Source organism: Glycine soja, chromosome 10 (genome assembly GCF_004193775.1).
Source record: "Glycine soja cultivar W05 chromosome 10, ASM419377v2, whole genome shotgun sequence".
Taxonomy (NCBI): domain Eukaryota; kingdom Viridiplantae; phylum Streptophyta; class Magnoliopsida; order Fabales; family Fabaceae; genus Glycine; species Glycine soja.
The window spans coordinates 15,726,816-15,798,904 of NC_041011.1; the positions used below are offsets into that span (position 1 = coordinate 15,726,816).

Sequence of the window (72,089 nt, forward strand, 5' to 3'; positions counted from 1 at the left end):
GGGAACCACAAAATGATTTTACCAGCCTTGGGTGCATGAATATTGATGTTAAAAGATTTGATGACCTAAAACTCACTCAAAGAGGATCTCATACCGCTTGAAGTAAGATAACCGGCCCACAAGCTGCTATGAGACAAACAGATTATGAAAGCAGGTCTAAATGTGGCAATTTAAGATCGCCCAAACCACAAAGATAAAACTAGCAAGAACAACATCTTTAGCTTGCGGGTGAACAACTAATTTGCCAACATCGAGGATAAGATCCATAGGAGAAGCAAGATTAAAACCATGACCAGTTAAGTTATAGATGATAACCAAGACCAAATCTAATCTCCAACCCAACTTCTTCTAAAAGAGAGCATACTTTGGATTAAGATTTGGATAACATGTAGGGATTCCCTAGTTCTATTATAGTGAATTCAGCTAGATTTCTATGGAACCCACAATACCTTTCAGAGGTATCATTAGGGGCCATTGTTTTTCCATCAAAATTAATTAATTACCTACCAAAGATTGTAGGACCATGTGATTTGTCAGGCAACTGATCTTCTGGCAACTCGATACTATGTTCAGTAGGAAAATTGTTTTATCTATATGAATCAATATCCATGTTAGTGTTTGAGCATTCACCTAGGTTAAGGATTCTCTTGTGAATTGCATCACTTGCTCCAATGACAGTAGAATTCAAATCAACAAATATTTTTTTATTTGAATTCTACTATCAAAACATTTGTACATGAACTTTTCATGCTACCATGTTTCATATTTTCACAAAGAAATGAGTAAGCAAAACATTTCCTACCTTTGTTTTTCCCTTTAGCCTAACTAGTATCCCATTGTGCATAGTGATGCAATCCTACCCCGCAAGGGCATTAGATAGAAGACTCCAAGAAGATTGGACCGGAGATGCAAGAGAAGGCCCTAGGGTTCTCATGAGCCTTAGGGTAGATTTCTGGCCCATGGGCAAAATATGAGTCCGCTTATCTTTGTACATATTAGGTTGAGGTTTCATTAATTTTTGGCCTTGTATTTAGGGCTCCATAATATAGGTAAGGTACTCTAAAAATATAGGATTTTTAAGCCCTTGTATTTTAGGGCACCTAGACTAGTTTTTGTATTAGGGGTAGTTTTGTAATTTCATATTCATTAAGTGAATATTTGATGTGTGTGGTTGGAAATAAATTTAATTGAATTGGGAGAAGCCCAATCCAATTAAATTTTAGAGGGGGAGGGGAGCATTTGCTTGCTACACCCCATTGCCACATCATATAGTCACACTTTGTGCATGTCCTTCATGCTTTACATGCCTCATGACACCTAAGCACACTTAGTGGAGAATCTTGGACTTGATATTGGATTAGTGGGCTGAACCATAGCTAAAATTCACTAATCATAATTAGTGAAATTTTGGCTCCAAAATTTGGCTCCACAAATTCAATTTCAAATTCAAGTGAAATTTGAATAGAAATTCAAATTTCCCTCCAATTTTGTGTGACACTTAGGCTATAAATAGAGGCCATGTGTGTGCATTTTTTTTAACTTTGATCATTTGAAAATTAAACTTCAGATTTTAGATCTCTTTTAGAGCACAAAATTTTGTGCTCTTCTCTTCCTCTCCCTTCATTCATCTCCTTCTTCCTCCAAGCTCTTATCCATGGCCTCCTATGGTGGTGAGCATCTTCTAGACTCATCTTCTCCTTGAAGTGGCGTCTCCTATCTCTCTTCCTTTGTCCATTCTGCTGCCATTCATCTTCCAAGAAGCAAAGGAATCCATTAATGAAGAAGATCCTAGGCCTACAAGCTCCAATGGAGCTTACATCATGTGGTATCAAAGCATCTCCATCTAGGTGATTTTTTTTCCTTCCTCTATCTTTTTGTTCGGCGAATTCTCTTTAATTCCTTGTTCTTCATTTTATTCTCCATGTATATCCTCCATTGTCTTGTGGTTTGGTGCTGTTTAGAGTAGATTAAAAAAAATAAACCGATTAAATCTTAGATCTATACTTGTTCTTGCATTTCTATGGTTCAAATTTTGTAGACCTACTCTTGAATCATGTTTTTGTGTTGATTTTAGGTTCTATCATTTTTCATTCATAATATTCTTGTGATGAACCTTAGATCTAAATTTTCTTCCGAAATACTGATTAGAAAAAAAAACACAAAAATCTAAGTGTAAATCACTTAAAAGTATTCTTGTTATGAACTAAATAACATGCATGAATTAGACTACTTCTAGAATGTTTTGTATACATGAACAAAACATTCCCAGACAAGAATACATGAACAAAACATTCCCTAACAAGTAGATTTACTCATTTTAAAATGAATGGTTGAATTTTTTTTTTCACTTTATTGAGTGTTCCCCCTGGACATTCCAACATCTTTAATTATGTAATTTTTGAAACTTATGTTATTCTTTGTATCGTAAATTTAATTTTTCTACTCTTCCTTCACATCCTCTTGCCAATAAATATATGGAACACTTTTTCTTGAACATATACATGTTCATGATTTCCATTATGCATAAGAATCATATCAAGAGAGGAAAGATGACATAAAATAATTAAGTAAATCAACATATTATATCCAAGCAACATATTTAAAATATGCTAGTTAAAGATCATAATTATATATTAGAGGCTAAGGACTAACTCACCTCCAATGTACAACTTTTGGGTATTCTCATTCTCACTCATTTTCAGATTGATGCTCTTGAAAACCCTGTATCAAATCCAACCAAGCATTACAAAATCAAAAATAGATTACTTGGGCATATAGAGATATGGTCAACAAGAAGAAAAGAAAATCTGAGAATTTCAATCAAGGAAAACATAATTTCAAAATTCTCTCTAGATTCACATCTTGACAGTCCTACTTCCACGGATAGACACTTGTAACCTTCAACATAAATATATATGAATGTAATGGTTTATTTCAATTAGATACGTTTTGCTCTAAGGACTTTTCCACCATTAATGTATTATTTAATTTAATAAAAAACACAATTAATGTCTAAAATTTAATGATATATTTTAATTAATAAATTCATATAATTAATTTTAATTAATTTCACATTAATGTTGGGACATGTGTTAAAAAAGAAAAAGAAAATCATTTAAAAGGTTCAAGCCCCCTTTTGTTGTATTACCTCCAAAACATTTGATTATTTTTTAAAATCTCTCTCAATAGACTCACTACGTTAAGCACTACATGAAATTATCAAGTATGTCATACAAAAAAGGGAAAGAGACATTAAATTAGCTATGATAGCATTCAATATATTTTATTACCAATATTAAATATTATAAAAACATTCGTTTTGTTCTAGGACTTTTCCTTCATTAATGTATTATTTAATTTAATACAAAAATAAAATTAACGTATAGAATTTAATGATTTAGTAAATGATATATTTTATATTATTCAATTCATATAATTAAATTCTAATAAATTTCACGTTAAATAAGTAAATAAAAAAGTATGTAAAATAATTATAGTTATAAATTGAATATAGCTATCAATCTCAACAGATCTCATTCATAAGCTACAATTGTGATGGGGTGTACATCTACCACTCAAGTATTTCATGAAGACAAATAGTGTCTAATACAAACAATTTTATACACAATATATAAAGGATGTATATTGAATTCAACCGTATCAATCATAGGTTCTCTTCACTATCGTTTCACAATGTCTGGGAAAAAATCACATAGTTAAATTAACATGAAGACAAATATTGTCTAATAAATACAATCTTACATACAATATAGGGTATATATTGAATTGGTGTGTATCAATTACAAGTACATCTTGACTATTGTTTAACAGAAAGGTCAAGAAAAAAATTACATAGTTGAATCAACATCATTACCCATGTGATTAGAATGATAAAAAAACCTAAAAAATGAAATCAGAGACACACATTATAATTAGAAAAATACAATAACAATAAAGAATAGAAATATTAAAAATTAGATATACATAAATTAATATCATATACAAACAAAAAAATGTACAAACAACAACCTTTTAGTTGATCAAGAAAATATCATAATTTGTGTCTAAATCAGAACCTATCTAAATCCAAATGTGATTGAAAAATTACAATGCTGTAAAAGAAGAAATTATTCTGCATGGTGAAACATTTTCAATGATCTAGCCCAAAAATACAATGGTATCCTCGATAAAAAATGTTAGCTATCAACAATAAAAACTAAACAAAAGAATCCGTTAACTTTCTCTTAATTTAAGAAATTTCAGTGATTATGGTAAGTTGATAGTAGAAGATTAGTTCCCAATTCAATATTTTTTTTTTTATCAAATCAACACAATAACTCATGCTTGCATGTATTCCTTTGCAAAAAGAAGAGAAATAAAAAAAAAATCAAGCTATGGTTTAGAGGAGAAAGATGACGAAATAGTTTTTGTACCTCGCTAACGCCCCTATCATCAATTCAGGTAGAGGATGTCAAGCTTTTTCATACCTTGTCCATGGTGGTACTAGAGGTGTCATTATCATCAGTCATGATTTATTGTTTTTAACTTGCAATGACCAATAGCCCTAAGAACTAGAGAAGGTAGTGTTTTGTTTTTTGGATCAAACGATAAAATAAACAAAGGGCTTTAATGGAACAGTGTACAAAATGTTTTGATTAATTTTAAAAATCTTTCACAATATAAGTTAGGAAGGGTTGAAAGAGAATGTGGTTTTGGAGATGAAGAGGGATTGAGAGAAAAACATCAACGATTTTGTTAAGATTTTTCTTTTTATTTGTAGTTTTGGATACTTTATATTTAATATTTATTAGGTGACACGATATGTCACCTCAATAAGAATTGTAAGTGATATGTCGGGGTGCCAAAAAAGAAAAAAGAAAAATATTTAAAGGAATCAAATGTACATTATAAAACAGCTGAAATATATGTCTAATTAAGATTTTTAAGGTAGTTCGTTATGATTCCCAATAAAAGACCCTTTTTTAGTGTTACTACAAAATGTTTGATTAATTTTAAAAATCTCTCACAATATAAGTACTAAAAGTATGATATAGAATATAGGAAAAAGAGGGATTAAATCAGCTTTGATAATATGAAATATATTATATTAACAATATTAAATGTTATAATCATAATTTTGTAACTGTAATTTTTTATATATGTTTAAATTTTTATTTTTTTAAAATGTTTTAAACCTAATTTTCTTAAAATTTTAATCAAATAAAAAAATTGTGTCATACTATACATTATCTTATTCTAATACTTTTTTCATATCTAATTTTCTAATATATACATTTGACTTTTATTTTTCAAAATGATATATAAAATAAATATTTATATTTTTAATTAAATAACAAAATTGCGTCATGGAATAGATTTTGCTATACTAATACCTTTCCTCGAATATATTTTTCTTAAATACTTTTTTGACTTTTACTCATTTACTTATTTTGACTTTTACTCATTTACTAAATAGCTTATTTACTCATTTTTTAAAATTTTAATAAAATAACAAAGAAGAAAAATTTATCTATTTATAAATATTATATTAATGACATTAAAACTATTCTAAAAAGCCATTTAACACTATAAGAGTATTTTATTACAACTATAAATTATTAAAAAAAACCATCGGCATAAACAACTCTTGAACTCAAAGATGGGTCATCAATAGGGATGACAATGGGCAGTTGTAGGATGGGTACTACTGTACCCATTCCGATTCATGCAATAAAAACAATGCATGTACCTATCTCAAACCTATGCGAGCTGAAACTTTAATATGAAAGGAATGATTGATTTAAAAGAGATATGTCTTACTCGAGCAACTTTTTTTCCATTAATGTATTATTTAATTTATTACAAAAATATAATTAATGTATAAGATTTAATGATATATTTTATATTATTAAATTCTTATTAATTTCACATTAGTTGCTTTTTTTGCATAAAATAAGTAAATAAAAAATATGTAATATAATAATAGTTATAAATTAGTTATCAATGTGAATAGATCTTGTTCATAAGCTTCAATTGTGATGGGTGTACATCCACCACTCAAGTATTTCATGAAGACAAATATTGTCTAATAAATACAATCTTATATACAATATAGGGTATATATTGAATTGGTGTGTATCAATCACAAGTACATCTTGACTATTGTTTAAGAGAAAGGTCAGAAAAAAATTATGTAGTTAAATCAACATCATTACCAATGTGATTAGAATGATAAAAAAACCTAACAAATGAAATCCAAGACATCACATGATAATTAGAAAAATACTATAACAATAAAGAATAAAAATATTAAAAATTAGATATACATAAATTAATATTACGTATAGAAAAAAAAATGTCCAAACAACAACATTTTTGTTGATCCAGAAAATATCATAATTTGTGCCTAAATCAAGACCAGTCTAGATCTAAGTGTGATTTAAAAATCACAATTCTTAAGAAGAATAAATTATTATGCATTGTGAAACATATTTAATGATCTAGCATGAAAATACATTGCAGCCATAAATAAATAATGTTAGCTATCAACAATAAAAGCTCAAAACAAAAAAAATCTGTCAAGTTGCTCTTAGTTTAAGCAATTTAAATGTTTCTTGTAATTAAGTTGATAGAAAAAGATTAGTTCCCAATTCAATATTTTTTTTATCAAATCAACACTGTAACTTGTGTTTGCATTCTTTATCAAGTGAAGAGAAATAAAACTACAAGAAAAATGACATATACCTACGGACAAAAACTGTCACTATAAATAAAAAATTCGTAGGTAAATGTATGATAGACTTTGTCCTACGAACATTTCTTCCGTCAACTTTGAGGGGGCATATAATGACAGCTAATTGTCTGTCACTATAGGTTTTACCTACTATGTATAGTGTGTAGGTAAAAGTCATTAACTTCTACTTGCATCTCCTAATTGTAGGTAAAAGTCTTTAATATGTACCTATCATCTTCAACTGTAGGTAAACATGTTTAACATGAACACCTCTAACAAGAAGCCAATCACTCCCCAAAATTATCTCATGCTATCTTTTCAATTCCCTGACTGAATGAAATAATATAAGATAACTAATAACCACTTAGTTTAAATTTTCCAACAACAACAAAAATCAAGATCTGCAACCCCACTTTAATTCAAGCATACGAATCAGAATTGTATTATTATAGACCAAGAGGAGAAAAGACTAAAACCTCTGGTGATGAAAAATGCATGTTACTACAGTCCTAAGAAACTGATCAGAAGAAATTTAAAATAATGATAAGACTTTAGGATCACATACATTCAAAGAAATTTAAAGTTTGTGTAACAAGGACCAGAGGGACCCAAAAATGCTTTGTACAGGGGCTAGAAGGGGTGGTTTTTAAGTACAAGGCAATGATAATGAACATATGTAAAGAAAATATCCATAAAATATTAGCAGCCTACCGCTCTTCAGAATCAATGTTCCACTGACAAAGGCCAACGACAGATGCAGATAGGATGGTTTTAACACCAGAAGACAAACTTGAAGTTTGTGCAAGAGCATGTACAGTATGCACAGGGTTGCTAGTGAAACCAACTAGAGATTTCATGGGTCCTGCAGTTTTCCGCATATCAAACACCAAGACAGAACCATTCTGTAGGGAAGTTATATGAAGATTAGCATTTGAAGTTCCCACATCAAATAAATACAAAACCAAAGTGTTAACCTGTAGTCCAGCATATATGTAATGTGAATTGTTGAGATCCCATGAACAAGACCATGCAGGAACCTGGAATACAATTCTAGTAAAGGTGAAACCCCCCAAAGAGGGACTAGTAAACTCAGCTTGTGACAGATCACAATCTTTGAGCAATAAATTAGTAGAACAAGGGGAAAGGGGGCATGAAAAAAAAAACTATTTTAATAATTTATATCTAATTTTCTACATGTAGTTTGGAGGATTTTCTCTTATGTCATTTGAGGTTTTGGAATCAGGGGAACTAATGGCGATTGATGGCCTTGCCCTCCTGCCGTATGCTATTTGCAGTTAGTTCATGCCTAAGGTTGGAGAAAAAAGCTAGACTTTCTAGATATCTACTTGCAACACTACATCCTTTATGGAAATCAGTGGTTTTTTTATCTTCTTCATGGTGTTTAGTTAATGGTTACTTTAAAAGGCCGTCTTTGGAAAAACATGCAAAGAGACTGAAAACCTTTACAGACTTGCTGTCTTTTTGGCTAGTCCTTATGAATTTATATTACTCAACTCAAGGAGGATAAAAAGTTAAATATACAAGCAATGCCAATCTTAAAAACCACAAAACATAGCAATTACAAACTATTTCCCACAGCTTTATTACTACTAAATTACCAAATCAAAATATTGAATCAAACTTCACCTATAGGTCATAATTGACAACAAGGTTGCCGCTGTCCAAGCGGTAACAAAAGGAAATACATCAATGACCAAATTTTTACTACATCAGACAAGATGAATTAGTACTTAATGCAACCATACCTGAGCACTAATAATTTCTATCCTAGAGAAGCAAAGAGAGCCAAGCTACTACTATGAGAAGCAGAAATGTGTAGGTCTTTAACACCATTTGTGCCGGAAGGCAGTAAGATGTCTTGCATCTCAAATGGAGAAATCAAGCTCATCTACAAAGCCGAGTTCCCATTGTGACATCCTGGAAGTTCTACCCAGAATTTTGTAAGTATTACATTTAAATAATTATATACATACATACATACATACATACATATATATATATATATATATATATATATATATATATATATATATATATATGCTGGTAGAAGTATGTACATCGGAGGAGAAATACGCAGGTTAGACTAATTAACGAAGAGTAACCCATAACTGGACGGTTATAGATTAATTCGCAATTAATTAGTCTAAAAATTATCGTTTTACATACAACTTATAATTAAACAAAACCAACCTCTGAACCACGCTCAAGGTCTCATTCTGAGCGTTTTGATATATATATTGCCTACCTTTGAAAACGGGCCCCGACGGGTGCAGAGAAACGCGAAGAACTGGAACCAGAGAGGCGGCACGCAAACCGAGGCAGGATTTTAGCATCCAAAAAGGTCCAATTTTTTTCTTCTTTTATGGCTGAGTATGTGGTCAAATCAAAGGTAAAGGTGGGCCCTTTTTTCTCCAATTAAAAAAGGACATGTGGAATTGCTTTTGAAAAGAAAACGAAAAAGAAAAGAAAAACCATTTTTTTAAAAGCCAAATCTTCTCTCTCTTTCTCCAGAAACTTCCAGCACTGCCCTCTCATTCTTCCTCCATGTTTCTTTTTCATTTTCTTCACCACCATTGTTGTCTCTCTTCAAGCTCCAAATCCCCCTTCATTTCCACACCAAATTGCAAGATAAAGTTGTTTTTGGTGTCTAGGAGTCTACCTCTACCTCGTGGGACCTTCAATTTCAGGTAAGGGTGGACTTCTCGTCACTTGAAATCTGGGGGGTTGGGTTCTTGGGAGCTATAATGGGTAGTTCTACTAAGTTATTGCTTTAGGGTAGTTGTTTGTGAAGGAAATTGTTGTAACTATGCTAAACTTGACATGTTTAATGTAAGCAAAACTACCCATGTTGATTTAGGGTTCAATAATGATGTTTTGATATATATGTGTGCTTAAAATGTAGATAGAGAACTGGTAGAGAGGATGGGGAGAGTTAGCTTAGAGTTAAATGTGACAATGGTAGTGTTGTAAGTGGAAAAGTGTGAGATTTTGAGGTTTAGAAATCCAAATTTGGTGTTAGTGGAAATTTGAGTTTAAAGTGAGTTGATTCTAGTTTAGAATGTCAATTAGGACTTGTAGGAAAGCTTGGTGAGAGCAAATGAGGAAAATTAGTGGCAAATGTGAAAGAAAAGAGTCATTTATAGTGTAAATTGAGTGTTGAGAGGTCCAATTTTGAATAGGTGGAGATTTTACCTTAAAATTAGTTTGAGCAAGTCTAATTCAATGTTATAGACTTGATGAAGATGAGAGTCTATCCCAAAATTGTTAGACAAGTGGCCTCAGATATCTAAAGAAGGGGGGGTTGAATTAAGATATTCCAAACTATTTCCCCTAATTAAAAATATATTTCACTTTTTAACCAAGTTATGAATTCCCTTAATGACAATCTTCTTAAATATTAATTCAAATGAAACAATTTGAATATGAATATAAAGCGATAATAAATAAAGGAGATTAAGGGAAGAGAAAATGCAAACTCAGTTTTATACTGGTTCGGCCACACCCTTGTGCCTACGTCCAGTCCCCAAGCAATCCGCTTGAGAGTTCCACTATCTTGTAAATTCTTTTTACAAGTTCTAAACACACAAGGACAATCCTTCCTTTGTGTTTAGAATTCCTTTACAACAAGAGACTCACAGTCTCTTAATCCCTTAGAGAATGAGAAGAAGAAGAAGAACAAATCTCTCTAGAAAGAGATGGATTTTACAGATTGAGCACTCAAATAATTCCTTAATGAATTGCAATTGAATTGGCCAAGGAATTCTTAAGAGGATAAAATGAATTTGCTTTTAGATAGGATAAACACTTGTTGTTCTTAAAATCTCTAAGCAATTTCGTGTTTGAGTCACATATATATAGACCATTGGTGGTCATGAATAAAGCCTTTGAAAAGTTGTGACTCTTAAAATTATTTTTCTGAAAATCCTGTCTGGTAATCGATTACAGTATTTGTGTAATCGATTACAGCTTTTAAAAAGTTGAATTAAAACGTTCAAAAACTGCTGGTAATCGATTACCATATATGTGTAATCGATTACACAGTGCAAATTTTGAATTCAAATTTTAATAGCTGTGTTAAATCAGTTTTGGCCACTGGTAATCGATTACATCCTCTGGTAATCGATTACCAGAGAGTAATTTTGTTGAAAAACACTTTTTAGCTTAAAATTCTTGGCCAAACCTTTTGCTAATCCAATTGGAATACCCTTCTATTTTAATATCCTTTCTAAGACTCTATAGACTATCTTGATTATCCATCTTGATTAACTCTAATTGCTTTGTCTTGAGTAAATCTTTGAGAAGCATATGATTCATGTAATCCTTTGGCATCATCAAAACTTTCAGCTTGATCCTTTGTCTACAATCTCCCTCTTTTTGATGATGACAATACCTGAAATCAAGACAAGCTATATACAAGATGATAGCACGTTCACACAACCCTTACTCCCCCTATCTTTTGGCATGTATGCCTAACTTTTCTTAACGATAAATTTCTAAATTTCTAATTGATTTCTAACCCATGTTAACCCATGTTCTCTCCCAAGTTCTCTCCCCCTTTGGCAACATCAAAAAGAACTAGAGCAAGGCAATCAATAGCCAAACATTAACACAATAAGAATCCAAACAAAGACAACCATGGAACCAAAATAAAACCATACATGTGCATAATCAACAAAAGCAATGTCTAGAAATATAATTATAGTGCAAGACTACGATAACTAGAGCAATAAAAAGCCAAATACACTGCGTTAAAACAGAGTACTAATAATACTTAACCACTAATAATACTTAGTCTTAATAATAACTTATAAGCTAAGAGGATGATGGAGGCGGTGGTGGTGGATCAAAGCAAGTACGGATGAAGGAGACATATTCTTCAACTTTGGTGATCCTTGATTCCATGGCATCAAACCGCATGTCGACTTGCAATTCCATATTATCAAACTTGTCACCAACAAAAGTTTGAAGACCATCGAACTTTTCCAAAAGCTTTCGAAGAAGAGAGGAATTATCTTCAACTGGTTGGTTGCCTTCATCATCCGCGGGTGGAGCACCCTTTTTGACCCAAGAGCCATCATGCTCTTTGCGGTAACCAAAAGAAGCAATCACAGCAGCACCAATTAAAAAGGATCTCTTGATTGGAACGTAAGGTTCAGAATCAAGAGGAATTTGAAAATGGTGGAAAAAGAGAGTGACAAGCTGTGGATATGGTAGTGGAGCATTTAATCGCAATGCCTTATGCATGCGATATCTGACTAAGTGTGCCCAGTCAAGTTGACGCCCTGTATGAAAGGCCCACATGATAATTAGATCTTCCTCAGAAACCTGGGCAAGGTTGGAAGACCGTGGAAGCAAAATACGCACAATTAAATAGTGAAGGATGCGGCTTTCAAAAGCCAATGACCCGGCAAGAAGACGTCCGGTCATATCCGCATTGTTGGTGCAAACCAACTGGCGGGCATCATGGGCAGAGAAATCAAATTTCCAGTCGTCATTCAGTGTACCTTCAAATGGTACACCGTCACTGGGTAATTTGGTTAAGTCATGGAAAAGGGACTGGTCAATGACCATTTTTATCCCAAAAATTTCAGAAATTAGAGTGCTGTCCTGAATTTCAAGATTACAATAAAAAGCTTTAACCAATTCAGGATAAATAGGCAATTGTAATGACATAAAAGGTAGAAGACCTAAGTTCTGAAAGGCTTGAATGCAATCAAAGGTTTCAGCAGAAAAGAATTCCATATCAATAAACTTAGGGTCGATAATGGAACGAGATGAGAAAAGATTGGAGTACCGTTTCTGCTGTTCATCGGAAGAAAACACTGAGGAAGAGGACAATGATGGTGGAATTGGTGCTGTGGATGCGCTAGTGGCTCCGGAACGATGAGCTCTTGAAGCCGAAGCGGAGGCGGAAGAACCCTTTCATTTCTTTGACGATTCTGCCATTTGAAGGAGTTTTTGCAGATTTTAATCGGTGAAAGCAAAAGAGAAATGAAAAAGAAGAAGATCGCAATTTACGGGAGTTGATTTGATGAAGAAATGAGTGAGATACGAAGATTTGGAGGTTTGGGAATGGAGGAACGTCGTGAGAGAAAAGGGGCTGCGCAGGGATTTCTGGAAAATGTGATATTTATAGAGCAGGACGCGTGGTAATCGATTACAAGTAATGGTAATCGATTACAGGAGGAGGCAGCCTACTGGTAATCGATTACATGAATACTGTAATCGATTGCAGGCTATCTGTTCTAGTGTAATCGATTACAGTATTCATGTAATCGATTACCAGAACAAGGAATAGCCTTTTTCTAAAAGAAAAACTTATTTCTAAGTCTAAAAACTTATACTATCTTAATAAATAATTATACTAACAAAAAGTAAATTAAATTAAACAACACAAGCGTTATACTCAATCAAAACACAATCAATCATTCATAAAAAAATAATTCAAACAAGATCAAACAAACAAAATAATCTATACACAATAAATAAGAGTAAATCAACCAATCATTCAATCAATCATCCAATCAATTCCTATTTTTCTAAATCTCTTATGTCTAAGAGACCTAACTCTCTTCTAATAGAGAAGAACACTTCCTTGGGGTGAGGTTTTGTAAAAATATCAGCAAGTTGATTCTTAGTATCAACAAACTCTAATACACAATCTCCCTTTAGGACATGATCTCTAAGAAAGTGGTGTCTAATCTCTATATGTTTAGTTCTAGAGTGTTGAACTGGGTTTTTGGATAGATTTATGGCACTAGTATTATCACACTTAATAGGTATACGATCAATAATGATGCCATAGTCAGATAATTGTTGCTTCATCCATAAAATCTGTGCACAACAACTACCGGCAGAGATATACTCTGCTTCAGCAGTAGATAAAGCAACATTGTTTTGTTTCTTACTATGCCATGAGACAAGAGCCGATCCAATAAATTGACAAGTTCCACTTGTACTTTTTCTATCAGTTTTAGATCCGGCAAAATCAGAATCAGAATATCCTATTAAGTTACATGTTGAATTCTTAGGATACCATAATCCTAAATTGATTGTTCCTAGTAGATATCTCATGATTCTCTTTACTACACTTAAATGTGATTGTTTGGGGTTGGATTGAAACCTAGCACACATGCATACACTAAACATAATATCAGGTCTATTAGCAGATAAATAAAGAAGAGATCCGATCATACCTCGATATTGTTTTATGTCTATAGACTGACCAGATTCATCTTTATCTAAGTAACAATTAGTGCTCATCGGTGTAGACATGTGTTTTGCACTATCCATCCCAAATCTTTTGATCAATTCCTTGCAGTACTTGGATTGATTGATGAATATTCCTTCTTGAGTTTGCTTGATTTGTAATCCCAGAAAGTACTTTAGTTCTCCCATCATTGACATTTCAAATTCACTTTGCATATCAAGGGAAAACTCCTTGCACAATGAGTCGTTAGTGGATCCAAAAATTATATCATCAACATATATTTGAACCAATAAAATATCATTATGCCTTCTCTTTATGAACAATGTGGTATCCACTTTACCTCTGGAGAAATCTTTTTCTAGAAGAAAATTGCTTAAACGTTCATACCATGCCCTAGGGGCTTGTTTCAAACCATAAAGAGCCTTTTGTAATTTATAAACATGGTTTGGTTTATCAGGAATTTCAAAACCAGGGGGTTGTTCAACATATACCTCTTCTTGAATTAAACCATTTAGAAAGGCACTCTTAACATCCATTTGATAAAGTTTAAAGTCCATTATGGATGCATATGCCAAAAGCATTCTAATGGCTTCTAATCTTGCAACAGGAGCATATGTTTCTTCATAGTCTATTCCCTCTTCTTGATTATACCCTTTTGCTACTAACCTTGCTTTATTTCTAATAATTATACCATGTTCATCTAATTTATTTCTAAAAACCCATTTTGTTCCTATGACAGGATAATTTTCAGGTTTTTCTACTAATTTCCACACATTGTTTCTTTCAAATTGGTTTAGTTCTTCTTGCATGGCAATGATCCAATTATCATCTATTATGGCTTCTTTTATATTTTTAGGTTCAATCATGGATACAAAAGCCATATTATTGCATAAATCTTTAAGAGAGTGTCTAGTTGTTACCCCTTTTGAGATATCACCAATAATGTTGTCGAGGGGATGATCTCTTGAAGTTTTCCATTCTCTTGGGAGTGCATCATTGGATTTGACTTCTTCTGGAGGATCTTCATTGTTTCCTTTGTCATTTCCTTTGGAATCTTGTTCATGAATGTTCATATGTTCTAAAGAATCTGCAATGTCATCTAGCATATTCTTTCTTGACAATATAGCATTAGATTCATCAAAGGTAACATGAATGGATTCCTCTATATTCATAGTTCTCTTATTATATATCCTATATACTTTGCTTTGTAATGAATATCCAAGAAAAATGCCTTCATCAGATTTTGCATCGAATTTTCCTAGATTATCTTTACCATTATTAAGTACAAAGCACTTGCAACCAAAAACATGTAGATGAGAGATATTAGGTTTTCTACCATTAAATAACTCATATGGGGTTTTCTTTAAAATAGGTCTTATCAAGGCCCTATTCATGATGTAACATGCAGTATTGACAGCTTCAGCCCAAAAATACTTTGGAAGAGAAGTATCATTTAATAAAGTTCTTGCAATTTCTTCCAATGACCTATTTTTCCTCTCAACAACTCCATTTTGTTGAGGGGTTCTTGGTGCAGAAAAATTATGTTCAATACCATGTTCATCACAAAATAATTCAAAATCTTTATTTTCAAATTCACCCCCATGATCACTTCTAATGGATGCAATCTTGAGATTTTTCTTGTTTTGTATGACTTTAGCAAGTTTCCTAAATGCTTGGAATGAATCACTTTTATGTGTAATAAATAGTGTCCAAGTATATCTAGAGAAATCATCAACTATAACTAGAGCATAGTAATTTCCTCCAAAACTCAAGGTTCTAGATGGACCAAATAGATCCATATGCAATAACTGTAATGGCCGAGTGGTTGAAACAACATTTTTAGGTTTGAATGAGACTCTTGTTTGTTTGCCCTTTTGACATGCATCGCATAGTTTATCTTTTTCAAATTTCAATTTAGGCAAACCAACTACTAAATCTTTTGAAATTAACTTATTTAAGTGATCCATGTCTATGTGAGCAATTCTTTTATGCCATAACCATGGATCATCATCTTTACTAAGAAAGCAATGATTGTTTTCTTGTTTTATGTTTAAGTCTATCATGTAAACATTATTGACTCTATGTCCTACATGCTTTATATTAATGTCATGCTTATGTTCTATAAGACATTTCTGAGAATCAAATGATACTAGATAGCCTTTGTCACATAGTTGACTAACGCTAAGCAGGCTGTGCTTAAGGCCTTCAACAAGTAGAACATTTTCAATGGAGTTTGAAGAATTTGTACCTATTTTACCCACTCCAAGAATTCTACCTTTGTTGTTGTCACCATATGTTACATGCCCGCTTTTCTTTGGAGATATATATGTAAAATTTGATGCATCTCCAGTCATATGTTTTGAGCATCCGCTATCTATGTACCACTTCTTTCTCAAAGATACCTGCATAATCAAGTTTTTGACTTAGGTACCCAGATTTTATTGGGTCCTTGCATGTTAGTATAAACTGAGGATCCTTTTGGGACCCATATCATTTTAATGTTACTGTAATTTTTCTTGAAGTAGCAAGTTGATATGCCATGTCCTCTTCTTCCACAGTAAAAACAAGTGATAGGATTAGAATTACATTTTTGTGTGGAAGTGGAAAAGTTTTTATGAACCTTTTGTTGTTTTTCAGATTTATACCCTAGTCCATTTTTATTAGGCACATATCTTTGTTTACTTAATATAACATCTAAATTATTTCTACTATATGAAAATTTTGCAAGTGAATTTTTCAACTCTTTAATTTCTTCTACATATTTATCACAACAACTACAAGAATCTGTTATTTTCTTGTCATTAATAGTGGAGATATTAACTTTTTCATTTGTTCTAGAGATTGAGACTTCATTTCTAAGAAGATCTAATTCTTTGTTTAATTTCGAAACTTCATTTTCTAAATTTGAAATTGTTTTCTTTGATGATGAAACTAATTTTGCAAGTTTAATTGATTCTTTATGCAAATCAGCAAATGCATCTTGCAATTCATCAAAAGAAATAGATAAGTTGTTTGAAGATGTTACCTCTTCATCACTTTCATAACTTTTGGCCATAAGGCAGAGATTTATCTCTTCATTTTCAGAATCTTCAGAGGATTCCAAATCATTTTCATCCCATGTGATGTATGCTTTCTTCAGTTTCTTTTCACTATGATTTTTCTTTTCAGATTTTTCCATCTTTTTCTTGAAGATGGGACAATCAACCCTCAGATGTCTAGATTGATTGCATTCAAAGCATTTTAGAATAGAGGATGAATTTTCTGTCCTTCTCTTTGATTTAAAATTTGGTCGCCTCTGATTTCCTCTTACTTTAAGAAACTTGTTGAATCTTTTTACAAAGAGACTTAGATCATCATCATCATCATCTGGATCATTATCCTGATCACTTTCTTCTTGAATTGAGGATGATGCTTTAAGAGCAATTCCTTTCTTTTTCTTGTCATTTTCTTCATTTTGGTGCAATCTCAATAGTTCCATCTCGTGTTCCTGCAACTTACCAAATAAAGTGGCAAGAGACATGTTAGACAAATCTCTTGATTCAAAAATGGCCGTTACTTTGGGTTGTCATTCTCTACTTAAACATCTTAACACCTTGTTTATAAGATCCTCATTTTGAAATTCTTTGCCTAAGGCTGCTAGATGATTTACTATATGTGTAAATCTCTTTTGCATTCTCTGAATATTTTCATTTGCATTCATTCTAAATAATTCATACTCATGAGTTAGTGCATTTATCCTAGATCTTTTAACATCTGTAGTTCCTTCATGTGTTAATCGAAGAGTGTCCCACATTTCCTTAGCACTCTTACAATTTGAAACCCTGAAATATTCATCCATTCCTAGGGCAGATGTTATTATGTTTTTGGCTTTTAAGTTGTATTGTACTCGTTTTCTATCCTCTTCAGACCATCTATCTCTAGGTTTTTCTATGGTTATGCTTTCACTTGATGAACTACCATCTATTGAAACTCTTTCTACTGTGGTGGGTATATAAGACCCTATTTCTATGGCTTCCCAGATATTTAGATCTATTGCCTCGATAAAAATTTGCATTCGGGTTTTCCAGTAGTGGTAACCCTCTCCATTAAAGATTGGAGGTCTATTGATAGAATTCCCTTCCGGAAATAAGGAATTTGTTGAGGCCATCTTTTTCTTGAAGCTTCTAAACTTTATACAAGAATGAAGCTCTGATACCACTTGTTAGACAAGTGGCCTCAGATATCTTAAGAAGGGGGGGTTGAATTAAGATATTCCAAACTATTTCCCCTAATTAAAAATCTATTTCACTTTTTAACCAAGTTATGAATTCCCTTAATGACAATCTTCTTAAATATTAATTCAAATGAAACAATTTGAATATGAATATAAAGCGATAATAAATAAAGGAGATTAAGGGAAGAGAAAATGCAAACTCGGTTTTATACTGGTTCGGCCACACCCTTGTGCCTACGTCCAGTCCCCAAGCAACCCGCTTGAGAGTTCCACTATCTTGTAAATTCTTTTTACAAGTTCTAAACACACAAGGACAATCCTTCCTTTGTGTTTAGAATTCCTTTACAACAAGAGACTCACAGTCTCTTAATCCCTTAGAGAATGAGAAGAAGAAGAAGAACAAATCTCTCTAGAAAGAGATGGATTTTACAGATTGAGCACTCAAATAATTCCTTAATGAATTGCAATTGAATTGGCCAAGGAATTCTTAAGAGGATAAAATGAATTTGCTTTTAGAGATGATAAACACTAGTTGTTCTTAAAATCTCTAAGCAATTTCGTGTTTGAGTCACATATATATAGACCATTGGTGGTCATGAATAAAGCCTTTGAAAAGTTGTGACTCTTAAAATTATTTTTCTGAAAATCTTGTCTGGTAATCGATTACAGTAATTGTGTAATCGATTACAACTTTTAAAATTTGAATTAAAACGTTCAAAAACTGCTGGTAATCGATTACCATATATGTGTAATCGATTACACAGTGCAAATTTTGAATTCAAATTTTAATAGCTGTTGTAAATCAGTTTTGGCCACTGGTAATCGATTACATCCTCTGGTAATCGATTACCAGAGAGTAATTTTGTTGAAAAACACTTTTTAGCTTAAAATTCTTGGCCAAACCTTTTGCTAATCCAATTGGAATACCCTTCTATTTTAATATCCTTTCTAAGACTCTATAGACTGTCTTGATCATCCATCTTGATTAACTCTAATTGCTTTGTCTTGAGTAAATCTTTGAGAAGCATATGATTCATGTAATCCTTTGGCATCATCAAAACTTTCAGTTTGATCCTTTGTCTACAAAAATTACCCAATTTTCATTTTCACCTTTTAAACCTTGAAAATTCACTAAATTTGGTGGGTTTTGGATACCTATAATTTGCTTTACCTTGGTTTGGAATTTGTTTATGGCTTGAACATGATTTATACATGGTTTAGGACCTGTAGGATCCAATTTGAGTGGAATTGGATGCATGCAAGCTAGATTTTGAAAATCTGCAAAATTATGCAGAAAAGCTGCCCAATTATGCAGCAAATCTACCAATTATGCAGGAAAAAAAATGGTTGTGCAGTGCTAATATCTGCTGTCACGAGAAAGGTAGTATATCTCGTGTTCTAGATATTCGTTAGTAGATCCCAACGGTCAAAACTTAGAATTTTGTATTAGGAACCCCCAGTTAAATTTTCAAGGCTATCCAATGGTTAACGAATCGGGGACGAGGACATGACTAAGGTATGCTGCTAGTAAAAACTCTGTGGAATTCGAATGAATCTTGTGTAAAGATTTCTGCCTCCACTTTGTTTTTTTCCAAGGTAGTTTCATGTCAAATGGAATTGAATTGATTTGACATTGTGAAGGCTTGGAGGGGTTGATGGGGACCCGGTGCTGAGAGGAACGAGGAGAAGGGCTACGTACGTGTACGTGAGCTCAATTTAAAGGTGGGCAACTGGGGATGGTGTGCTTATGCCTGGGCTTGGGGAAATGGGATATTTGTTTTGCGCCATCACCCGATCGCCACCTAGTACCACATATGACGGGTGCCCCATAACCCAATAAGCCATGTGTGAGAAAGCGAGGAAGAGTCAGTCTTCCAACTTTTATTAGTTGACCACAGAGTGGTACCTGAGGATATGTCATGGGGGTCAGGAGACCTTGGGGACGTCAGGTGGGGTGCTATCGCCCAAAACCAAGCTTGGCCAATCCCGACCCAACCCAGACATAGTCAGCCAGTGAGAACCTGTGACGTACCTCAACAGGCAAGCTCCTGGCAGTCAACCAATAAAGGAACAAAAGTCCACGAAGCAGGGAGGCTTGTGTTGTGACTGGCAAGCTATCTATCTTGTGTTGTTATCTGAAAAATTCCATTTATTAATCGATTACCATTTGTGTGTAATCGATTACAGGGTTTAAAAATTGAAACAGAACGTTCAGTAGCTACTGGTAATCGATTACCATTTGTGTGTAATCGATTACACAATGTTATATGCTACTGGTAATCGATTACCAATTGTGTGTAATCGATTATATAGTGTTATAACCATTTATGTGTAATCGATTACACAGTGTAACTTCTAGGCTCCAATGTACAATGGTTGTTGTAATTTGTTTTTGGGCACTGGTAATCGATTACATATTTTGGTAATCGATTATCGGAGAGGAAATCTCTTGAAAAAGACATTTTGACTGTGCGTAGCCGTTATGGGATGCATTGTATTGTTACCCGTGTAGTTAGATTTCTTGTGAAAGAGTCTACCCTCTTTCTTTTAACTCTTGTAGATCGCGATGGCAACGCAGTTGATCCATGATCGCGTCGTGATGGAGTGCCTATAGGGTGTTTGGGAGACCCTCGAAGGCAATCAGAGGTGCCAATTCCGTGGCACAGTTCGACTCACTGCTACTTCGCTAGCACATTCGGAGTAACCCGCACGCACACTTCAACAGCCTGTGGAGTGGATACTACCTATGCCTACTCCATATCGACTAGTTGAGCCTGTTCAATTCATAGAGGTGTCATCCTCTGAAGAGGATCCTGAAGAGGACCCAGAGGAGTTACCTCCTGAACCAGCTATGGATGCCCCTGACTTACCAGAGGATGATGAGGACTCGCTCCCTGATGTTGATTCTCCAGAGGATATTATGTCAGCATCTGAGGCAGACTCTACAGAGGAGAGTGGCTCTGGAGGGACAACGAATAGTGACGACCCTTCATCATAGCAGACGGCTCCTTAGATTAAGCGTACATACTTTTTGTGGGTGGGTGTATCTAGTTTAGACTGCTAGGTTTACTCTTTTGATTTTTGGGTGGGTAGACCTCTTGTATAGAAATTTTGATGATTGTATATATTTTGTGGCTGAACCCACCACAGTTATTACCTTTGCTCTGGATGTCACTATGCTATTTTGCAAACTCCCATATTTTGGATAGTTTTTGATGATGAAAAAAATTATGTTTATCTTGTTATTTTAAAAAGAAATGTTAACGAACTTTATTTGAAAAGAGTTTACCGGCCGCACCTTATTATTTCTCACGTGATGACCCAAAATGATGGCTGGTATTTTTTTCCGAAAAAGAAAAATAGTTTGGAAGTTATAAGTGATCAGAAAGAAATGAATCTAACTAGTGTTGTGAACTGTCCACTCAGGACTCTATAGTGATAATTTTCCTTCTGAAATTAATTACCGTGAAATAAATAACAATGCGAAAAAAAAATTCCCATGGTTTCTGTCATTTAATTTATTACTATTAATCCAGTCATTATTTAGGGATGCCACAATTGGTGGTATCAAAGCAAAAGTTGGATTCTAGTGAACCTGTCCATGGTCTTACTGTGTGAATGTTGTGTATCTCTGAAACGTGGAAGTAGGTTTCAGGGAGTGACGTTAAGTCACAAATTGTGTGTAATTCTACCCTCTTGTCTTAAGCAGGAAAGTGCAATTGATTTAGTAGAATTGTTGTGTGTGTGTGTGTATATATATATATATATATATATATATATATATATATATATATAGAGAGAGAGAGAGAGAGAGAGAGAGAGAGAGAGAGAGAGAGAGATATTGTTATAACTGTCAGAGCCTATATGGTACACTCTTTCAGTAGAATTTCTTGGATACTAATAGCTTCCCTACAGGTTAGGTATGGCAGGACGTGGTAGGGATCATAACCGTGATGTCCTCGACCGCATCACAGCTGTGCTGGAAACTCTAGTGCAGGAACGTGATGTGGAGCCAATAGAGTATCGGGGACTCATGGCTTTCTGTAAGAACCACCCGTCGAAGTTCAGTGGGGACTATGATCCAGAGAGTGCTAGGTTATGGTTAGTTGAGACTGAAAAGACTTTCGTGGCGATGGGTTGCCTCGAGGAGCATAAGGTCCCTTATGCGACATTCATGCTCCAGGGAGAAGCTGAGAACTGGTGGAAGTTCGTGAAACCTACATCAGCAGCACCTGGAGGCGTGATTCCTTGGAATGCCTTCAAGGACAAATTACTAGACAACTATTTTCCACGAGATCTCAGAAAGCGAAAGGCGAGGGAATTTCTGGATTTGAAGCAGGGAAACATGTCCGTTGGAGAATACACGACCAAATTTAATGAACTTCTACAGTACTGGCCTCAATACCAAGATGCTCAGAACAAAGAGGACTTATGTGCTCAGTTTGAGGATGGGCTTCGACTGGAGATTCAACAGGCAGTTAGCTACATGCAGATTACCGATTTCAATCAACTGGTGACAAAGTGCCGAATATTTGAGGACAAGATGAAAGAGAGGCAAGCTCGAGGCTTTGGAGGACCACAAAGAAGCCACCCTTTTAGAGGAAACAGTAATAAGAGGATGAAGCCATATTCCAGTAACAAGGGGAAACAACCTATGGATACATCCAACATGAGCCAGTCAAAGGGGACTGGGGTACAGTGCTTTCAGTGCGGAGGACTGCATCTTAGGAGAAATTGCCCACAACTCCAACAGACATAGGAAGATCGTTGCTATATTTGTGGCAAGGTAGGCCATTATGCTCGGGAGTGTAGAATGGCTGGGAGACCGACGGTAACTGCCAATTCTAACATAGTCAACCGCGGATCTACTAACCCCATGAGGAGCGGTAATGTTAGCAACAACAATAACACTAGTGGTGGAAGACAGAAGGTACCCTCCTGGGTATTTGCTATGAGTGGATCAGAAGCTGCTGCCTCCGACTATTTGATACAGGGTAAATGTTTAATTGCTGATAAATTGCTAGATGTACTCTATGATTCGGGTGCCACGCATTCGTTCATATCCCATGCATGTGTGGAGAGGTTGGGGTTATGTACGACGGAGTTACCATATAATATCGTGGTGTCTACTCCGACTAACGAGCCTGTAACCACCTCTTGGATGTGTTTGAAATGTCCTATAACTGTTGAGGGTCGATCTTTTATGGCGGATTTGATTTGCCTACCCTTAGCTCATCTAGATGTGATCTTGGGAATGGACTGGTTATCTACTAACCATATCTTTCTAAACTGCAAAGAGAAGATGCTAGTATTTGGTGGAAATGTAATTCCAAATGAACCATTGAAGGAGAATGCTGCCAACGATGGAGTGGGGGACGTTCGAACCTACATGGTGCTGTTCTCCATGAATGTGGAGGAGGTCTCTGAAGTTAGCAGTATACCGGTGGTGTCAGAATTCCCAAAGGTCTTTCCTGATGACATTTGTGAATTACCACCTGTGAGAGAAGTGGAATTCATTATTGACTTGGTGCCTGGGGCGAATCCAGTGTCGATCGCGCCCTATAGGATGTCTCCAGTAGAACTAGCAGAGGTGAAGGCACAAGTGCAGGATCTCTTAAGTAAACAATTTGTTCACCCAAGCGTATCACCGTGGGGAGCGCCGGTCTTATTGGTTAAAAAGAAGGATGGAAGCATGAGGATGTGCATAGACTACCGGTAGCTGAACAAAGTCACTATCAAGAACAAATATCCCTTACCGAGGATAGATCATTTGACTGATCAATTGAGGGGAGCGACGGTATTTTCGAAGATCGATTTGCGATCGGGGTAACATCAAATCCGAGTTAAGAAGGAAGATATTCCAAAGACTATGTTTCGGACTCGGTATGGACATTATGAGTATTTAGTCATGCCATTTGGAGTGACTAATGCTCTGGCTATCTTCATGGACTATATGAACCGTATATTCCATGATTACTTAGATCAGTTCGTGGTTGTGTTTATTGATGATATCCTAGTGTATTCGAAGAATAAGAAGGAGCATGAAAAGCACTTGAGAATTGTGTTGCATATTCTGAGGGATAGGAAATTGTTCGTCAAACTGTCGAAATGTGAATTTTGGTTAGAGAAAGTGCAGTTCCTCGGGCACGTGATTTCTAAAGATGGGGTTGCGGTGGACCCGGTTAAAGTGGAATCGGTTATGGATTGGCGACAACCGACAACTCCAACAGAAGTTCGAAGTTTCTTGGGGTTGGCCGGCTATTATAGAAAATTCATTGAGGGATTTTCTAAATTAGCACTACCCCTAACTAAACTAACTTGTAAGAATGAGAAGTTTGTCTGGAATGAGAAATGTGAGCAAAGCTTTCAAGAGTTGAAGAGGCGATTGACAACAACTCCAGTGTTGACTTTGCCCGACCCTAAGAGACCATTTGAAGTGTATTGCGATGCGAGCGGGCAAGGCTTAGGGTGCGTATTGATGCAGGAGGGAAGGGTAGTGGCTTATGCTTCACGCCAATTGCGTCCTCATGAAGTTAACTATCCGACCCATGACTTGGAACTAGTAGTTGTGGTCTTTGCCTTAAAGATTTGGATGCACTATTTATATGGCACTCGTTTTGAAGTTTTCAGCAATCACAAGAGCCTCAAATACTTGTTCGATCAGAAGGAACTCAATATGAGGCAACGAAGATGGATGGAGTTCCTCAAGGATTATGACTTTGGTCTTTCCTACCATCCAGGAAAGGCTAATGTAGTAGCCGACGCGCTGAGCCTGAAGTCCTTATATGTTGCGACCATGATGATTCTGGAACAAAGATTGATAGAAGAATTCTGATATCTAAATCTAGCAATCGAGATGCGACCCAAGAGCTTATTTGTGGGAGCGTTGCAAATCACCAATGAATTTGTAAATCACATACGCGAGGCTCAAAAGGATGACCAGTTTCTACAAGACAAAGTGTTAGATGCAATGGGAGATAAGGATGTGGAGTTTAAAAAAGATACAGCCGGGTTAATTAGATTCAAGGGGAGGATATGTGTACCGCCATTAGATGATTTGAAAGTTAAGATCTTGGAAGAAGCACATAAAAGTCGTCTTAGTTTCCATCCAGGGATGACTAAGATGTACCAAGATTTGAAGAGAAGTTTTTGGTGGCATGGCATAAAGAAAGATGTAGCTGAATATGTAGCAAAATGTTTGACATGTCAAAAGGCCAAAGCTGAGCACCAGCGACCATCAGGAGAATTAAAGCCGCTAGAAATTCCAGAATGGAAATGGGAGAGCATATCTATGGATTTTGTATCTAGTTTACCCAAGACGAGTCGTGGACACGATGCTGTGTGGGTCATAGTAGATCGACTCACCAAATCTGCTCATTTTATTCCGGTAAATATGAAATATAAAATGGAGAAGTTAGTAGAGTTGTACATCAAAGAAGTAGTAAGGTTACATGGAATTCCTTCCAGTATCGTATCAGACAGGGACCCGAGGTTTACCTCGCGATTTTGGACAAGTCTGCATGAAGCATTGGGGACAAAGCTGAAGCTCAGTTCAGCTTATCATCCCCAAACAGATGGTCAGACTGAGCGAACCATTCAGACTCTAGAAGATCTACTCCGGGTGTGTATTATAGAGCAACAAGGCAGTTGGATGGAATGTTTGCCATTGATTGAATTTACTTACAACAACAGCTACCAAGCCAGCATTGGTATGGCTCCTTTTGAAGCTCTATATGGGCGGAAGTGCAAAACTCCTCTTTGTTGGTACGATGATGGGGAAGCAGTACTTCTTGGGCCTGAAATGCTACAACAAATTACCAAACAAGTGAAATTGATTCGAGAGAAAATAAAAGCATCCTAGGATAAGCAGAAGAGCTATTATGACAGAAGGAGAAAGCCATTAGATTTTCAAGAAGGAGAACATGTGTTTTTGAAGGTTTCTCCTGTAACTGGAGTCGGAAGAGCTCTCAAATCTAGGAAGCTAACGCCCAAATATCTGGGTCCGTATCAAATTTTAAAGAAGGTTGGGCCTGTAGCCTATCAAATCGCTCTACCTCCGAGCTTATCGAATCTGCACCCTGTGTTTCATGTCTCTCAACTGAGACGATACAACCCGTATCCATCACATGTACTTGCACTGGACGAAGTACAAGTGAAGGATAACCTCACCTATAAAGCACAACCTCATAAGATTACTGATCGAAGAATGAAGTCACTGAGAGGTAAAGAGATTGCGTTGGTGAAAGTGCAGTGGGGACCCGACGAGGGTGATTCAACCTGGGAGTTAGAGGATAGGGTGAGAGAGTTGTACCCAAGTTTGTTCCTAGAGTAGTTAATTTCGAGGAAGAAATTCCTTAAAGGGTGGGAGTATTGTGACATCCTAGAATTTCTACCCGGAATTTTGTAAGTATTACATTTAAATAATTATATATATATATATATATATATATATATATATATATTATTCAGTGTATATATATATAATCTTGGTAGAAGTATGTACATTGGGGGAGAAATACGCGGGTTAGACTAATTAACGAAGAGTAACCCATAACTGGACGGTTATAGATTAATTCACAATTAATTAGTCTAAAAATTATCGTTTTACGTGTAACTTATAATTAAAAAAAACCAACCTCTGAACCTCGCTCAGGGCCTCCTTCTGAGCATTTTGATATATATATTGCCTACCTTTGAAAACAGGCCCCGACAGGTGCAGAGAAACGCAAAGAACTGGAACAGGAGAGGCGACACGCAAACTGAGGCAAGATTTTAGCATCCAAAAAGGTCCAGTTTTTTTCTTGTTTTATGGCTGAGTATGTGGTCAAATAAAAGGTAAAGGTGGGCCCTTTTTGCTCCAATTAAAAAGGACATGTGGAATTGCTTTTGAAAAGAAAACGAAAAAGAAAAGAAAAACCAGTTTTTTAAAAGCCAAATCTTCTCTCTCTTTCTCCAGAAACTTCCAGCACAACCCTCTCATTATTCCTCCACGTTTCTTTTTCATTTTCTTCACCACCATTGTTGTGTGTCTTCAAGCTCCAAATCCCCCTTCATTTCCACACCAAATTGCAAGATAAAGTTGTTTTTGGAGTCTAGGTGATGGAAACTTGCTTGTGGGGCTTCTATGGAGGCTGGATCTTTGAGCTTCAATGAGGTCCTTTAATGGTAATTTTCCACCATGGAGATGCAGCGGAAGACAATGGAGAAGAGGTGAGAGGAGGCGCCATCCACTAGGGAATAAGCCATGGAAGAAAGAGCTTCACCACCAAGATGAGCCTTGGATAATAAGCTTGGAAGGATGCTTCAATGGAGGAAAAGAAAGAGGGAGAGAAAGAGAGAGGGGGGAGCACGAAATTGAAGGAATAAAAGAGGGAGAGAAGTGGAACTTTGAAGTATGTCTCACAAGACTCTCAATCATCAAAGTTACAACAAGTGTTACACATGCTTCTATTTATAGACTAGGTAGCTTCCTTGAGAAGCTTTCTTAAGAAAACTTCCTTGAGAAGCTTCTTTGAGAAAACTTCCTTGAGAAGCTAGAGCTTAGCTGCACACACCCATCTAAAAACTAAGCTCACCTCCTTGAGAAGCTTCCTTGAGAAGCTAGAGCTTAGCTACACACACTCATCTAAAAACTAAGCTCACCTCCTTGACAAAATACATGAAAATAAAAAAAAAAAATCCCTACTACAAAGACTACTCAAAATGCCTGAAATACAAGGCTAAAACCCTATACTACTAGAATTGCCAAAATAAAAGGCCCAAAAGAAGGAAAAACCTATTCTAATATTTACAAAGAAGAGTGGATCCAACCTTGACCCATGGGCTCAAAAATCTACCCTAAGGTTCATGAGAACCCTAGGGCCTTCTTTAGTAGCTCTAGCCCAAGCCTCTTGGAGTCTTCTATCCAATACCCTTGGGGGGTAGGATTGCATCATGCCCTCCACCTTGGAAAGGATTTGACCTCAAATCCTGAGGTTCTTCATACTCTGGGCTCCTTCCCTCAACACCTGTAAAAAGAATAAAAACATATGTATTAGTGGTGTTGGGTATGTTAGAGTAGGGTAAGGTCTTAAAACTCCTTTCATGGACATCTTCCCATGAGGGAACATGGTTCCTCACCAACTCAATGTGAGGTGCTACAAGTATAGAAAAATATGGGACAAACCTTTTGTAAAAGTTTGTTAAGTCATGGCAGCCCCAGATTTCCCTTATACTTGGTGGAGTGGGCAAATCAAGAATGACCTTTATTCTCTTAGGGTCCGTGGGAACCCCTTGACCACTATTTGAAAAATTAAGGAATGTAATGCAATAAAGCGTACCTTTTTCTGTATTTTTATGTTGATTATTCCTACAAAAAAATATGACAAACCTAACGTGTCTCATATGAGCACCTAAGTTTGTATTAAAACCAAAAATAAGAACAAACCTACCTAATGAGTCCCTATGTACATGAATCATGAAGACGTTGGGTGCATGATGGATTTTACAAAAGAGGGTTGCAACACTCAACAAATTCATCATATCCCTTATTGTAGGGATTTGGTGCCTAATAATACCTATTTTGGGCACCAACAAAGCACAAGGATTTAAGCTCTTACAAACCAAACCCTCATCCAACAACTCTTTTACATGAGGAATAACCTCAAGCCCAAGAGGTGTGACAATGCTAGCAAGTGCCTTCTTAGCTAACCTCTTGGAGGAGACACTTACCTCCTTACACTTCTCTTTAACCACTAATGGTTGTCCATCTTCTTGGGGGTAGATTTCTTCACTAAATTCTTCCCCTTTTGCTTCTTCACCTTCACTAGAGGAAGGTGAAGTAGTAGCCTTATCTTGGCTACTATAAATGTCTTGGCCCCTCATAATCATGGTTTTTGTGGTGGGGCATTGAGAAGTAAAGTGTCCTCTTCCAAGACATTTAAAGCACTTTATAGAATTAGTTTTCTCTTGCATACTAGCCTTAGGGGCTAGCTTTTCTATTTCCTTCCCCTTATCATCTTTGGACTTAGAAGATGTCACCCCTAAGATGCCTTGACCATGGTCTTTCTTTAGATAAGAGTGAGAGCTATAAGATTTTGAAGTAGACTTCTTTTTAAGTTGTTGCTCTACCCTTATTTCCCAATCTAAGTTAGCCTCTACATTGTCCTTCCCATGGAAGTATGAGAGGTTAATGTTAGCCTCTTGAGGCTTTCTTTCCTTTTCTCTTCTATGGGAGTGAGGTCTAAGATGTGACCTATGCCTTCCTTCGTAATAGTCACGAAGTTCTTCACTTAGACTCTTGCAAGAGTTATGACTACTATAGGAGACATATTTTTCTCTTTTCATTTCTTTCATTATTTTTCTTATTTCTTCCTCTCTTATTTTCTTTCTTTCATCTTGACTTATTTCTTCCACTCTTTTTTTTCCTTTTTCTTTTCTCTCTTGTTTTTCTTTCCATAACTTGAGGGAACTCAACTCATCTAAGATTCTAGATAAAGGGTCTTTATGACTAGTACCCTTGCCATTAACACTAGATAAATGATGACTCATGTTGGTTCCTAAGTTGTGGTTCTTTCTTGTTGGAGGTTTGAAAACAAAAGGTAAAAGAAACTATGGTTGAAGCTAGCCAAAATAAACACTAAGAGAGGTGTGAAAGATAAGGTAAACAACTAATTGGTAAAAGGAAAGCTATCTAGGCGGTTTGACAATGGAAGGTAAAGGAAATAAGCTATGAAAGTAAGCAAGAAAAGTAAACTAAGTGAATCCTAAGAGTGTTTGGATGACCACATCAAGGTTCCCAACAAAACACTCACTATCCTAAGGAAATATTGCCTAAAATTATTACACATAAATGGAAGTTTGGTAACCTATTGGAGGCTCCCAACACACTTCCAATGAAAGGCCTTTTTGTTACAAAACTTGAAAGCAATAAAGGTAAGTAAATTGCAAATTAAAAAATTACAAAACGTCCTCAATTTTGGTGGTTGTTATCTCTTTGGCGATTCACTCAATTTGAAGTGCTTCTTAGTCCAATATCTCTTAAGGTGGTTGGCCCCTTGCTTCTTAACTCAAATTCTTCAAGGGATGGCACCAATCCTCCTTTCCAATTCCCTATATGGCAACTCACAAACAAGGAAACAAAGAGACAAGCAATAACCAAAGACAAAAAAAATGAAATGAAAGCTAAACCAATGGAGTTTTAACAAGACAATTTTTCAAGGATTACTCAACAATTAAAGCAATGAAAAAGGACATAGAAGCAAGCTAGGACTCAAAGAGAAACTTAGAATGGCTCTAGAGTAGAGTAAAAAAAACTGAAAAAAAAGACTCAACAAACCTCTAGCTTTGGCACTTGTTTTCACACTAATTTTCAATTGAAATTTAGGAACTAGGATTGGCATAAAATAGGCACTAATTATAGAATAAAGTTTGAGCCAAAACAACAAGCACACTTCCCTTTCACCTTTTTTTTTTCTAGATATTGTTTTTTTTCTTTTGCCAACTTGTGTGATTTTTAGTATTTTTTCCTTTTATCCAAATCACTTGTTTCTTTTTTTATAACTTTTATCCAGATGTCTAGCAAATTCAGTAAACATTTAAGCTCAAAATTTGAAGTAGCCAATTCTCAGTAATTTTTACAAGTTTATATGTCCAAGCTGCCAGCACCAGCGATTTTTTTTTAAGCATGGTATATTGATTGCCTTGGGCTTACTTTCAACCTTCCTATGTATGTTGAACTCACTAGGATTGTTTACCACAGTTTTAGGAATTCAATATTCACTTAGGATCAACATTTCAGCCAGCAATTCAATCACCAAAACTCAAATTCACAATAGACACAATCAAAAGGAAACCTAAAAGTTCAAGAAAAGGTTCACAATCAAAGACTCTCTAAGAATTTTGCATGAACATGTTAAGGACTAATTAACATGAAAGATTTGACTCAAATCAAATAATAGGCTAAATTAATTTCATACACTCATGAACAAATGAGTTAGACAAAGAAACAAAAAAAAAAATTCAGCACAACATAAGAAATCTTATGTGACAAGTTTCATGACTAGACATGACTTCTATGACAAAACTACAATAGGTGAACAAATCACTCTAGAATTTTGAGGTTTTCTTCTACTTTAATATTTTTGTAAGAATTTTATGGTTTAGGTTTCACCCACAAAAAATAACAAGACAAAACTCAAAGGAACCTAAACTCAACACAATTCATGGTTTAAGAACAAGAACAAGAAATTTGAACCATAGAAAATCAAATCTAGCTTCTATAGCAAGTTTAATCAGTGGAAACTCTAGAGAATCATGTTAACATTTAGCACAAGACATGTGAGGAGATACATGGAGAAAAATGAAGAAACAACAATGGAAGAGAAGGTAAAGCAAAAAAATTAATGGAGGTTTAAGGAGCACCTACTTGAAGCTCTTGTGCTCTGATTACCACTTGATGGAAACTTGCTTGTGGGGCTTCTATGGAGGCTGGATCTTTGAGCTTCAATGAGGTCCTTTAATGGTAATTTTCCACCATGGAGATGCAACGAAAGACAAAGGAGAAGAGGTGAGAGGAGGCGCCATCCACTAGGGAATAAGCCATGGAAGAAAGAGCTTCACCACCAAGATGAGCCTTGGATAAGAAGCTTGGAAGGATGCTTCAATGGAGGAAAAGAAAGAGGAAGAGAAAGAGAGAGGGGGGAGCACGAAATTGAAGGAATAAAAGAGGGAGAGAAGTGGAACTTTGAAGTATGTCTCACAAGACTCTCATTCATCAAAGTTACAACAAGTGTTACACATGCTTCTATTTATAGACTAGGTAGCTTCCTTGAGAAGCTTTCTTAAGAAAACTTCCTTGAAAAGCTTCTTTGAGAAAACTTCCTTGAGAAGCTAGAGCTTAGCTACACACACTCATCTAAAAACTAAGCTCACCTCTTTGACAAAATACATGAAAATAAAAAAAAAAATCCCTACTACAAAGACTACTCAAAATGCCTGAAATACAAGGCTAAAACCCTATACTACTAAAATGGCCAAAATACAAGGCCCAAAAGAAGGAAAAACCTATTCTAATATTTACAAAGAAGAGTGGATCCAACCTTGACCCATGGGCTCAAAAATCTACCCTAAGGTTCATGAGAACCCTAGGGCCTTCTTTAGTAGCTCTAGCCCAAGTCTCTTGGAGTCTTCTATCTAATACCCTTGGGGGGTAGGATTGCATCACTACGAGCCTACCTCTACCTCGTGGGACCTTCAATTTTAGGTAAGGGTGGACTTCTCGTCACTTGAAATCCGTGGGGGTTGGGTTCTTGGGAGCTATAATGGGTAGTTCTACTAGGTTAATGCTTTAGGGTAGTTGTTTATGAAGGAAATTGTTGTAACTATGCTAAACTTGACATGTTTAATGTAAGCAAAACTACCCATGTTGATTTAGGGTTCAATAATGATGTTTTGATATATATGTGTGCTTAAAATGTAGATAGAGAACTGGTAGAGAGGATGGGGAGAGTTAGCTTAGAGTTAAATGTGACAATGGTAGTGTTGTAGGTGGAAAAGTGTGAGATTTTGAAGTTTAGAAAGCCAAATTTGGTGTTAGTGGAAATTTGAGTTTAAAATGAGTTGATTCTAGTTTAGAATGTCAATTAGGACTTGTAGGAAAGCTTGGTCAGAGCAAATGAGAAAAATTAGTGGCAAATGTGAAAGAAAAGAGCCATTTATAGTGTAAATTGAGTGTTGAGAGGTCAAATTTTGAATAGGTGGAGATTTTACCTTAAAATTAGTTTGAGCAAGTCTAATTCAATGTTATAGACTTGATGAAGATGAGAGTTTACCCCAAAATTACCCAATTTTCATTTTCACTTTTTAAACCTTGAAAATTCACTAAATTTGGTGGGTTTTGGATACCTATAATTTGCTTTACCTTGTTTTGGAGTTTGTTTATGGCTTGAACATGATTTATACACGGTTTAGGACCTGTAGGATCCAATTTGAGTGGAATTGGATGCATGCAAGTTAGATTTTGAAAATCTGCAAAATTATGCAGAAAAACTGCCTAATTATGCAGCAAATCTGCCAATTATGCAGAAAAAACAAACTGGTTGTGCAGTGCTAGTTTCTGCTGTCACGAGAAAGGTAGTATATCTCGTGTTCTAGACATTCGTTAGTAGATCCCAACGATCAAGACTTAGATTTCTGTATTAGGAACCCCTAGTTAAATTTTCAAGGCTATCCAATGGTTAACGAATTGGGGATGAGAACTTTACTGAGGTATGTTGGTAGGGAATAATATGTGGAATTCGAATGAATCTTGTGTAAAGATTTCTGCCTCCACTCTATTTTTTTTTCAAGATAGTTTCATGTCAAATGGAATTGAATTGATTTGACATTGTGAAGGCTTGGAGGGGTTGACGGGGACCCGGTGCTGAGAGGAACGAGGAGAAGGGCTACGTACGTGTACGTGAGCTCAATTTAAAGGTGGGCAACTGGGGATGGTGTGCTTATGCCTGGGCTTGTGGAAATGGGATATATGTTTTGCGTCATTGCCCGATCGCCACCTAGTACCACATATGACGGGTGCCCCATAACCCAATAAGCCATGTGTGAGAAAGCGTGGAAGAGTAAGTCTTCCAACTTTTATTAGTTGACCACAGAGTGATACTTGAGGATATGTCGTAGGGGTCAGGAGACCTTGGGGACGTTAGGTGGGGTCCTATCGCCCAAAACTAAGCTTGGCCAATCCCGACCCAATCCGGGCATAGTCAGCCAGTAAGAACCTGTGACGTACTTCAGCAGGCGAGCTCCTGGCAGTCAACCAATAAAGGAACAAAAGTCCACGAAGAAGGGAGGCTTGTGTGGTGGATGGCCAGCTATCTATCTTATGTTGTTATTTGAAAAATTCCTTCTGGTAATCGATTACCATTTGTGTGTAATCGATTACACAGTGTTATATGCTATTGGTAATCGATTACCAATTGTGTGTAATCAATTATATAGTGTTATATGCTACTGGTAATCGATTACCATTTATGTGTAATCGGTTACACAGTGTAACTTTTAGGCTCCAATGTGCAATGGCTGTTGTAATTTGTTTTTGGGCACTGGTAATCGATTACATATTTTGGTAATCGAATACCAGAGAGGAAATCTCTTGAAAATGACATTTTGACTGTGTGTAGTCATTATGGGACGCATTGTATTGTGACCCGTGTAGTTAGATTTCTTGTGAAAGAGTCTACCCCCTTTCTTTTATCTCTTGTAGATCGCGATGGCAGCACAGTTGATTCATGATCGTGTCGTGATGGAGTGCCTAGAGGGTGTTTGGGAGACCCTCGAAGGCAATGAGAGGTGCCGATTCCGTGGCATAGTTCAACTCACTACTACTTCGCTAGTACATCCTGAGAAACCCGCACGCACACTTCAGCAGCCTGTGGAGTGGATACTACCTACGCCTACTCCATATCGACTAGTTGAGCCTGTTCAATTGATAGAGGTGTCACCCTCTGAAGAGGATCTTGAAGAGGACCCAGAGGAGTTACCTCCTGAACCAGCTATGGATGCCCCTGACTTACCAGAGGATGATGAGGACTCACTCCCTGATGTTGATTCTCCAGAGGATATTACGTCAGCATCTGAGGCAGACTCTACAGAGGAGAGTGGCCCTGGAGGGACAGCGAATAGTGACGACCCTTCATCATAGCAGACGGCTCCTTAGATTAGGCGTACATACTTTTTGTGGGTGGATGTATCTAGTTCAGACTGCTAGGTTTACTCTTTTGATTTTTGGGTGGATAGACCTCTTGTATAGAAATTTTGATGATTGTATATATTTTGTGGCTAAAGCCACCACAGTTATTACCTTTGCTCTGGATGTTACTGTGATATTTTGCAAACTCCCATATTTTGGACAGTTTTTGATGATGAAAACAATTATGTTTTATCTTATTATTTGAAAAATAAATGTTAACGAACTTTATTTGAAAAGAGTTTGCCGACCACACCTTATTATTTCTCACATGACGACCCAAAATGATGGCTGGTATTTTTTTCTGAAAAAGAAAAATAGTTTGGAAGTTATAAGTGATCAGAAAAAAATGAATCCGAATAGAGTTGTGAACTGGCCACTCAGGACTCTATAGTGATAATTTTCCTTCTGAAATTAATTACCGTGAAATAAATAACAGTGCGAAAAAAAAATCTCATGATTTCTGCCATTTAATTTATTACTATTAAACCAGTCATTATTTAGGGACGCCACACCCATAAAGGTTAAATTGAAATCCTTCATTGTATAAGAGTTAAGATATGCTAAAGCCACATACATATACACATAAATACTTCAAATTGAAGAATCTTACTTTAGTTAACAAGTGCATTCCACCTATTGCTTTCGCTTTTGTGCAATTAATAAAATTTGATTTGAAATGTCCATATCAAAAACACGAGCACCATCCAGACCAAACGTTTTCTAAAACAGGTAGACAACTAATTAAATAAAATTAAGTCATCAGCAGTCAGCACAAATAGACAACATCATATAAAAAAATTTAACAAAATAAGCTTATCATAAAAGAGGACATGTGACTGAAAAAAAAACTTGGGTATATTACACTTTACCACTTTATAGTTCCACATACTCCCCCAACTTACCTATCTAAACTTATTTTTAAATCACTAAACCTCCCTGAAGTTTGGTTTAAAGTGAATAGTTAAATTAATAAAGTCCATTTACTTTGCTTAAATTAATCATGGTTTCAGGTTTGATAGCCACAATTTTGACCATGCATATAGTATATTTTCACTTTGACACAAACTTTGAGGGGTTAATGATACAAAAAGAAAGTTTAGAAGGTAAATTGAGAAATGGTGATACTAAAAGACAATAAAGTGTAATTTTCCCAAAAATCTGTCCCGCAGATGCAATATGTGATGCTGTTAAGTAGGAGAGGGGGGGGGGGGGGGGGGAAGAAAGTGGGAGAGAGAGAGAATGACATACCTGCAATTCAAAATTGAACATCAATTGCCTGTTCTGTATATCTAGTAGCATCTCCAAATAAGTGTTTCTCTACAAGAACAAACGTACAAACTAATAATTATTTAAAACCACACACACAAAGATAGAAAAGCGTAAAAAATACAAGACAAATACCTGATAGATTTACTAACCTGGTTTCAATAAACAAGGTAAGCAATGAAAAAGTAGATCAACAAGAAGGGCAACATTAAGGGTGCCAGAATAGCACAAGTGAACCCAAGGAATCCAAACAGTAAGATTCTTGGAACTTCTGTATGGTACGGAAAAGATAGGTTGCCATCCAGTGCATCTTCCTTAAGCCTGAGTATGAATCTCTAGAAAAGATTGCATAGTAGAGGGAAAATTTGCATAACTTCAACTGCCAAACTTGCCTAACCAGATGATAGAATGTAAGTTGTAAAGAAAGTAGCCTGCATACATCCAAGTGCATAAAAAATCATTTCAACAATACAACACAACAATACTCCATAACATGTCATATCCAAAGAATAAATCTAAATAAAGGGTAAGAATTCAAAATTCACGCTATTCTTGTAGGAATTAAGATGCATCACTTGCACTGGCACTGCCTTGGCAAGCTGGGCAGACAGATCTGTTACGCTAGAAAAGACTGAGAGCTGACTGATTACAGAACCAATAAATACATTAACAAAAAACACGTTCCAGATTGTGAAGTACAAGACTTTAAAACATGCACTCTTCTTACTTTCACTACGGGAAATAGAACCCTCCACAAAAGAAAATAGAATCATCACATGTGGAACTGTGCACAAAAATAAAACCAATATCACACTTGGCAGGTAACCAGCCACCACCTGATTCACAAATTTCCTGCAAAAAAAAAGACTCAATTTACAGTGAACTTCATAGCATTTTAAAGTTCTATCTTACATGAATTCTATTTCAAAATTTAGTATTAATATCACTTATTTATTACTTATAGCTATAGTTAGTTAAGGTGTCAAAACCAAAACATTCTATAAATATGTAATCAGTATCGACATCACTTATTTATCAATAATTACTAAGTGCAGTCTAACACCACCTTGTCAACCAATTCAAAGATCTGAAATGTCTACCTAATAATATCTTGGGAACAGTATACCAAAAAAAATTATCTAGGGAACGAAAATGGAACAAGTAAAATAAATATGTAATCATTTTTTTCTTAGTTTTTTCACCATTTAAATCTCTTGTGAATGACATAATTTTACAATTCCACATCCTGGAAGCCTGAGAGAATAAGGCTCTGGAAAAAAAAATTGTAAAATGCATCTTACATGCACATATTTACGTGAGAAGGGAAAAAGAATGTTTTATGTCCACCTTGGTTGAATGATTTATTGCATTGGAGATGGTAACATTTACAAGGAACTTGACCTTTTACAAATGACTCATACATGTTTTTCATTTTGACTCCTAAAATGTAGCAGAAAGGTTATCCTTTCCCATTGCTCCAATGAGAGTAACTTGGTCTTTTATAGTCTTCACATTAACCATGCTCCTCAGCTGGTGCTTACCAGACACTGGTGAGGTAATCCAAACTGTTTATTGTGGCGAACTTGTTTCCTCCAACGGTCATTATGTAATTTGTAATGCAAAATCTTGTATAACATAAAAACTATTTAGTAAAAGGTAAAATATATATAGACAAATACATACATGTATTGCAATGTAGAATATTTATTTTCCACTTTGCTTATAATGTTAATGATAAAACATCATGCTTCTTTTGATCCACAGTATGTACAAGTCATAGTTTATCCAATTTGAAATTACTTGCCATGAAATCAAACAGCATGATTATATCATTAAGAAATTATCTATCTTGTCCTACAGTATCATAAATTATAATGGTATTAGAAATTGGACATTAATCATTTTTATGAAATCAAAAAGGATTTCTAATCCCCCCTCCCCCCCTAACTCCTTTCAAGGCCAAGACATTGTGTGCCTAATGAAGTTGGTGAGAATACTTAATCAACATGCAATCAATGCGAATTTTTTTTCTTTGCATCCAGTATGTGTGTCACAGTGTGTGAGTCTATATATATATATATATTGTCAGGGTTCAAGTATCATAACACCTAGTTGCTAACTCGCCAAAGTTTAAAATCCATTCAAAAATAGTTTGCCAAAAAGAATAAAAGTACCTGTATTAAAGTGGCAAAGGCATCATCCTCTGTCAGCTTTAAGAATTCAACAGCCCAATCATCAACATGTCCAATAGCAGTTTTTCGCCTTTCAGCTTCAAGCAAAACAGAATCACGATACAAGAATCTTTGCCATATTTTCTGAACATTTGCCAGCTTGAATTCAATTTTTGTATCATTGAATCCCTGCAAGAAAAAGTGGATTAGCAACCACTCAACCAATGTTGCCTAGGATGACAACTTTATGTAAAGTATCTTGAATTAAATTGTATGATAAATTATGCAATAACCCAAAACAAACTACTAGAGATAAAAAAGGGGGAAAATAAATACCCGAAGGGTCTTTATCAAGTTCGGAATTTCCGCTTCAGGTATTCGAACAGCAAAGCTGTCATAGTTGAGCACATTCTCATATGGTAGGAAAATCCCATCCTAAATAACAAGGAAACAAAGAGGCAAAAGGAATACACGTGGCCTTGCCGGTGCTGCGGAGGAGCTTCTTGGCAACGAATGCGGCGTCACCGGCGGCTTCCTTGCTGCGGGTGACGATGGAGGAGCGAGAGATCTTCACGAGGACGGAGCTTGAGTTGTTGCTAGGTCTGTCTAGGAGTGAGACTCCACCTCTTCGGACGCCATTGGAATGAAAATGAATCAATCAATCAATTAGGGTTCTTGGCAATTTTGTTTTGCTCTTCTCACCCTAATTCTATAGCACTCACTAGTCACTACTTTTCGCTTCTCCTTATACCCTTCTTATACCCTATGGTGACGTGGATACTACTACTATTACTGTGCGATTTCATGCCAAATTGTAATTTATATTTCTTGTTGTTTCTTTACAAAAAAATATCGCTGCATTATTTCAATCGTTTAATCAAATATTTGGTGCATGTTAGATAACATTTATATTTAAACAAAAATATTTATTTTAATATGTATTTATTTTATGAGATTTTGCCTACACTTTGTATTTGTAAGTTTTAATTTTTTAAATTTTATGAGATTTTACCTATACTTTGTATTTGTAAGTAGAAATTATTTTGAGTTTTACCTACACCAAATAATAGTAGGTACAAATTTTTAAATTTTACCTATGATAAACAAATGTAGGTATAAGTATTTTTTTTACTTTTACCTACAATAATTCATGTGGGTAGGCAAAAGCCTACGTAGGTATATGTCATTTTTCTTGTAGTATAAAAAAATCAGGTTAGGGTTTAGAGGAGAAAGTTGATGGAATTTTTTTGTACCTTGTTAATGCTTCTGTCACCAACTTACGTAGAGGATGTTAACCTATTTCATTCCTTGTCCATGGCGGTGCTCATGGCGGCATTACCATCGGTCCTGATTTATTGTTTTCTACTTGCAATGGCCAATGGTCACAAGAGCAGGAGAAAAATATTTAAAAGTTTAAAAATAGCTTAAAACTTCTAAAATATATGTCCAATTAAGATTTTTAAGCCAATTTGTTATGATTGTCACTACAAGCCCCTTTTCTTGTAGTGTTACCACCATAACATTTGATTAATTTTTAAAACCTATCACAATGAATTCACTACGTACCTATAAGAATTAAAAGAAATTATCAAGTATAATGTAGAAAAAGAAGAAAAAGATGGATTAAATTAGCTCCAATGTTATTAAATATATTATATTAACATAATTAAATGTTATAATCATTATTTTTTAAATGTAATTTATTTTATATATGTTTGAATTTTTCTTTTTCAAAATGATTTAAAGCTAAATTTCTTTAAATTTAAGTAAATAAAAAATTGTGTCAAACCATACATTTTGTTATACTAATAACAATTTTTTCAAATCTAACATTCTTATTTATACATTTGACTTTTTTTTTCAAAATGTTTTTAAAAAATACATATTTACATTTTTAATTAAATAAAAAAATTGGCTCATACCATAGATTTTATTATACTAATACATTTCTTCAAATCTAACTTTCTTAAATATGTGTTTGACTTTTACTTTTTCAAAATAGCTTATTTTTTATTTTTTATTTTATTAAAATAACAAACAAGAAAAATGTACCTATATATAAATATTATATTAATAACATTAAAAAGTATTCTAAAAAACCATTTAACATTGTATGAGTATTTTATTACAAATAAAAATTATAAGTATAAAAAATATGAGTAGCTCTTGAACACAAAAAATGGATCATCAATATAGATAACAATGGATAGGGTCTCAAAAGGGTACTATAGTACCGTTCTCATACGCGCGATAAAAAATTTATCTGTACACACCCCATACATGTGTTGGTAGAACTTTAATGTGAGAGGAGTGGTTCATTTCTATAAATTATGTTTTGCTCGAGGGATTTTTCCTTCATTATTATATTATTTAATTTAATACAAAAATATAATTAATGTGTAAATTTTAATGATTTATTGAGTGATGTGTTTTAATTAATTAAATTCACATTAAATGTTTTTTTATAAAATAAATAAATAAATAAAGTATGTATAATAATTATAATTAGAAATTGAATATAGAAAATGAGTTCGACTCATATCATTCATAAGCTTGCATTGTGTTGGAGTGTACATCCACCTTTTAAGTATTTGAGGAAGAAAAATATTGTCAAATAGAAACAAACTTATACAAATAATCGGTTCCAGATTTCTAAAGATGTAGAAAAAAGTATTAAAAATAAAACAAAAAACATTGTTTAGATTTTTTAATGTGTATATTATTTTATATATCATTTGTGTAAAAAGTTTTATATTTGTATTATTTGGGTAGTTTTTTTGTATTAAATAGGTAAAAAAATTCTACTCATGTAAAACACACACTTTTGTAAGTTTTGTTAGTTGAAATCAAAAAATTTGTTGGGTCCCATTTCTCATTTAATGTTTGTCTCTTGATATTGTAGTTTTCAAAAAAAAAAATCATCGATTTTTGGATAATTACTTGACAGTTTGTTGTTTTGCTTGCTGGATTTTGTTTGCATGGCTCGCGTTTTTGTGATTTTGGATTTCGAGTTTGAAATTTGGGTTTTCTTTGCCATGATCTCGGTTATTTTTTATTTCATTGTGATTTGATCATGTTTTCCTTTTCCGTTTAGGTAATCATGATTGTGTAATAAATCACGCACATAAGATGGTCATGGTTTGCAAAGCATAATTATGACACTCATTATTTCTGATTTGTTATATCAATTTTTTGTTCCTCTTTTATGTTTGACTCTCATTCTTGTGTAAAAATAACATGAACTTGTTGGAATTAGGATTTAATGCTTGAATCTGAAATCACCTTTGTTGTCCATTATTGCTTGATGAAATGTCAATTTGATGTGTGCCTATTCGATGATTTCAATAGAAAATCTCTTCTAATGAATTTAAGAACAGATAATTGCACTAAAGACTTTTTAGAGAGAGTGTGTGTATGTAAGAGTAATAGAGAAAGTTATGGATGGCTTTGAAATTGAGCTTTGGAAACTTCTGATACTATGTAAACATTGATCATTTATAAATCAAAATGTTAATCTTGGAAAAGCATGAGTACATGGCATATGATTGTGGTTTGATCTGACAAGTACCTTCTTGTTGTATGAAGTGCATAAAAAATGAGTGCTAATTGGTTTCATTTGGTTAGACTGCTGGTAATACAGGTAAACATTCTATTGCCCCATCAAAAAAGAGGAGACATTTAACTGTATATCATTATGTTGTTGTTTACTTTATCAAATTACTTTTTATCATGCACAAGTGTGTATGTACATGCTGCTCTCAAAACCTATTGGTGATTGAACTTTTGATTTATCATTGTGATAGTCTAGCAGGCCAGTCAGGCTGAATTCTAGGTAGCATTGTAGATTCATAAAGAAGTTGAGCCAATGTTCATCGGGTAGATACTGATGATGAATGAGAAGAGCTACACCACTACAAATAACATATCCAATGGGTTTCATTACATTTTCATGACTTAGTTTTCTCAACCTTCGAAGCTCTATAACTCTATAACTATCTTGCTCGGGTAGTGCATTATTTTCATGTCCATAGAGATTAGTTTCCTTACAATAAGACTGTCCCAGAGGGCATGATTGCCTTGTAAGGTGTACTGAAAGCCCTAGAATTATCTTGCTCTAAAGAATATTACCTTCTAGATTATTGTTGCCAATTCGAACACTGAAAAGGGTTTGACAATTCCCAATTTCAACCGGAAGGTCACAACTTAAATTGTTCTGAGTGAGGATCAAAACTTCTAGCTTCCCTGAAGTAAAAATTCTTCCCGGTATAGGGCCTTCAAGGTGGTTTGAATGCAAGTTAAGTGTTTTAAGCTCATAAATAAATCCAAGTTTACTTGGAACCCTTCCATCGAAATTATTCTCATAAGCAGCAAAAACTCTCAGATTGGTCCAATTCCCTACCCAAGATGGTATCAAACCGCTCAAGTGATTGTTGAATATTTGAAAATCCTGTAAACTCTCAAGGCCCTGAAGTTCCTTTGGTATCTCTCCCACCAGCAAGTTATTGGAAAGGTTCAATGTTTTGAGGCTCCTTAGAGCACCCAATTTGGGAGGAATTGAACCTTCAAACTTGTTTGAAGACAAGTCTAGATATTCGAGATAAAATAAATTTCCAAAAGTAGGAGGAATCAGTCCATGAAAATCAGTATTTGAAAGGTCAAGCCACTTCAAAGCTTTGAGTCTGGAAATTGAACTTACATCACCTCTAAGATTCTGATGAGAGATGATGATAGCCACAGGTGGCACCTTCCCAGGAGCAATATTCTGAGTTGCTGGTATTTCATCCAGAAACTCTAAGCTCTTGCTTGATGGCAGATATTCTCCCCACTGAATACACCATCCTCCGAAAAACTCTTCTTGGAAATGTGAAAATGTATGGAACCAAGAAAGGTACTATTTGCAACAAACCCTCAAATAAAGATTCGTGCTTCATGGGAAACACCTTTTATTTTAAAAGCTTTCACTAGATAATTAAGTAATGCCACATCACTAGATGGCCTCAAGTATATGTAACTCAAACTTTACGATAACATAGTATCCAAAATCAAAACTAAATATCTGAAACAATTTTAATTATGGAATCTTGATGAGCAACCCATACAGTTTGGAATTAGAAGCTTATTTGAAATGAGGAATTCATAATACAATGTTTACTCTAACATACTACTGAGAAAATAGGGATAAAATGTGTGAATTTACCTCTTTTAATGAAGTAATAAGTAAAACTGGTTACAACGATGTCTTTATTTTAGCACTTTCTTCGTCACTAGCATGATGTAACCTGAGCATGCACTTGTGTGCACATATTCAAAATGTGGTTTGAAAAAAATATCACTAAGAATGTACGTATGCATATTTATTTTAACAGAAGAAAAAATATCAGACATCTTGCTATGAATATGCATTGAAGAATCAAAGTTGCTAGCTAGTTTATTGGAATCTGTGGGGGAATTGCTGAACTATCTTCCATTGGGGCATTTGAACATCTATTGTAACATCCCAATTTTCATAAATGATGAATTTTAAAAAAAATGATGAGATTTTATAAATAAATAAATAAGTAGATATAATTATTAATTAAAATAATGATTTGAGAGAAAATAAAAAAAGTATTTTATTTATTTGTTTGATAGAAAATAAAATAAAGTTTGTTTTTATAAAATAATAAATAATAAATAATAAATAAATAAATAGAGTAAATAATAGGTCATAAATGCCCCTAGCTATAAATAGCAACATGCTAGGTCAGTTTTCAGAATGACTCCTCAGCCTCCTCTGCCTCACAATTTCGTTTTTTTTCTCTTCTCCCAAAATCCTCTCTTTTTCTCGCAAGCCACCTAACCTATCTCAGAAAAATGACGATCTCGGACTCATTCACCGTTGGATTGTCGTGAAATTTGAGCACCACGTTCACAACCGATTTCCAAGAATTCCCACCGTTGGGAATTGCGATAATATGTTCGAGCTAAGAGAAATACCCCTCGCATTTTCCTTTCCTGGAGAAACCCAAAGCTGTCTCGGTAAAACTATGATCCCGGTTTCGTTAACCGTTGGATTTCATGAAATTTGGATATGTTGTTGGAAATTCAATTTCGCACGCTTTCACCGTTGGGATTTACGAGATAGTATTTGCGGAGGGAGAAAAATAAATCGCATGAAGACAGTACAAGTGGAGGCTTCAATCCCTTCTCTGTCTCTTTGACGTTTGGGAACTCTATCGGAGCAGTTAGAGGAAAAAAATTGGAGGAATCTCAGGGAACCGCTAGAGATGCTGCTATCGCTGGCTGAAGACACGTGAGTCCGCTTAAGGGATGGGTTATCTACAATTGGGAACTAGTAAGAACATGTGTAGGGATCCTTAGAGATATCAATTGGAATGAGTTTTTGGGTGTTTTTGCAATTTCATTTTATCCTTATAATTATTACAGTGAATTATATATGTTTGACAGACCAATTTTTGTGAAATTGATATGCTATTGTGTTGAGCGTGAACCCTATAAATTGAGTACTTTTTCTAATTAATATGAATTGATGAAACAAAGAAAGGAGAAATTTAGAGAGAGATATTGATTTTGTATTTTCTCTTTTTCTTGTTGTTTAGGTTTTTATATATAATTTAAAAAATTAATATCATAATTGAAACTGACCAAAGTGTTCATATAATTATTTAGATTTTGTGCATTGAAAGCTTACTTTGAAATTTTTGATTTAATGTGATGTATGCTAGTTTATATATATAGAGGTAGTTATTTGTATTGATAATTTATGTAAATAATATTGTAGAGTGTTATAGTATGATTCCAAAAATTATTAAGTGTTGGAGTTTGAGAATATTATGGTTAAATTTCATGAACATGTGTATGTTGTACCTTATGAATATCATTGGGGATGTTATGAGATGGTTGATGTGATGTTATGAGATGTTAAAGTGTGGACATGATATTCGATTGAGAATAAGTGGATGTGTTTAATACTTATGTTACATTAAATATATCGTAAACTATGAATTATACAATAACCCGACCAATGTTTATGCGCAGTGTTAAAGAGAAAGTGTAGGTTTCTAGTTAGGAACCAGTGTTAAATTGTAGCGCAATTGTGTTAAACATGTTTGAAACATGAGTGTAAGGTCGTGGTATTGTATAATTCATGAGCAATGCTTATAAATGAAATGTGATGAATTGTGGAATAATATGTTGCCTTGAGATTATAATATTGTTATTGAGATTGAGTAAAAGTGTAAAGTAGAACAGGTGTTGAATTGTGAGATACGCGAAAACATGTGATGGTGGATTGTGACATTATGAGATGTGAAATTGTGAATGAGTTTTGGTTGTGAATAAGTGTGTGATTAACTCTTGATGTGACATTATTTGTGTTGTAAGCTGTGAATTGTACAATAACCCGACCAGTGTTATCTTGAGAAAAGTGTAAATGTGCAGTGTTAAAGAAAAAGTGTAGGTTCCTATTTAGGAACCAGTGTTAAATTGTAGCGCAATATGTTGTACGTGTTTAAGACACGAGTGTGAGGTTGTGGGTATTGTATAATTCACTAGCAGTGTATGTGTGCTAAAATTATTTTAGGGGTTGGACACGAATCAGGAGGGAGAGACCCTGACAGGCTCTTCAGAGTGTAGGCCTTGGGGGTTACCGGGTTTGAGTGCTCCTTTAAGCCTATGCTGATCCCATATGGTTGGAGCATTCTCGCAAAACATCGTGACCATGACTGGTTTCCCTATGATCTTACTTAGTGAGAGTGACCTGGCAAACCCATTGTGTGGTGTGTCTTGTTATGTACTCCTAAGCGCCCCATGGTGATTTTTCACTGACATGGTACCACATTGCATGTAGGCTTGAGTCTTAGCATAATTGTCTCATGCGCTTGCTAATTATTTGTTATGAAATTGAGGTGTTATTATGTCTTGATCAGAGCGTGTGATTCTTGTGTAATGTGATTGATGATTGAAAAGTGTGATTGATGGATGAAAAGTGAACTTTGAATGACAAAGTGATGGAATTACGTCAATTACGTGTAAGTAAGTTTTATTTGGTAATTGAAGTGAATGTGAACCTTTTACTCATGTGATTTTGTTTACCAATATATTTTATTTATTTATATATATGTCGGGGTAGAGGGTGTCACATCTATCATGAACTTCCATTTGACACTTTGGTATCGATGGATAATTAGACTCATCACAAAGCATCTATAAAAGAACCATGGATGCTGCTAGACTACTTTTAATAAAAATTCTCAGTTTATTATTGTACGGAACAACTATAAGAATTGATCAACCAATATATATTAGATGTAGGTTAATTGATTAGTCATACCTCCTTTCAACCAGTATATATCAATGAATGTCTACTAAACATCTCATAGCAGAGCTGAATAAATTAAATTAGTCTTGAGTATGTTAATAATCTCACCATTAGCTAACAACTCAACATTTGTTTCTTATTCTGATCCATTACTTTCTTCAGTACTTCATGTATAGTAACAATAGGGAAATAGATGGTCATGCATTTGACAAAAAGGAAAAAACATAAAGAAAAAGAATTGTAAAATAAAAATAATTGCGAAAGATATCACTAAAAGTCTAGAACTACAGAGAAAAAAAAATTCATGAAAACAAAAATATAGCACTAACTAAACTATACAAGGGCAGAGTACAGAGTTCTCCGTTATTAATTTTGAAGATCCTTTAAAGATTATTTCTTTCTTCTTAATGTTTGAATCCCTATCCAAACAGTTCTACAAATGGGCTAAGACATGCATCTATGTTATTAAAATAACTCCTACACCCAAGTAGATGAAGCAAAGTTTGCCTCTTCAAAATGACACCCATTTAAAAGAAGGGAAAAGTGTCAATGAAAAAAATAAAGGAACCAAGAATAGAATTGTCGATATAAGCGAATGTGGTAGGGATGATTACTCTATGTTCACATGTATCCTATTCTGACGTAAACTAAAGTAACTATTTTGCTATGATTCATGCTCCGCTATGTATACTTTGAAAGCATCTCATCTATGTAAGTACTAGTTCCCCTACTTCCCTTACCTTTAAGGTGTTGCATAATTGAGTTTCCATTTGATTCCATTATACTACTAATGAAATAAATACAACCATTATGCGGAGTGTAGAGTAAATCACACAATTTTCAAGTTTGCAAGAGTAAACTAAACCATTTTCAATCTTCACATTACATGCATGATCCTTACAATCACAGGTACTTTCAGAAGAAAAAAAAGGAACAGAAAAAACATTCTTCAAAACAATAATTGATTTTGAAAGTCTCAGGTAATTAGCAGTGGCTGAGAGCATAAGATCATCAAATGATGGGTCTGATTTCTTAAAGTTAATTCCTAATTACAAGCACAATGTCATTGTCAAGAACCAACTTATTAATCCGGATTTGGAATAAATGTAAATGAGAAGTGTTAAGAAACTAATATAAACTCATCCAAACAGCCCAAGTGAAATTGGAAAATTCTGAATTCTAATCATCCCAAGAGAAAAAAAGGGAATACATAAAAATGCATATGTAAGTCAAGAAGGAACAAAAGGAAAAATGGAAAAAGGTAATATATAATTGGCAGCTCAATGCAAAAAAAGAGATTATACTCACTTCTGTACATATAATTTGTAAAATTAAAATACTGCATGCTATCATTAGTCTTATGTATGCCAATAATCTCACCATGAGCTAACAACCTAACATATATCAAGTAACATAGATGATCCTAAATTTATCACTTGCACGTAATATATGTTATGCAAATAAAAATACATACTATTACAGATGCCCCAAACCAATTTCTGCCCAAACTAGTGGGTCAAAATACAAGACACTTTCTGAGTTAACTTGCATACCTGATACTCACCTGCATCCATCCTGAAATTTTAGCATTTCCATATTCAATTATAGATTTCATACTAAAAGGCATGTTATGAAATGGAAAACTTATTTTCAATGTTACTCAAATGAATCCTTAGGTCTTTTGTGAAATTGTGAAGTGTTTTTCTAAAAATGTAATCAGACTCAAATAACAGGTTCAGAAAGAACCTTTTTACTGCATAAAAGACAAGGGATGGATGGTAAATTTTGTCTATACATTAAACCTTCAAACCAAGACTTTGAAGGCTTATAATAAATGGAAGAATAGTTAGAACCCCTCAAGTCTTACAACAGTCAAAAAAAGAAAACTACACACTGGACTAGAAGAACAGAGAAGTCAAAGCAATTCTTGAAAGCGTTCCATCGAAGACTAATCTCATCTCCATTGAAGCCCCATTCGCTGCCCATGCTCTCATGGTCAACCTTTCATTTGAAAACTCAGGGCTTTAACAATTAGGTTTTTAATATAGTTTGGAGTCTCTAAAAACATAGAAGATAAATAATTAGCTAATCCTGAAGATAACACCAGTTGACTGCTTTCTTTTAATCTTTGGAAGAAATTGTTTCTTATTCCAACGCATTATCTTCTTCATGTACTATAGCTATATGGAAATGGAAGGTCATGCATTTGACAAAAGGAAAATAAAGAAAAAGAACTGTAAAATAAAATAACAGCGAAAGCCATAACTGGAAGTCTAGAACTACAACAAAAAGAAAAATCTTGAAAACAAAAAATATAGCACTAACTAACATGTACAGGTCATGCATTATTATTCACCAAAAAAAAAGCTCATGCATTATTAATAACCAGCCAAGTGTCCCCTACAGTTTTAATCCCTATCCAAACTGCTATGGGACCGAGACATGAATGCATCTATGTTATCCCTACAGATAAGTAGATAAAGCAATGCTTTTCACTTAAAAAAGACACACCTATTTGAATGGAGGGGAAAAGTGTTATTGATGGAGCACATAAAGGAACCAAGATGACTATTGTCTATATATGTGAAAGTGGCAAAGATTGACCCTTAAAACTAAGTTATTTCTCCATGTTCACAAGTATCCTATTCTTTGGCATAAACTAAAGTTTATTATGGTGTGATCTCATGTGCTAATGAAGCACAAGATTCAGATTCATGATTGAATTCCGGATACTCTGAAATAACATAACTAAACCAATTGCATATTGTCGATTAAGAGTCAGACAAACAAAATTAAAAGGAGAAAAACCATAACTTCAAAAACTGTAGAACATTAGACAACACTGATAAACTGAGTCACATTAGAGCCATTAATTGAATCACGCAGTTTAGTTGCAAAATATTAGTAAGCCCATAAACATACATAAAACTAGACTATTCAAAAGTGTAAAATTAAACAAAAACCAAGAAGAGACAAAACTAGTGCTATAGTTGTAGTCCAAATTTCATTGTCAACGATAACAGTATAGGAGCATATGTCCTCTATACATAAGACCTTCAAAACAAGACTTTGAAGGCTTCTAATAAATGGAAGAATGGTTAGAACCCCTCATTCTACACAATTGACCACAATAAAAAATAGAATAACTACGCAATTGACTAGAGCCTCTACTAGTGGTGCCTATCCCATATAGTTGATTTGAAGAACAGAGAAATTGTGACACCCTCTACCCCGACATATATATAAATAAATAAAATATATTGGTAAACAAAAATCAAATGGGTAAAAGGTTCACATTCATTTCAATTACCAAATAAACTCATTAAAAATATATTCGGTTCAAAATAAGGCCGTCAAATTTACAAAAATATTTTGTTAAATCAGTGAGGTGAAATAAAATAGACTAACATCATAAAATTAACATAAAAACTTATATCCCAATGTCACATCTTATCAGAGCTTTGTGTCCCGACGTCCTTCAGCACAATATTCCTTAAAGCAGTTCACCTAGTCATCTGCTCCCCCGAACACAAAGTTCAAGATCATCACAGGATCCAAACACAAACAGCAAACTGGGAGTGAGTTATCACATTCCTAACTAATAGAGAAACAAGACAACTAGATATACATATCATATAAACCAAATAAAACTTACTTACATGTAATTCATGTAATTCCACCACTTTGTCATTCAAAGTTCACTTTTCATCCATCAATCACACTTTTCAATCATCAATCACATTACACAAGAATCACACGCTCTGATCAAGACATAATAACACCTCAATTTCATAATAAACAATTAGCAAGCGCATGAGACAATTATGCTAAGACTCAAGCCTACATGCAATGTGGTACCATGTCAGTGAAAAACCACCCTGGGGTGCTTAGGAGTACATAACAAGACACACCACACAATGGGTTTGTCAGGTCACTCTCACTAAGTAAAATCATAGGGAGACCAGTCAGGGTCACGATGTTTTGCGAGAATGCTCCAACCATATGGGATCAGCATAGGCTTAAAGGAGCACTCAAACCCGATGACCCCCAAGGCCTACACTCCGAAGAGTCCGTCAGGGCCTCTCCCTCCTGATTCAGGTCCAACCCCTAAAATCATTTTAGCACACAGACATTGCTAGTGAATTATATAATACCCACGACCTCACACTCGTGTCTTAAACACGTACAACATATTGCGCTACTATTTAATACTGGTTCCTAAATAGGAACCTACACTTTCTCTTTAACACTGGTTCCTAAATAGGAAACCTACACTTTCTCTTTAACACTGCGCATTTACACTTTTCTCAAGATAACACTGGTCGGGTTATTGTAAAATTCACAGCTTACAACACAAATAATGTCACATCAAGAATTAATCACACATTTATTCACAACCAAAACTCATTCACAATTTCACATCTCATAATGTCACAATCTACCATCACATGTTTTCACGTATCTCACAATTCAACACCTGTTCTACTTTACACTTTTACTCAATCTCAATAACAATATTATAATCTCAAGGCAACATATTATTCCACAATTCATCACATATTTCATTTATAAGCACTGTTCATGAATTATACAATACCACGACTCACACTCATGTTTCAAACATGTTTAACACAATTGCGCTACAATTTAACACTGGTTCCTAACTAGGAACCTACACTTTCTCTTTAACACTCCGCATAAACACTGGTCGGGTTATTGTATAATTCATAGCTCACGATATAATTAATGTAACATCAAGTGTTAAACACATTCACTTATTTACAATCGAATATCATGTCCATACTTTAACATCTCATAACATCACATCAACCATCTCATAACATTCCTAATGATATTCATAAGGTACAACATACACATGTTCATCAAATTTAACCATAATATTCTCAAACTCCAACACTTAATAATTTTTGGAATCATACTATAACACTCTACAATATTATTTACATAAATTATTAATATAAATAACAACCTCTATATATATATAAGCTAGCATACATCATATTGAATCACAAATTACAAAGTAAGCTTTCAATGCACAAATTCTAAATAATTATATGAACACTTTGGTCAATTTCAATTATGATATTAACTTTTTAAATTATATATAAAAACCTAAACAGCAAGAAAAAGAGAAAATACAAAATCAATATCTCTCTAAATTTCTCCTTTATTTAAACAATTCATATTAATTAGAAAAAGTACTCGATTTATAGGGTTCACGCTCAACACAATAGCATATCAATTCCACAACAATTGGTCTGTCAAACATATATAATTCACTGTAATAATTATAAGGATAAAATGAAAATTGCAAAAACACCCCAAAAACTCATTCCAATTGATATCTCTAAGGATCCCTACACATATTCTCACTAATTCCCAATTGTGAATAACTCATCCCTTACCTCTAAGCGGACTCACGTGTCTTCAGCCAGCGATAACAGCATCTCTAGCGATTCTCTGAGATTCCTCCAATTTTTTTTCCTCTAGCTGCTCCGATAGAATTCCTAAGCGTCAAAGAGACAGAGAAGGGATTGAAGCCTCCACTTGTACTGTCACCATGCGATTTATTTTTATCCCTCCACAAATATTATCTCACAAATCCCAACGGTGAAAGTGTGCGAAATTGAATTTCGAACAACATATCCAAATTTCATAAAAATCCAACGGTTAACAAAACCGGGATCGTAATTTTACCGAGAAAGCTCTGGGTTTCTACGGGAAAGGAAAATGCTACCATGCGAGGGTTATTTCTCTTAGCTCAGACATAATATCAAAATTCCCAACGGTGAGAATGCTCGTAATTGGGTTGTGAACGTGGTGCTAAAATGAAAACCAATTTCATCTCCTTTCCTTAAACCCCTTCTTGCAACAAAATCTTTAATCCAATTACCAATGAATACATAACTTCTTGAAGGAACCCATCTCTTGAAAACAAGAGAGTGCTTGGACTTGGTGTCCACATCCCAAATTTGAACAAAACTCCACTATCAATCTAATCAGCATCATCCCCCAACACAGGCAACACAAACTCCTCTTCCATCTCTCTCCTTAGTATCAACCTGCTCATTGTCCCAATATTGCTCTTTTCCAACACTTTCTTGATCTTCCAAACCTCATCATCATCATCATTCTTGAACTTCTTATTTCTTGAACCAACATTGGCTTTGTTGGAAAGCTTCCTCTTCTTCGTGGAAGAAGAAGAACCAAAGCTTGGGGCACAACTGAAAGTGCAAGAACACATACCCAACCTTAAATGGGTACAAACACTAGCCATGAGATAATATAGTCTTTAAAAATGTAATATTTTTGTTATAAAAAAGATGTAATGTTGTTTAAGTTTGTTAAAAATAAGGCTAAAATATATATTTCTTATCCCTAATAAATATTCGAAATTTTTGTTTGCTATCTAATAAATTTTTTCTTCGTATTGGATCCCTAATAAAATAATTTCATTTTTTGTACTTGACACTTTTTTTAATCTTTGATAAATTAGCGAATTTTGTGTTTACTCCTGGTAGTTATTTATTTTTTTTTCAAAGGGGCTAATAACAAATGGAAAAAAATTATCATGGAACAAACACAAAATTTGTAATTATCAAGGACTTAAAAAAATGTCAAAGACCAAAAATAAATTTATTATTCTATCAGAAATTACAAACGAAGAAAAAATTAGTAAGAAACAAACATAAAATTCAATATTTATTAATAATAAAAAAATATATTTTAGCCTCAAAATAATAATATAAATACTCACGCAACCCAACTACAATGACTAACCGAATTAAAAAAATATAATCCAAACAAATTGGATTGATCGTCCTGAACTAATCTTGTTCAAGTTTGTCTAAAACTTGATATCAAAGCAAAAATATGTAAGAAAATATATAAAACTAATTTCAATTAATTAACATTTGACCTTTTAAAAATAATATGTCCGTCTTTTTTTTAATCAGTCCTTCTAAAATGTGTGTTCATTACTTAATATGTCTTATATTAAATTGAAAATACAATCATCAAGCATAAATTATAAATAAAAAATTATTTAACTTAAATCAAAAGTGAGAATTTTAATTTGGAACCGAATTTTTTTTTATCAATTTGGAACTATTTTTAAATCAAAATATAAACAATATAATAACCAGTGTAACATCCCATTTTTCATATACTAATTTAAAAAGGATTGTTATTTATAAATAAATAGAGTTTTAGAAAAATGATGAAATTTTTATAATTAAATAAATAAGAAGAAATAACTTTATTAATTAAAATAATGGTTTGAGAGAAAATAAAAAGGATATTTTATTTATTCATTTTATATGGAATAAAATAGAGTTGGATTTTATAAAATAATAAAAATAATTAAATAGAGTAAATAATAGGTTGTGAGTAGCTAGGTATAAATAGTGATATGTTAGATCAGACGGTAGCTTTTACGTCTGTTCATCCTCTCAATTCATTTTTCCTCTCCTCTTCCTCAAAACCCTTTCTTTTTCCCGCAGTCCACCATATCTATCTCAGAAAAAACAACGATCTCGGACTCATTCACCGTTGGATCATTATGAAATTTAAGCACATGGTTTTCCACTCAATTCCAATCAATCTCACCGTTGAGAATTTTTATATCTTGTCGGATCTGAGAGAAATACACTTCGCATTGTAACCTTTTCTTTTCCCGCAGAAACCCAAAACCATCCCAGTAAAACTACGATCTAAATTTCGTTAACCATTGGATTTTCATGAAAGTTTGATATGTGGTTGGCGATTCACTTTAGCACATCTTCACCATTGGGATTTGTGATATAATATTCATGAAGAGAGAAAAAGGAATCACACATCTTCACTTATTGTTAATTTAATCCTTTGTCTTGGTTAACTGTTCTGTTATAGCTTGCTTCTTCTATGCAAGGTAAAAATCCAACAAAGGACTTAGCTCCACTGAACTTGAAGATTGAAGCAATGTAGAAAGAACAACACGACCAGAAGACGAAGGGAGCTACAAAAGGGGACAGTTGATCAAGGTGATAGAGGAATCCCATCCTCTGAATCATCTTCATTTCAGTTAACTTGGAGGAGCCATGGTGTATACTTTTGGGGCAACTATCATGGCAAAGACAGACCACCGAGGGTGACCCTTGAGGACTACTTGATGCGCCATTATTTTCTCCTATTTCTTAACCCTTTTTGCACCATTTTAAGTACTGATTAATCTTAATTGTCAAATTAATTAGGCAGTTTTATTATTTAGACCCATTCAGCTAATTTGATGTTTTTAATCTAATTTCAGAAATTAATGAATCATTGGGTTTGGGCTTGAATCCAGAATTGGTCTTGGACTTGAAGAGGGCAGACTATTTTATTCTACAAAATTAGATCTTATCTTATCTTGATATTATTTAGATTTGATCTCATCTAGATATTATTTCATCTAGATCTTATCTTATCTTATCTTATCTAGATTTTATTTGATTTTATTTATGGGCTTGGATTTAAAACAGATTTGTAAGCTTTGGGGCTGAAAAACTATATAACAGCACCAAGGTTCTAGTTTAGGCTCTCTCTTCTCTTTCTCCTTTATTTTCGTTTTTGGCAATTCCAGTTTTGACTTTTAGTTTTATCAATAAAATTCCGTTCTTCAATCTATAATTTTGTTCTCTATTGATTAATGGAAGGCTAAGTCTCCATCGTTGTTTTCTCTTGAGGATCAAGCACAGTTCTCTGAGGTTCTATTATTACTGTTAAATTCTGTTCAGTTTTTCCTCTTCACTAATTACTCTGAATTTGTTGCTATTAATTCATGCATGCTTAGTGCTTGATTAATTGTCTCTGCGCTTAATTTACGTTCATGCTTAATGATCGTTTATGAGTAATTGGTGTATGTGTTGCTTAATCACATAATGAATGCCTTATGTTAAATTTCGCTTAGTAATTTAATTTAGGGTTGGATTAAGTGGTTAAACTAATAAAGGATAAATTCTCGCAACCTAGGATAAGAGACTTGCTTGTGAATCAAGGGGAAGCAACATATTTCAATTCTGATATTTTCTAATTCAATTTTACTCGCTATTTAATTTACAAAAGGAAACAATCCCCCCCCCCCAATTTGTTACTATTTCCTACTATATGTTAAGAACATTTGGTTTATCATTGCTCGTTGGGAAACGACTTACGATTACTTCCTAGTTACTACATTTTAATGTTTATTTGATTCGGGTACGACCTCGATCAAATTTGGCGCCGTTGCCGGGGAGCAGTGTCCAAAGGTTCATAATAGCTAGTGTCATGTTGGTGTTTAATTCTCGTGTTAGTGTTTAATTATTGTGTTAGTGTTTAATTCTTTCGTGCTGTGTTAGTATTGTTTAGTACCTTGTTATTTTGTTTATTGTGTGTTCTGTTTTAGTTTTTTTTTTCTGTTCAGCACTTCCCCTGTTTCAGTTTTGGTGTTTTGCTATGAATAGTATTTTGCGACGGATTTAGCGACCACTCTTGCTGAATAGAACACTTGCTGGAAAACAGGGTAGTAGTGGAAATCCCTTAGCGACGGATTTTAGAGACCCCCCTTGCTGAATTAATTGGGATTTTTTGTTTTGGTAGCTATAGATGTTATTTTTGGTTGAATTTTTTTGTGGTCACTTCTTTTGATCCATATTTTGTGGGAAAAATAGCTGGAGCCCTTAGTTTGGTCAGATTTGAAAGTTCCAAAAAAGTAGCAAATTTGATTTTTGTCAAAACTTTAAACGGCCGTAACTTTTGCTCCGGTTATCAGAATCACAATTATTATATATGTATTTGGGGTAGAAAAACATTTCCCATGTAGTGGAAGCCGGCTGAGGTATCCTTCTTCCAAAAATTGCGATTCTTTCAAAAGTTTTTTATTTTGCAAGTATTATTCTCTTATTTTTCTTAACTTATCATTTTTAGCTTATATAGTTAGACTTTGAATTTTCGTTTGAAATTTTTTGTGCTATCTTCTCATCATTTTATAAGTTTGCTCACAAAATTTCAAGTTATTTGGATAGCATTTAATTGTAGTTGTAGTTCAAACCTACACTGTTACTTGCATAAGAAGGCAACTAATTGTGCATGTTGAATTTAGTGTATGACTAGAGGCAATCCATCTGACTTACAACCTTTTGATCCTGAGATAGATAGGACATTTCATAGATTAGTTAGACATCATTTAGTACCTTTTGAGCATCCTAAGCATTATGTTATTTGTGATTTTGAGCATTGTTGTTTTGAACATTCTGATTTTGAACATTTTGAGAACATGGCACAACCTCCACCCCGTGAGAGGACTCTAAGGGAAATGGCTGCACCTGATTTCACCTATGAAAGCTTGTGCATCCAATACCCTGATGAGGATGTCCCATATGTTCTTAAAACTGGACTAATCCATTTGCTTCCAAAGTTTCATGGCCTTGCAGGTGAAGACCCACACAAACATCTGAAAGAATTCCATATTGTCTGCTCCACCATGAAACCCCCAGATGTCCAAGAGGATCACATATTTCTGAAGGCCTTTCCTCATTCTTTAGAGGGAGTGGCAAAGGATTGGCTTTATTACCTTGCTCCACGGTCCATCACGAGTTGGGATGACCTCAAGAGAGTATTCTTAGAAAACATTTTCCCTGCTTCTAGGACCACGACCATCAGAAAGGATATTTCAGGCATTAGACAACTCAGTGGAGAGAGCCTATATGAATACTGGGAGAGATTTAAAAAATTATGTGCCAGTTGCCCTCACCACCAGATTTCAGAGCAGCTTCTTCTCCAGTATTTTTAAGAAGGACTCAGTAATATGGAGAGAAGTATGATAGATGCTGCCAATGGTGGAGCCCTTGGAGACATGACCCCTGTTGAAGCCAGAAATTTAATTGAGAAGATGGCTTCCAACTCCCAGCAATTCAGTGTCAGAAATGATGCTATTGCCATTAGAGGAGTGCATGAAGTAGCCACGAATTCATCTTCATCAGGTGAGACTAAGAAGCTTGAAGGTAAACTAGATGCCTTAGTTAACCTGGTAACCCAACTGGCCATGAATCAAAAATCTGCACCTGTCGCCAGACTCTGTGGTTTATGCTCCTCTGCCAACCACCACACAGACCTTTGCCCTTCTATGCAACAATTTGAAGCAATTGAACAGCCTGAAGCTTATGCTACAAACATCTACAACAGACCTCCTCAACCTCAGCAGCAAAATCAACCACAACAGAACAATTATGACCTCTCAAGCAACACGTACAATCCCGGGTGGAGGAATCATCCCAACCTTAGATGGTCAAATCCTTCACAACAGCAGCAACACCAACCTTATTTTCAAAATGCTACTGGCCCAAGCAGACCATACGTTCCTCCACCAATCCAGCAGCAACAACAACAACAGCCCCAGAAACAACAAACAGTTGAGGCTCCTCCACAACCTTCCCTTGAAGAACTTGTGAGGCAAATGACAATGCAAAACATGCAGTTTCAACAAGAGACCAGAGTCTCTATTCAGAGCTTAATTAATCAGATGGGACAATTGGCTACATAGTTAAATCAACAACAGTCCCAGAATTCTGACAGATTACCTTCTCAATCTGTCCAGAATCCCAAGAATGTGAGTGCCAATACATTGAGATCGGGAAAGCAGTGTCAAGAACCTCAACCAGCAAATGAACCTACCCAACCCCACTCCACTCCAAAGAAAGATGATGACAAAAATGTAAAGAGTAAGTTACCTAACAATTTCTATGCAGGTGACTCTAAAGAGAAGCAACATATCCCTCTTTCATTCCCTCAATGAGCAATTTCCAACAAAAAAATGGAAGAGACAGAGAAGGAGATCTTGGAAACATTTAGAAAAGTAGAAGTAAACATACCTCTGCTGGATGCAATAAAGCAAATTCCAAGATATGCTAAATTTTTGAAGGAGCTGTGCACTAATAAGCAGAAGCTTAAAGGAAGTGAAAGAATTAGTATGGGCAGAAATGTCTCCGCATTGATTGGTAAATCTGTTCCCCAAATCCCTGAAAAATGTAAAGATCCAGGTACATTTAGCATACCTTGTATTATAGGAAATAGTAAGTTTGACAATGCCATGCTAGATTTAGGAGCTTCTGTTAGTGTGATGCCTCTGTCTATTTTTAATTCTCTATCTCTTGGTCCCTTGCAGTCAACTGATGTGGTAATTCATTTAGCTAATAGAAGTGTTGTCTGTCATGCTGGTTTCATAGAGGATATCTTAGTTAGAGTTGGTGAATTGATTTTCCTTGTTGATTTTTATATTTTGAATATGGAGGAGGGATTTTCTAAATGATCAGTTCTTATCATTCTAGGTAGGCCTTTTATGAAAACTGCTAGAACTAAGATAGATGTATATGCAGGCACACTATCTATAGGGTTTGGTGATATAACTGTTCGTTTTAATATTCTTGATGCTATGAAACACCCACCTGAAGATCTTTTTGTATTTCATGTTGAAATAATTGACCATGTTGTTGATGAATACATGACTAATCTTCATTCTAATTTGCATGTCTGTCACTCTTCATGCATTGAATCTGAATTTGTACTTGATCATATGTCTGAATTTGATGCTGAGAGTGAATATGAATTTGATATTGATTACATGTCTGGTGATGTTTTACCTCTTGAGATTGATTTTATAAAGTCAGATAGAACTAACCATGTTTTAGGAAGTACACATACTTCTGACTTTCTTTATGAGGTACAGGCTGAGAAACCATCTCTTTCTACCACTATCCAGCCGGCCACACCAGAATTGAAGCCTCTGCCATCAAATTTAAAATATGCTTACTTTGATGATAGCAAAATTTTTCCAGTAATTATATCTGCCTCCCTTGCTGATGAGCAAGAGGAGAAGCTTATCAATTCTCAAGAAGCATAAGAAGGCTATAGGCTGGACCCTGGCGGACATTCCTGGTATTAGCCCATCCACATGTATGCATCGGATAAATTTAGAGGATGGGGCTAAACCAGTAAGACAGCCATAGAGAAGACTCAACCCGGTGATTCTTGATGTTGTGAAGAAGGAGGTAACCAAACTTTTGCAAGCTGGAATCATCTATCCTATCTCCGACAACCAATGGGTGAGTCCCGTCCAGGTAGTCCCGAAGAAAACCGGCCTCACCGTGATAAAAAAATGAGAAGGAGGAGTTGATTCCTACTCGGGTGCAGAACAGTTGGAGAGTCTGCATCGACTATAGGAGGCTGAACCAGGTTACCAAAAAGGACCATTTTCCCCTGCCATTCATTGACCAGATGCTTGAACGCCTGGCAGGTAAATCTCACTACTGTTACCTTGATGGTTTTTCTGGTTATATGCAAATCACTATTGCTCCTGAGGATCAGGAAAAAACCACATTCACATGCCCCTTCGGCAATTTTGCCTATAGGAGGATTCCTTTTGGCCTGTGCAACGCCCCTGGTACCTTCCAGCGGTGCATGATTAGTGTTTTTAGTGATTTTTTAGAAAAATGCATAGAGGTGTTTATGATGATTTCACTGTATATGGATCCTCTTTTGATAATTGTTTGGATAGTCTGGAAAAGGTTTTGAATAGATGCACTGAAACTAACCTTGTTCTAAATTTTGAAAAATGTCATTTTATGGTTGAACAAGGTATAGTTTTAGGCCACATTATTTCCAATAAGGGCATTGAAGTAGATCCTGCAAAAATTTCTGTTATTTCACAATTATCTTACCCCTCTTGCGTGCGAGAGGTGCAATCTTTTCCTGGTCATGCAGGATTCTACAGGCGCTTTATAAGAGATTTTAGCAAAGTTGCCCTTCCACTGTCCAACTTGTTGCAAAAGGAGGTGGAGTTTGACTTTAATCATAAATGCAAAGAGGCTTTTGATTGCCTCAAAAGAGCACTGACTACCTCCCCCATCATCCAGGCACCCGACTGGACAGTCCCTTTTGAGCTTATGTGTGATGCATCCAATTATGCATTGGGGGTTGTCCTTGCTCAGAAAAATGATAAATTGCCTAGGGTGATATATTATGCTTCTAGGACTTTAGATACTGCCCAAGCGAATTATACTACTACTGAGAAAGAGCTACTAGCCATAGTTTTTGCTCTTGAAAAATTTCGTTCTTATTTACTTGGTACTCACATTATTGCTTATACTAACCATGCATCTTTAAAGTACTTGTTGAAGAAGGCTAATTCAAAGCCTAGGTTGATCCGATGGATGCTCTGGCTCCAAGAATTTGACTTGGAGATCCGTGATAGGAGCGGAGCACAAAACTTAGTTGCTGATCATTTGAGTCGGATCGAACATGTGTCTGATGAGGACTCACCCATTCAGGATGATTTCCCGGATGATCATTTATATATATTGTACAGTATTTCTAATTCTCTTTCTACTCCCTGGTTTGATAACATTGTCAATTATTTAGTTGCTTCTGTTTTTCCTCCGTTAGCATCTAAAGCTCAAAAAGATAAAATTAAAAGTGATGCTAAGCATTTTATTTGGGATGACCCCTACTTGTGGAAATTGTGCAGTGATCAGGTCATTAGACGATGCATTCCAGGTCATGAGACTTACTCAGTCCTACGGTTCTGTCATTCTTCCGCATTTGGAGGTCATCTGGGTGTTCAAAGGACAGCTTGCAAAGTGCTTGACTGTGGCTTTTATTGGCCCACCATCTTTAAAGATGCGTGGAAGATTTGTAGCACTTGTGAGTAGTGTCAGAGAGCAAGAAGTGCACTTACATGGCGATAGAAAATGCCTCAGCAACCTATGCTATTTTGTGAGGTGTTTGATGTCTGGGGTATAGATTTCATGGGCCTTTTTCCTGTATCTTTTGGTTATGTTTACATTCTCCTTGTAGTTGATTATGTTTCAAAATGGGTGGAAGCCAAGCCCACTAGAACTAATGATGCTAAGGTTGTTGTAGATTTTGTCAGATCTAATCTGTTTTGCAGGTTTGGAGTACCTAAAGCAATCGTTAGTGATCAAGGAACCCATTTTTGCAACAAATCAATGCATGCCTTGCTTAAAATGTACGGGGTTGTACACAGGGTATCCACACAATACCACCCCCAAACCAATGGACAGGCAGAAATTTCTAATAGGGAGATCAAGAGAATTTTAGAGAAAATTGTGCAGCCAAGCAGGAAAGATTGGAGTACCAGGCTAGATGATGCTCTTTGGGCACATAGGACTGCCTACAAAGCACCCATAGGAATGTCTCCTTATCGGGTTTTCTTTGGAAAGGTATGTCATCTTCCAGTAGAGATTGAGCACAAAGCATACTGGGCAGTGAAGACCTGCAACTTCTCTATGGATCAAGCTAGTGAGGAAAGAAAGTTGCAACTGAGTGAGTTAGATGAGATCCGCCTAGAAGTGTATGAGAATGCCAAGTTCTACAAAGAAAAGACCAAGAAGTTCCATGATAGCATGATAATTAAGAAGGACTTCATGGTTAGGCAAAAAGTGTTATTGTATAATTCTAAGCTAGGACTCATGAGTGGTAAGTTGAGGTCTAAGTGGATTGGTCCTTTTGTTGTTACTAATGTTTTTCCTTATGGTACAGTTGAGATCAAAAGCGACTCCACAAACAAGAGCTTCAAGGTCAATGGACACCGACTTAAGTCATTCCTCACAAACCCTTCTTTAGTGGACGTAGTGGTGGAAGAGACTTCCTTACTCCACCCTACTCTTCCTCCACCATGACTTAGAGAGTTCTCCTTTTACTATCTCTTTCTTTACTTTTATTACATTTGTCCTATTCTATTTTATGGTTTAATTGCTTTTAATCTTTTAATTGTGCTACATTGAGGACAATGTGTTGTTTAAGTATGGGGGGAGTGTTCTTTGGTTTTAGTTTTGCTACTTTTGTTAGTTTTGTTTGTGTTAAATTTGTTAGTTTTGTTGGGTTTCTAGTTTAATATTTTAGGTCAATTTTGTTTGCATGTACAACTTTGCATATTTTTCTTTGAATTATAGGATATGTTCAAGAAATGGGTAATTGTTATGAAAATAAAAGTCTCTTGACATTTTGTGATTTGAAATCCTTGTTTTTCCTCTACATGTCATGATAATTTTGAAAGCTCAATTTGAAAGTGATAAGTTTACCTTTTGTGAGAATTTGAGCCATCCATCATCATAATCTTTTGGTGTGTTTTGCCCCATTGATTGCTTGCACTTGCCTTGGCTTGATTCTTGTTGATGCTTCCTAATTCACATGCATATTTGGAAATGATTTAGGCAATTTTGTTCTTATAAACTTCTAGCCAAATGGACTTACCTTGAATTAATTCCTTTGATAGCCCCTTTGAGCCTATGTTCCCCTTTCTTTGTTTTGAAGCTCATTACAAGCCTTAAGTGAAAAACCATGATATCACCTTACCCTTAAGGAATTCGGGAGCTTTGGAATTGTTTTGGGAATAAGTTGGGAATAAGTGTGGGGGGTTATGTTTCATTGGAAGATATAATTTTTGGCCATGCTTAATGTTTTATTTTGGCCATGCTTGATGTATCTATGTATTGCCTAGTTCTTGCTTTAATCTTCAAATTCGTACTGTTAAAAAAAAATTTGAAAAAAAAAAAATTCAATTGCTGCAAATTCGTACTGTTCCAAAAAAAAGAAGAAGAAAAGAAGTGAAGTTGAATAAATGAGGTCTAGTTATGAGGACTCGATTTGGGAGCCTTGGTTGATTTTGTTGATATTAGATGGTTTGGGTTTACTACTTGTGCTTAATTTCCACTTATTCCCCATTGCTCCTCTATTCCTTTGGGATTTAACTACTTATTCCATATTCTTCTTCCCTACCTTGTCCTTGGTCCCATTACAACCTTTAAAGACCTTTTGATCCTCATGTGCAGGTGTTTGTCAAGTTGTTGTCAATTTTAGAATTTTGCCAAGTCTATGTGGTGTTTGTTTTCATGGGTGCTTCGAGAGTAAACAGTAGCCTAGACACTTGAGAGATAGAGTGTATATCTTGTGAGGCTTTATCACTTTTCATTCTTTAGCTGATTAACTATTTTGCCCTGATTGGGTTACTTGGATGATTTTCACGAATGTCTTGACTCTTTGGATCTCTTCATGTTAGATGTTACCCATTCCTTTCATTCCTTGATGTTCATTGAGAAATATGTAAATGTTTGTGTTTGTCTCTCTTTGATATCCTTGGATTTTCTTCTTTATTTCATTTTGCCCAGGAGTGCAAAAGGCTAAGTATGGGGGGTTTTGATGTTCCATTATTTTCTCCTATTTCTTAACCCTTTTTGCACCATTTTAAGTACTAATTAATCTTAATTGTCAAATTAATTAGGCAGTTTTATTATTTGGGCTCATTCAGCTAATTTGATGTTTTTAATCTAATTTCAGGAATTAATGAAGCATTGGGCTTGGGCTTCGACTTCAAGAGGGCAGACTATTTTATTCTACAAAATTAGATCTTATCTTATCTTATCTAGATATTATTTAGATTTGATCTCATCTAGATATTATTTCATCTAGATCTTATCTTATCTTATCTAGATTTCATTTTATTTTATTTATGGGCTTGAATTTAAAACATATTTATAAGCTTTGGGGCTGGAAAACTATATAACAACACCAAGGTTCTAGTTTAGGATCTCTCTTCTCTTTCTCCTTTATTTTCGTTTTTGGCAATTCCAGTTCTGACTTTTAGTTTTATCAATAAAATTTCGTTCTTCAATCTATAATTTCGTTCTCTATTGATTAATGGAAGGCTAAGTCCCCAGCGTTGTTTTCTCTTGAGGATCAAGCACAGTTCTCTTTGAGGTTCTATTATTACTGTTAAATTCTGTTCAGTTTTTCATCTTCACTAATTACTCTGAATTTGTTGCTATTAATTCATGCATGCTTAGTGCTTGATTAATTGTCTCTGCGCTTAATTTACGTTCATGCTTAATGATCATTTATGAGTAATTGGTGTATGTGTTACTTAATCACATAATGAATGCCTTATGTTAAATTTCACTTAGTAATTTAATTTAGGGTTGGATTAAGTGGTTAAACTGATAAAGGATAAATTCTCGCAACCTAGGATAAGAGACTTGCTTGTGAATCAAGGGGAAGCAACGTATTTTAATTCTAATATTTTCTAATTCAATTTTACTCGTTTAATTTACAAAAGCAAACAACCCCCCCCCCCCAATTTGTTACTATTTCCTACTATATGTTATGAACATTTGGTTTATCATTGCTCGTTGGGAAACGACCTAGGATCACTTCCTAGTTACTACATTTTAATGTTTATTTGATTCGGGTACGACCTCGATCACTTCTCCAGCTCCTCCACACCTTAGTTCTTTACTAGTATTGCACGGCCAAAGTGACCAATATCTCATATCCACATTCCTTGATTCAGTTGATTTAGGGCAACCTCTTGCATGGCCTACCGAGTGAAGATCCTTATGCTCACCTAGCCACCTACTTTGAAATATGTAATATAGTGAAAATAGCGGGAGTCCCAGAAGATGCCATAGAACTCAACTTATTCTCCTTCTTGCTAGCCGGTGAAGCCAAGAGATGGCTACATTCATTCAAGGGGAATAGTTTGAGAACTTGGGAAGAGGTAGTTGAAATTTTTTTAAAGAAATATTTCCCAGAGTCAAAAATAGCTGAAGGGAAGGCAGAGATTTCCTCATTCCACTAGTTCCCTGATGAATCTTTGAGTGAAACCCTGGATCGTTTCTGTGGGCTACTCCTTAAGACTCCCACCCATGAGTTTAGTGAGCCCATTCAGCTCAACATTTTCATTGATGGTCTGTGCCCCCACTCTAAATAGTTGCTTGATGCTTCAGCTGAGGGAAAAATCAAGTTGAAAACTCTTGATACCAGCAAGGGGGCAACAAAAGCAAGGATCAAGGAGGTCCCATCCTGGAATCATTTCATCAAGGATCAATGAGGTCCATCCAATCGACCTCCAAATCAAGGGCATAACTTGTACGAGACGACCACTAAGTTGGAGGATACATTGAATTAATTTATGTAGGTATGCATGTCTAACCATAAACGCACAGAGTTAGCAATTAAAAATTTAGAAGTTCAAGTGGGGCAACTGGCCAAGCAACTAGCTGAAAATCCACAGGCAATTTCATGGCAAATACCAAGGAAAACCCAAAGGAGGAGTGTAAAATAGTTGTCACCATGAGTCAAGGGAGGGAGACAGTGGAGAAGAAGGAAGGGAAAACTAAGGGAGAAGTAGAAAGTGAGGGAGAAAAGAGGGAGAAAATAAGCAGAGTGAGGGGGAAAGGAATAAAGACAAAGCATGATGAGTGAAGAAAAAAATAAAAAGAGAAAAAAGAAGATGAGAGGAAAGAAAGCGAGGAGGTGGTCTTTGAACCTAAGACCAAAAGTCTATTGGCGAGGGAGATTAGGAGAGAATCATCAACCATGTCGGTGAAGGAAGCCCCTTATCCTCTAGTGCCTTCAAAGAAGGAAAAAGAGCGATACTTTGCTCGATTCCTTGACTTTTTCAAGAAGCTAGAAATATGCTTTTGAAGAGCTGAAGAAGGATAGTACAGTAGAGAAGCCTAAAGTGGACTTGAAGATCCTGCCAACCCACTTGAAGTATGTGTTCTTGGAAGAGAACAACACAAAACCTGTGGTGATTAGCAATGATTTATCTTCTAATGAAGAGTCTAGGTGGGTCGAAGTGCTCAAAAAGCACAAGGCAGCCATTGGGTGGCACATTTTGGATCTCAAGGGAATTAGCCCTTCTTATTGCATGCATAAACTTATGATGGAAGCTGATTATAAGTCAATGAGACAACCATAAAGAAGGCTTAATCCTTTGGTGAAAGAAGAGGTGCGCAAGGAAGTCCTCAAACTCCTGGAAGTAAGGCTCATCTATGCTATCTCAGATAGTGCTTGGGTGAGTCTAGTGTAGGTGGTTCCCAAGAAGGGTGGGATGACTGTGGTGAGAAATGAGAAAAATGACCTCATTTCAATCCGAACTGTCACAGGATGGAGAATGTGCATAGATTATCGGAAGCTGAATGATGCCACTAGGAAGGATCATTTCCCTCTTAGATGGATATTTTGGATACAATCAGATTGCTGTAGATCCCAAGGACCAAGAGAAGACGGCATTTACATGCCCATTTGGTGTATTTGCCTATAGAAGGATGCTATTTGGACTATGCAATGCTCCAGCTACCATTCAGAGGTGTATGCTAGCCATATTCGTTGACATGGTGGAGAAATGCATCGAAGTGTTCATGGATGTTTTTTCGGTGTTTGATCCATCCTTTGATTGTTGTCTGACCAATTTGGAGCTAGTGTTGAAGCGCTGTGAGGAGAAAAAATTAGTATTGAATTGGGAGAAATTCCATTTCATGGTCCAGAAGGGAATTGTGTTAGGCCATAAAATTTCTACTAGAGGTATTAAGGTGGACAAGGCCAAAATTGATGTTATTAAAAAGCTGCCTCCACCAGTCAATGTAAAAGGCATTAGGATTTTTCTTGGACACACCAATTTCTACAGGCGTTTCATCAAGGACTTCTCCAAGATTGTGAATCCATAGAGTAATTTACTTAATAAAAATGTTGTGTTTAAGTTTGATGAAGAGTGTTTGGTAGCCTTTCAAACTTTGAAGGACAGGTTGGTCACAGCTCCAGTGATTACAACTCTTGACTGGAGCAAGGAATTTGAGCAGATGTGCAACACAAGTGATTTTGCAGTTGGTGAAATTTTGGGGAAAAGAATGGAAAAAGTATTTCATTTCATATACTATGCCAGCAAAGTCCTGAATGGTGCACAACTTAACTATGTGACCATAGAAAAAGAGTTGTTTGCCATTGTGTATGCACTGGAAAAATTCAGATCCTATATGATGGGCTTTTGAGTGGTTGTGTTCACTGATCATACAACCATAAAATACTTTCTTACAAAGGCAGACTCCTAACCAAGGCTTATTAGATGAGTTCTCCTACTCCAAGAGTTTGATCTTGTGATTAAAGACAAGAAAGGGTCAGAGAACTTAGTGGTTGACCACTTATCAAGGTTGATTAATAAAGAAGTGACCCAGGAGGAGCTGGATATCCAAGATGAATTCCCTGATGAATTCCTACTAGTTGTGGGTGAGAGGCCATGGTTTGCAGATATTGCCAATTACAAGGCAACAGGGATCATTCCCAATAAGCGTGGGGCACTTTAATGCAACTGTTGATGTTAGACTACACGCTAAGAGTGTTTTCTGCGCTAAGCACATAATCCATAACTGCAGGCAGTTTCGACAACTGCCCCTTTCTTTTGCCTAACTCTCCCCTTTACTCTCATTTCTTTCTTTTCCTTCATATCTCTCCTCTCTGAACCCTCTCCTCTACCCTCTACGTTTCATCTTCTTCTTCCTTGCTCTCAAACATTGCTCCTATTTTCTTACCTTCTGAGGATTTTTAAGCATCCTTGTTCTTCTTTAGCTTCTTCATTTCCTTTTTTGTTGTTACCTCTCGCCCTTTAATCATTAGTTGGTTATTTTGGTGTTGTAGGGTTAACCCAATTTTTGTTGTTTCGTTTCATATTTGTTACTGCTGAGTCTTTTTGACCTGTCACGTTGTGTAGTTCTTCTACCTCTCTGGCTTGTGTTTAAACCACTAAGCCTATCCTTATGGCTTAGCAAGTTTGTACATTTTTAGATCTTTTCTGGGTTTGGTCATGAACTCGCTAAGCCTGACCTGTGTGCTTAGCAAGTTCATGCTTTTCTTCATAGTTTTTTTGGGTTTCTAATGAACTCGCTAAGCCTGGCGTGTGCACTTAGTGAGTTTATGCTTTTCTTCATAATTTTTATGGGTTTCTGATGAACTCGCTAAGCCTGACTGTTGCACTTTACAAGTTCTTGCTTTTGTTCATAATTTATGGGTTTTCCTATGTTTTATGCATGGGCTTCGCACGGACGTCACGCTAAGCCCCAATGCCCTTTCGTGTCTGATGCCATAGCTAAGCGCACACATCGCGCTAAGCTAAGTGTCTTTTCAATTGTCACTGTGTAGTCTTAGCATGCCCTGTCACGCTAAGCCCCCCTACATAATTCAATTGACATTTATTGTTTTTAATGTTGTCCATTGTGCTTGGCTTAGCACTTCTCACGCGCTAAGCCAACCACTTTCTCACCCTCAAGCTTAGTGCGCCTCTGCGCTAAGCCCAATTACTTCTCTGTTTAATAATTAGGCTTAGCGCGTCATGTGCGCTAGGCCTAAATGCCTCTCTACCTTGATTTGGGTTTAGCGCCACTATTGATGCTAAGCCCCCCGTCTCCTGATTCATGATTGCGCTAAGCATGACCTTCACAGCTTAGCGCCCTAATTTTTCATGTGCACTAGTGCTAAGTGCACCCATCGCGGCTAAGTGCCTCATTTTGTTTTTGCTGCTTCCTTTCCTTTACTTACTTTTCCATCTATAATTCTTCTCATGCTTCTGATGTTCTTGGTTTGATTTTGGTATTCTTTTGTTTTGCAGATGACATCCAAGAAGAAGTGTGTTGTTCCCTCTCGCCATCAAGAGGCCTATGACTCTTCTCGGTTTGTGTTGGAGGAGGCATGGGACATATATCAAACTAATGTTCCTCTTTGAAACAACTTACCAGAGAGGAACGTTGAGCTGGCCTACTCGCACTATAACAAGTTTCTCCATGAGCTTGAGTGCCGCCACTGGCATCGGCTCCTCACTCGGTAGATGGAGAACTAAATTGACGTGGCACTAGTCAAGGAATTCTATTCTAACTTGTATGATCCTAAGGATTGCTCCCTTAGTTAATGTAAGGTTAGGGGGGAGCTGATTAAGTTTGATTCTACCACACTGAATTCCTTCCTGGAAACCCCTGTAGTTCTTTAGGTGGGGCAGCGTTACCTTGAGTACTCCTGATACTGCCACACATATCTTGATCACCAAGCCGTAGAAGCTAAGCTATATGTCTCTGGAAGAGGCTTTGTCCTAAATGATAAGGGCAGCACCCCCTCAAGAAGATGAACATGGATATGGGTGCCATGATCTCTTCTTAGATTTCTCAAATAGCTAAATCCAACTCCTCGAGGTTGAACTTTTCGGCTTTGTTCACCGCTCTCTGTGAAGCCCGGGGGGTTGTGTCTAACTCCCTTACCTTTGAGTCCCTAAGCCCGACCATTAATTTAGCCTATATTCACAAGAACTGGTAGAACCTCACTGAACCATCTATCACTTTTTCGGGGACCCACAAGGCCATCATTATCTTCTTTCTCCTCCACTTCACCAAACCAGATCGTCCCTTTGTTGTAGAGCATTCATCACGGGTAGTGCATGTTGGCCTAGAGCCTCCACCACCTATCCCAACAGAGCTGGTCATGACCCTTAAGGCTTTCTTGGAGCGGGTGGTCTGACCCGGAGTCCAAACTTCCCTTGTTGGAGGGGAGGGTGAGGCTCCTGATGCTCTGGACCTAGATGTCGAGGCTAATGAAGCTGATGCTGGTGTTGCTGATGCCAAGATTAATGCTAATTATGTAGCCGATGTCACCTCCACACAGGGAGCCTGGGCACCATGGCTCACGCATGATTGAGTGGCAGGATCAGGACTTTATTTATTTTCTTCGCATTGCAGACATTTTATTTTCATTATAGGTTTGCAGTTTATTTATGATTCAACATTTAGTAGTTTTGGTAACTCAGACAGTTAGTTGATGCATGATAAACAGTCTAATACTTTTTTGGGTTTAATCGAATGATGTTTGGTAGGTAGATTCTCTCTTTTTGGTCTGATTGATTCACAAATTTTTGGTGCGGTCTGCGGTTTGAATCGATTGCATGATTTGGGATGAACTGCATATTGATAACTGTTTTCTGAAAATTTTGACTTCAAGTGAGTGTGCGTTGTTTGGATTGGTAGAGTGTGAAAATCTTGTGCGTGATTGAAGTGGTTAGCTTGCATGATAGGAAATTAAGGATTGATAAACTAATTACTTTGTAAACCGATGAGATGTGTGAACCTCAACTGTGAGAGAATAACTGATTCTAAATTACTGATTTATGAGGGATCGATGACTATCCACACTGTCCCTTTGTGTAGTGATCAAGTGAAGGTCGGTGTTGAGGAAGTTCGAGATGCTGATGCTTGTGTTCCTATACTCACTAAAGAGGTTCAGTTAGTGGGGTAGACACTTAACACCTTTCTTGCTTGGCCGACATATCTTCTACAACCTTTTTTAGAACAAGTATATCATTTTGTTGTATTTGTTATTATTAAAAAAGGATTTGTTACAAATAAAGTGTTGATTGTCATTCACTTATGTTTATTAATTGTGCACGATAAATAGGGACTTGAGGGACCTCCAAAACCTGTAGATAGGTCGGATCCCCTATACCTAATGACATTGACCATTCCATAGCTTTTCCTCAAGCCTTTGCAGGTGCTATGCGATGCAATTGTGTTTGGGGTGTATAATGATAACTTCCCCTTGTACATAAAGCATGAAGATCTTTCTAAAATAGCACACGATTGTCATGGTCTCAACATCTTTGTTATACAAATATGGATTTTGTAAGTTACTTTACATTATTGTATATTATCTAACTAGTTGTTTTAAATTCATGCATAATTTACTTTATTTTAACAACAATAGGCATATGAATGAGACAAGTATGTGAGCAGAGAATGCCTCTGTGTATGGATTCCTCGAGCCATAATCCATACACAGATTTGGCCAATCGTAATTTAAATCAGAAGATTATATTAAGAAATGGATGCAAAATTCACATAGAGATGTCTACTAAGGAGCCTACTTGAATGGGTAAGTAAAACTAAACAAGTCAATTTAAATATGTATGCACCATAATAACTTAATGTTCAATGCAATGCACATTGGCAAATGGTCAATATATGTCCTAGAGAAATCTTTTTAAATAAAAATAATATGTCTATCATATATATATATATATATATATATATATATATATATATATATATATATATATATATATATATATATATATATATTTGTCATGAGTAGTATGGGACAAGGATAATATAAAAAACCCATGACCCTTGTAGATATTTCCTAAGGTACTTGTTGGTTTTGGGACCAATGTTTTTGCTTTTCTACTTTCACCAAAGGCTATCCTTCGGTGCTTATTGCTTATTACAAGTGTTTATTGCGGGTAAAATATATCTCATTGTACAATGATATTATCCCTTTAGCTTATCAATTATTTTAAACTTTTATCATTTAATTTGTTCACATTATCTTGGAATTATAATAATTATACAATATTTTTTGTAACCCATTATATTGATTGAATTTGAATCAAGAAATTGATTGCTTTTATGAGAAAGTTTGCTTTATGGCATAATCTTTTCTCCTTTCCATATCTAGTTTGACTCACTCTCACTAATTATACCAATGTGCCATGCTTTGGCTGAACATACTATGCCATATATAAAGACTTTTGCTTGTA

At 35.4% G+C, this 72,089-nt stretch overlaps 2 protein-coding genes, 2 long non-coding RNA genes and 1 other non-coding gene across 12 annotated transcripts; 1 reads left to right on the top strand and 4 right to left on the bottom strand.

The window, feature by feature from the left end:
- Nucleotides 1-7,130: 7,130 nt before the first annotated feature.
- Nucleotides 7,131-8,664, bottom strand: LOC114371039. Its single transcript, XR_003657994.1, has 2 exons — nucleotides 7,708-8,664; nucleotides 7,131-7,635 (listed from the first exon to the last, which is right to left on the bottom strand). It is a non-coding gene; the product is annotated as an uncharacterized LOC114371039 (long non-coding RNA).
- Nucleotides 8,665-22,210: 13,546 nt separating this feature from the next.
- LOC114371463 lies at nucleotides 22,211-22,936 on the top strand. Its single transcript, XM_028328893.1, has one exon. The coding sequence runs from the start codon at nucleotides 22,211-22,213 to the stop codon at nucleotides 22,934-22,936; it is 726 nt and encodes a 241-aa protein (XP_028184694.1).
- A 5,196-nt stretch (nucleotides 22,937-28,132) lies between these two features.
- LOC114370113 lies at nucleotides 28,133-39,061 on the bottom strand. Of its 8 annotated transcripts, XR_003657765.1 has the most exons (8): nucleotides 38,674-39,061; nucleotides 38,341-38,526; nucleotides 37,708-37,791; nucleotides 36,319-37,018; nucleotides 36,149-36,217; nucleotides 35,511-35,620; nucleotides 35,154-35,201; nucleotides 28,133-28,184 (listed from the first exon to the last, which is right to left on the bottom strand). It is a non-coding gene; the product is annotated as an uncharacterized LOC114370113 (long non-coding RNA). The 8 variants fall into 8 exon arrangements; XR_003657768.1 differs by lacking the exon at nucleotides 35,511-35,620 and having other exon boundaries at nucleotides 28,151-28,184; XR_003657763.1 differs by having other exon boundaries at nucleotides 28,162-28,184; nucleotides 35,154-35,620.
- A 3,390-nt stretch (nucleotides 39,062-42,451) lies between these two features.
- Nucleotides 42,452-48,643, bottom strand: LOC114371464 (leucine-rich repeat receptor-like tyrosine-protein kinase PXC3). Its single transcript, XM_028328894.1, has 3 exons — nucleotides 48,552-48,643; nucleotides 48,211-48,232; nucleotides 42,452-43,162 (listed from the first exon to the last, which is right to left on the bottom strand). The coding sequence occupies exons 1-3, from the start codon at nucleotides 48,641-48,643 to the stop codon at nucleotides 42,452-42,454; spliced, it is 825 nt and encodes a 274-aa protein (XP_028184695.1).
- An 8,683-nt stretch (nucleotides 48,644-57,326) lies between these two features.
- Nucleotides 57,327-57,433, bottom strand: LOC114372782. Its single transcript, XR_003658345.1, has one exon. It is a non-coding gene; the product is annotated as a small nucleolar RNA R71 (small nucleolar RNA).
- Between the last annotated feature and the right edge of the window lie 14,656 nt (nucleotides 57,434-72,089).

Bases quoted from the DNA above. Each gene is read 5' to 3' on its own strand.
- LOC114371464 (XM_028328894.1), bottom strand. From the start codon at position 48,643: ATGGGCAGCGAATGGGGCTTCAATGGAGATGAGATTAGTCTTCGATGG. The intron at 48,233-48,551 runs GTGTGTAGTTTT...CTAAAATTTCAG, and splicing joins TTCTCTGTTCTTCTAGTCCA to GATGGATGCAGGTGAGTATC. The intron at 43,163-48,210 runs GTATGCAAGTTA...TGGTGTATTCAG, and splicing joins TGGATGCAGGTGAGTATCAG to TGGGGAGAATATCTGCCATC.
- LOC114371463 (XM_028328893.1), top strand. From the start codon at position 22,211: ATGGCTTTCTGTAAGAACCACCCGTCGAAGTTCAGTGGGGACTATGAT.